Source organism: Lepidochelys kempii, chromosome 14 (genome assembly GCF_965140265.1).
Source record: "Lepidochelys kempii isolate rLepKem1 chromosome 14, rLepKem1.hap2, whole genome shotgun sequence".
Lineage (NCBI taxonomy): Eukaryota > Metazoa > Chordata > Testudines > Cheloniidae > Lepidochelys > Lepidochelys kempii.
In genome coordinates, this window is record NC_133269.1 from 13,894,634 (window position 1) to 13,964,657 (window position 70,024).

The 70,024-nt window shown below is 49.9% G+C and overlaps 3 protein-coding genes across 5 annotated transcripts in view; 1 reads left to right on the forward strand and 2 right to left on the reverse strand.

Moving 5' to 3' along the window:
- Positions 1-6,588, reverse strand: part of EME1 (essential meiotic structure-specific endonuclease 1) — an 8,597-nt gene extending 2,009 nt beyond the window's left edge. The window contains exons 1-7 of one of the 2 annotated variants that reach the window (XM_073311379.1): positions 6,238-6,588; positions 5,262-6,136; positions 5,049-5,179; positions 3,176-3,265; positions 2,607-2,728; positions 2,157-2,295; positions 1,026-1,141 (exon numbers count right to left, since the gene is read on the reverse strand). In XM_073311379.1, coding sequence (XP_073167480.1) covers positions 1,026-1,141; positions 2,157-2,295; positions 2,607-2,728; positions 3,176-3,265; positions 5,049-5,179; positions 5,262-6,096 — 1,433 coding nt within the window. In that variant the 5' untranslated portion in view covers positions 6,097-6,136; positions 6,238-6,588. The remainder of the gene's footprint in view (positions 1-1,025; positions 1,142-2,156; positions 2,296-2,606; positions 2,729-3,175; positions 3,266-5,048; positions 5,180-5,261; positions 6,137-6,237) is intronic. The other variant, XM_073311380.1, reaches the window with a different exon arrangement.
- Positions 6,582-12,447, forward strand: MRPL27 (mitochondrial ribosomal protein L27). Its single transcript, XM_073311388.1, has 4 exons — positions 6,582-6,689; positions 10,546-10,668; positions 11,477-11,544; positions 12,016-12,447. The coding sequence occupies exons 1-4, from the start codon at positions 6,641-6,643 to the stop codon at positions 12,220-12,222; spliced, it is 447 nt and encodes a 148-aa protein (XP_073167489.1). The 5' UTR covers positions 6,582-6,640; the 3' UTR covers positions 12,223-12,447.
- Positions 12,448-32,910: 20,463 nt separating this feature from the next.
- XYLT2 (xylosyltransferase 2) lies at positions 32,911-58,420 on the reverse strand. 2 transcript variants are annotated; one of them, XM_073310324.1, is made up of 11 exons: positions 58,257-58,420; positions 45,484-45,955; positions 44,738-44,913; positions 42,371-42,573; positions 41,603-41,683; positions 41,021-41,237; positions 39,394-39,570; positions 38,401-38,663; positions 38,108-38,303; positions 36,758-37,091; positions 32,911-35,561 (listed from the first exon to the last, which is right to left on the reverse strand). In XM_073310324.1, the coding sequence occupies exons 1-11, from the start codon at positions 58,389-58,391 to the stop codon at positions 35,239-35,241; spliced, it is 2,577 nt and encodes an 858-aa protein (XP_073166425.1). In that variant the 5' UTR covers positions 58,392-58,420; the 3' UTR covers positions 32,911-35,238. The 2 variants fall into 2 exon arrangements, with proteins under 2 accessions (XP_073166425.1, XP_073166423.1); XM_073310322.1 differs by having other exon boundaries at positions 45,484-45,958.
- Between the last annotated feature and the right edge of the window lie 11,604 nt (positions 58,421-70,024).

The window sequence follows — 70,024 nt, forward strand, 5'->3', positions numbered from 1 at the left end:
AGGCCCCCTTTCAGCAGCACAAAAGGAACTGGGTGTAGGGCAGACACTGGCCCAAATAATCTGTGCTTTTTACTCTTGATACTAATGGCCCAGCACTATGAGCAACCCTGCAACAAACCAATGCACATGCAATCTGGGGAAACAGAATGCAAGCTGTCAAAGAGATGTTATAAGCAGCATAAAAAAGCATTTTAAAGGTGTGTGTGTTTTCACGGATGTTATTGTGAGACAGACAGTGAAGCTGCTGTGATGAGTGTGCTAGTATGGGGTTCAACTTTACATTGCTGGGGAATGACCTGTGAGAACATAATTACAACAGTGTGTCTTATGATCATCTACTAAACGGGGATTCTGCCCCAGTGACATCTCTCAAATCACAAATATTTTCAGGTGAAGCATAAAAGCTGGTGCTGTAGTGACTGAATCCAGCTAGAGGGCACAGCCCTCCTTCTTTATATCCCCTTTCCACCTCCAAACACAGATTGAAAAGAAGATCTTTGCTTGACACCCTCTCTCAAATCAGACTCCAACACTGACGAGGAGAAACAAGCTCTAGGGGCTGTAGCCCAATGCACCACCTGTTTCAATGCAAGAGGCACTAACGTTGTTGGTTTTAAGGCACCTCATCAGTGGCTGCTCAGTACTGCCTGGTCTTTGAGGAGGTCTCCTCACTGCGAAAAAAGTGTATTCTTAACTCAGGTTAAAGTAGCAACAAAGACACTGCAACTCAGCTTTTAACTCAGGTTAGCAACACAAGTTCAACCCCAGGCTGCCCTACAGGCTTTAACTCATGCTGCTTACCCAAGTTAAAGCGGAGCCATTGTGTCTTCACTGCTAGTTGAACCTAAGTTAGCTAACTTGAGTTAAGAACACACCCTCTTTTTTGCAGTGAAGAAAGTACTATACTGTGTAGCACTGAAGTAAGGCTGTATATTCCCCTCCAATACTCATGGAAATGAGGCTTCTCCTGAGGATATCTCCAAAAGCAAGTTATCTTAAAAAATAAATCCCATATGCTCACTCACTTGAATGGTGCTTCAGCTACAGCTTTGGTGAACATACTGGCAAAGTCTCCAAGTTCCTTCCAACTCTCAAGGATTCGAACCTGGACTCCTGTGTGAAGCTGCAGATCCACCAATGCCTGTAGACAAGATAGGGCCCAAAAGTGAGTGAGGTGACTCATCCCCCTCTCCCTCAGCACACACCAGCCTCAGGTCCAATCCCTACCCTTTTTGCCTAGGTCAAACATTTAGGGGATGTTTTGGGAGGGGACACGAACCCAACAAGCCTCTGAAAACAGCCACAGTTGATCAAGAAACCAAACAACACATACAAGATTGTGGCGCGACAGGGGCCTTCATAGCACTTAGCATCAGAGGTGGCAAGGTGTTTTTGGGACACTGCCCCAGTCCCTTATTGCAACCTACTGTAGAACAAGGAGGCTGCCTCCAGTCAGCCAGCTCACCCACTTAGGAATGGCTAGTTTGAAGCATTAAAAGATACAGTTTGGGATGTTCTATCCATTGCCTCTCGAGTTGTTCTTTAGAAAAACGTGCTGCATGCCAATTTATTGCAATTTCAGTTGCAGCAGATTAACGTCTCCATGGACAGGCCCGTTTTGCACCATTTACCCCATCCAGTGTTCATTGTCACCTACTGCACACACTCTGGTTAGGGTTATCCACTGGGCTGTGAAGAATGATGGGTGTTACATCAGAGATGTACAAAAAGGGAATGACATCTGGAATTGACATGGAGGAGACACCCTGGTCTCCAGGGAGATGGGATGCACGTGCAGCATTAGGGTCCTCTAGCAACTAATCACAGATGAAAGTCTCCATCTCATTCAGGCTGCCTCTCTAGCAGCAAGGAGAATGTGAGAGAATGCACCTAGACAACACAGCCAAAAGAGACAAAAAACCAAGTACCTGATTCTCCCTAACATCAGAATCCCTGGGCCTATCCTGTTTCTATTAGATATGTTCAGGTCAGTTCCTCTTTGCCTATGGTAGAGAGCTGAGGCTGAAAGGTTCTACCCACAAACTCACGTATTAAAGAGTGTTGAATTCCCCTCACCACAGAGTGGGTCTACTCAGGTAAAATGCTAAATCATCGAGAGAGCCAGGAAAGGAGAACAATGCTCCAAGTTTACCCACTTCTTCCACTTCCACCCTGGACAGCTCTGGGCCAGAATCCCCCTTTTCCTTCCGTTTTTTCCGTTTCCTTTGTCCTTCTACTTGGCTTCCATTCAGCACTGCCTGCCGCAGCTTCTTCCGGGACTGAACTTTGTGAGATCTGAGAAGAGAAAGAATAGCTCAGGAGTCCTCATCTGCTCCAGTGCCAGCAGAAGGCATTGTAGAAATGGTGCAGGAGTGCAGGCTGCTGGGGAGCTCACAGTTACCAGCTGTCCCCAGTAGGAGATGCTGTATAAAACAGTGACGGAACTCTGGTTACAGAGGCTCTTCCGGCTGTTTTTTATGTTTCAGCCTACGCCAGCAGGAAATACAAGTAATGATGCAGAACACCTATGGCATTCTAGCTGTGGCCATTGCCAGCATTTATCCTGCAAGAAACAGCATAGAAATCTCTGAAGGAAGAATTCTAACCTGAAATATTTTTCTAGTTCAACTACAGCCAGCGCTAGAGTTTTCCTAGGAGCTCTCTCCATGACACAAACTACGAAGCTCCGTAAAGTCTCTTTCGGTCCTTCTGTGCCACCCTGGACTTCCTGCAACGAGAGCCAGAAAATAGCATTTAAACCCCCTTGGAACCATACAGTCCAGGACAACACTAGCAAAGAGCAACCTCAGGCCCCAATCCTGCAACTGGAACTGTGCAGATGTAAGGGTTTGCACATGCTGATCCACTTGCAGAACTGAAGTCTCAGGTTCCAGCGCTGCAGTTAAGTCAAACCCCTCAACATGCAGAGAAATGTCTGCACTCCCAAGGCCTTCTTCCAATACAGCAGCAATGGGGCAGGCGAGGGAGAGCGGGAGGTTCCATTTCGCCAGTTCGGAAGGCTTGACAACACTGGACATTCATATGGTTTTAAAACAGGAAAATTATTATTTGCCTTAAGACTCCAAAACAAACGGCTGTAAAAAGAGAAATGGGTAACCCAACTGTTTGAGCAAGGCACGTTTGGACAGCACATAGAAACCACGAGCAGCCTCACCTGCCTGTAGCTGTAGATCATGGATACAAAATCCTCCAGGCGAAGCAGAACCAGGATATTGGGTTCTTCTATCCAGCTGCCTTCTTCAACCTGCCCAGAGTTGAATACGTACTGAATTCAAGGTATTTATGAAAGCGATCCTATTCTGATCCTATCTTCACATATATCCAGTGTTTTAGCCACAGATGAAACATTTCAGTCTGAGAGCTTGTTAATGACCCATCTCCCTTAAGTTGATGCTCCTGCTCATTGCCACGGTCACTAAAAGGAGGCAGAAGGGCAGAGTTACTCAGACTGCTGATGAGTTTTATAGTGCACATGCGGCATCAGTTTATTAGTAATCTGAGAGCAAGAGCATGCAAAAGGCTGGGAACAGCAAGAGACCAGTGTGGCTGTAGAGAGCAGAGAAACGCGACACCAAAGTGGAGAACATTAAAAGAGCTCAGCAGAAAGAAGGGTTTGAGGACATGGACAATTCATTGTGTTTATATAGGATTAATAGATCGTATCAATCTGTGTTACAGAGAGTCACTAGTAGGAAAGATTCAACAATGGGAAGTGGGACAGTGGCCTGGAGCGAGGGGAACAAGATCCAGATCAAAGTGAACAACAGCTACCCTTCTGGAGAGGGATGAGAACAAGAGAGAGGAGTGAGTGATTGGGGAAGTAGATGGGCACAAGGTCAGAAGTTCTGTGGAGAGAATGTCTATGGATAAGTCTGAATACCAGCAAAGGAATTTCAAATTGAATTCAAAGATGGATAAGAAGTCCACAAAGGTAGCATGGAGGATGGGGATGTAACGGTTCCACTTCTGGGAGGAAAAGTAGTCTGGCTAGAGCATAGCTGAGATTTAAGAAGACCATAAGAGAGGGATTTAGAATAATCCAGAATGGGAATAAAGGTGCAGTTAAGCATTTCAGAGGAGTAAGGCCAAGACAAGGACTGGCACTGTCTCAAGGGAGAGGCAAAACAGAAAGAGTTCAGATGAAAGATAACATTCCAAGATTTCTGCCCTGGCAACCAAGGCTTATGGTCCAGGTTTATTCCACGTCTCTGAAATCACTAAAGGAGTTTTAACGCAGGAGGAAGACTAATTTCTGAAGCATTCAGCAGTAAAGTCAACCAGGAGCTGACAGAACCATAGCAAGCAGTTAGACAGTGTCAAATCAGGTGTAGAAATCGGTGTTATCTCACTAGAAATAATGCCAAAAGGTTAAACCTGGGGGTGGGATCACAGAAATAAGAAACAAAGACAGGTACATCTGGGAGCAGAATTCTGTGGCACTCCAAACAGAGGAAACAAAGGGGAAATCTAAATCTTCCTTCAGAAATGAGAAAGGTGGCTCAGAGGAAGATTGAGAAGAAAGTAGCCAGAGTTACTGGGACTGGAAAAGAGATGAGATGGGAAAGGTAAGTCTTGGAGTTTTTAGTTACACAGTATGGAGAAACAACAAGGAGTCCGGTGACACCTTAAAGACTAACAGATTTATTTGAGCATAAGCTTTCATGGGTAAAAACCAGAAGTGGGGTTTTTTACCACGAAAGCTTATGCTCAAATAAATCTGTCTTTAAGGTGCCCCTTATTGTTATTGTTACTGTATCCTTGTTATTTTTGTGGATACAGACTAACACGGCTATCCCCTGATACCTGATAGTATGGAGAAGAAGAGCTAGTGAGAACGAGTGGGAAATGAAGTTTTGCATGCCAGGGAAAGACCAAAAATAAGTCAGTCTCATTTTAAGATTCTCTCAGTAGCTCACAGACAGACACAAGGCTACCACCAGTAACTGCAGATCACCAGGCAACACAACCCCACGTGCTAAGCAAAGAGGAAGAAAAAGGTGTAAACTTCAGACATTGTGGTCCCCTACCTGAGATGACCCAGCCCTCCTCCTCCTCCAGGTGATGCTACAGGGAACAGCCTGACTCTCAATCACACAGCCACAGTTCATGGACTGCAAAGCACTGAGGACTTGCGCACCACCTTCTACCTGTAAGAGAACTGAGATGGGTGCAAAGGTCAGGGGTCCACAATGAGGGCTGTCATTTAATTCAAGGCTGAAAAAAAAGGTAAGAAATGCTACCTGGATCCAGCACCACTGTTATGTATTTCAGGCACTCTTCTGGTCGCTGGGCCTTCAGCATATTGGCAAGTGCCTTTTTCCTCTCTCGCTCCTGCTCCCGCTGCCCCTTCTGCACTTCCCGCTCTCTCCTCCTCTGCAACACAGCCTGACGAGCCCTCTCTCTCTCCTCCTGGCTGTGTTTTGACTTCTTCTGAGGAGGGGACATTTCTGAACTTGCCTGTGCCACCAGAGACCTGCTACTCCGGGCTGGAGAGTCTGACAGACAAACTAGAGGCTGGTGCAAAGGTATCCTCTTGGAATCCTGTATGGCATCATCTTGGTCACTATCTGACACTTCCCAGGATGAGCCAGGGGTTCTTGTCTGGGTGTCAGAAGCCTTTGGCAGCAACTGTTCTCTGCAGTCAGTAACATCTTGTTCATAGTTCTGATGGAGCACAGTACCCCTAGCTTTACACACTGCATCACAGCTACTCAGTTGCTGGGCCTCAGAAAGCAAAATACTAGTTTTGGAGGACTTGTTGTTCACCAATTTTCCCCTTAGCCTTTCAGACAAGGGGATTATCTCCTCTTCCTCCTCACTCTCGCTGCTTAGCCTTGCAATCACATCCTTACAAGAGCTGGCTCGGTCTGAATCCTGGCTGCCAGGGAACTTTTCCAACCCCGGGGAAGGAGGAGAGGACTCCTCAGAGTCAGAGCTGCAGACCACCACAACTCTCTCCTCTGAAGGAGGCTGCCAGCGGCGGCTGCTGCTGCTTTTTACCGCAGGAGGCTGTTGCTTTAGGAAAGTGAAGTTTGGCAGGTCCTCGACGTCGCCCTCATCCGACTCCAAGGACATCGTGGTCAGTCAGTGCCTTCTAACGAGCTGCACGCAGCATCTAGGAACGGGAAGCAGAGCAATGAGGAGCCGGCTCCAGACAGTCCCCGGGCTGTGGCGGGGACCCTGAAGGGGCCGGGTAACTTCCTGACCAGCCACAACCTAATTCCGCAGAGAGGTGCGACTAGATCTCGGGCTTCAAGACCCAGAGCAATACGCCAATTGACGGCCAGGAGGGGCCTCTCCCCCCGGCACGAGCCGCCAGGGCGGGTTCCCCGTGAGCGCAGGATACCCCCGAGGCGGGCTGGGGGGACACGGGGGGCCAAGTCCGCGGAGAGGCGATGGCCGAGGGAGCCACCCGCCCGCTGAGGCGACCCGGGGAGGGTCCGTGCCGCCGTCTCCCCACCCCCGCGGAGAGAACCCAGGCGTCCGAGTCTTGGCCGCGGCCTTTGCTCTGGCCCCGCCCTCACACTGAAACCGGCCGCCTCCTCTCCGTCTTTGACCGGAAATCTTGCGCCGGAAGCGGAAGCCGCCCCCCCGGAAGCGGAAGCGGTGGTGCAGGAAGATGGCGGAGCTGGGGCGACTGCGGGGCTTGGTGGCGGTGAACAGGCTGCGTGAGTCGGGGGGGGGAGGGGAGCGCAGCGCGTCCGCACCCGGGAGGAGAGACCTGGGGGAGACGGGGCTGGGGGCAGGGCTTGGCCCTGGGAAGCGGAGAGTTAGAGGCGGGGTCCGTCTGGGGCGAGGCAGCGGGGGGGGGGACTCAGGGGGCTGGGTGGGCCTCGCCCACCCTGGTCTAAGTGCAGCCCAGGCGGGGGTAGGAAATCGCCCTTTCCCCGGGTGCGCCCGCCGCCCTTGTGTGTGTGGAAGGCCGTGAGCCCCCGAGCCCGCTAACTAGCCTGTGGGCTCGTAGTCCCAGAAGCGGGCAGGGGGGCTGTTGTGGCGCCATCTCTTTGTGTCACAGGTGTGTAGTGGTTACAGCCTAACGGGAGGCTGCCTAGGCCTTCAGAAGTGATGCTGGGGCCAATGAAAGTCGAAAACGTGGATGATCTCAGGAAGGGTGGCACAGAGAGGTAGTTGTGGACTGGGTACCAGCTGTGATCTAGCGACAAGGTTGTACATGTGCCCATAGGTGCCAGATACCTTTGTAAAGCACTTTGAGGTCAGTGGATAAAAAGCACTATAGAAGAGCTAGGTATTATTAACAGCCATTGTCCCCCTTCCTTCCCTCTCTCTTTAGCTACCCCTTTTTTGCCCATTGAGCACTCTGTCTAGAGTTCTGTATCATGCCCTGATCCCTAGCAGAGCATCTGAAGTTAGAGTAGTCTGATGAGCTAATAGGACTAATAAAAGTATATCGTTCTGCCAGGTATGGGACATTAAAATCTCTGTGCCATGCACATCTACCCATGCCAGTTCTTATAGGTTGGGCTCGTTCTGCTGCCAGTGACATCATTAGAATTAGTGAAGTCACTGAAGTTACTCTGGTTCTTACATCTGTCTACCTGAGAGTAGAGCTGGCCCAACGTACATAAGATCTGACATGGGAGGAAGTAGGCATATGTTACATATCCCTGGTTGCATATTGACTTCAGTGGAGTTACTTTGGTTTTACACTCATTGGCCTCTTGAATAGTGTGTAGTAGGGAATCCTTCTGCACCAGGTCAGGTTTATTTTTTTTTTACTGTTAACTGATGAATTGGAATGGGTTCAGGTGGGCCCTTTAACGTAGCAGCCTTTGTGCCCCAAAAGGAAAATCCAAGTTCTCATTTAAAAAAGTCTGTTGCCCCTTTCCCTCCCTGCCATCCACAGCATGCCCACTTCCTAATCTCCATTTCTCTTTGAAACTGGTTGTGGGCTAGGAGGTCAGATGGGGCCACTGGTTCTTAAAATGGATGGTCTCCCCTGCTTAACATGTGGGGCAAGTCAGGTGGAGGAGTTGGTCAGCTGGGGTTTAGGAAGCTTTGGCTATAGGAAGTCTGGATCAGGGAGTGGCTGCTAGTTTCGCTCTCAAATGTGAGCTCCCTGTTCAGATTCAAAGCTGGATCTGAGGAGGTACGGACCATAGGGTTGCAGCAGCTGCAGGGCTTCCTTTTGATAGAGCAGCAGCATGAACGTCACCACCGCCTCTTTTGCGCTCCTGGAGTGGCCAACAGGGGATTGTATAATGTGTCCCCCATGTCCACTGGCTGGTAGACACAGGAGGGAAGTTCCTTTTGTAGCAGGGACCACAGGATTTAGGGGGGTGGGGGCTCAGTGGTGCAACAACTGCTTTAGTATGCAGCAACCAGCTTGGCCTTAGGCTGGAGGCTGATCTTAACATTTTTGAGCAGGCCTCGAAAACCAATTTTCACTGCAGGGCCCCATCCCCTCCCAACAAAAAGAAAAAAGCCCCCTGTAAACTTTCAACTCACCATCTTATAGCCAGAGGCAATAGGACACCAATCTCTATTGCAGTTTGAGGGACAGCTGCCTGGTAGAGAAGCCACCTAGGGGAGAGTCCGTCAAATATTATGGAAAGGGAACTGTACTGGGTTGATAGGCGCTGGGCTAAAGTGGAAGAAAACAGGGACTTGGAGGAAGAAGATGGTGTATTGGACTGGAAATTTTTTTGAAGTAGGGGGCCTGGCATTGTTTCACCCAGGAGATTTCACACACATTTCCAACCACCACATCACGTGATTGAGTCTCAGAATTTTTCATAAGAGGCCATGGAACCTTCGCTGCTGTTACTATGAGGGCAAGCGAGATGGCTGGAAGTCAGACCAATGACTCGTAGTTTCATTTTCTGTGTGTCTGTGATGTGCACTGACTGCTGTTTGGGTTTCACATGGAGTTTAAGAGGCTGGTTTTGACCAAAATGAAGCAAACTAAACCTAAATAACGTGGGGATCTGCTCATTTGTGAGACTGCCACTCTCTCTGTGCTGTGCTGCTCCATTTACAGTCAGCAGTGGTGCTCAAGCTTAAAATCCTCTCCTAATAAAAAACAGAGAGCTGCTGACAGGGCATTCTCCAGGAGGGGCTCAAAACTTCTGAATTCTGTCACCAGTTCATAGTGAGTTTGAGCAAATCCCTTAAGCTTTGTGTTTTAGTTTACCCATCTATAAAATGTAAATACTTTCCTACTACACTTGATGTGATGTGGTTTTAACTGATATTTGTAAAGTGCTTTGATGTCCTCACATGAGATACTGTACCAGTGCACAGTATGATTTAAAATATAAAATAATTACATTGGAGATCAAACAAAGGTAGTTAGTTTCTTAGATAAGGATTAAATTTAATCCCAATCTAGTAAAAATACTCTGCCAGGAGCTCTATAATCCCATTATTTTCTTTCCCCATTCTGCTGCTATTTCTCTAATTAAAGTCACAGCCCCTTTCTTTTACTTAATGTATTCTAAACAAATGTAATACATTGTTCTTTATAAAGACATCCTCCCCCCAAATCTTTGTGATTTGCAGAGTATGTGTTATAATGTGCTATTGCTATTTTTGAATAAGGAAATGAGACACTTGTGGCAACCACGGTTCAGTAACACACTACTTAGACATCTGAATAGAAGGATTTAGAGTAAAGGGAAACTGGCTGTTGATTGTATGAAAAATAACTAATTATATCCAGGACACTTCTTATGAAGTAGAATTCACAAAAGGGTCAGACTTCCTTGATTTTAAATGTTTGAATGTATTTATTGACAATGGATTTTGTGTATTTGGTTTTTAATGGAAGAACTTTGTGATGTGAAAAGGCGACATGTTCTAAGAAGGAGAAAGATGAATCACTTACTGTTACAACTTTATTTTTTAAACCCAGGCCTTGGCTACTAGGGCATGTGCTTAAATTTATCCCGATTCAGGACAGCAATTAAATACTGTCCTGTATCAGGGTCTTGATCATGAAACTGTGCATTTTTACAGACACTAACTAAACCTCACAATTTGAGATTAAGTATTAATACCCATTTCACAGATGGGGAAAACTGGGGCATACAATATTTGTGACTTGTCTCAAGTTCACTGAGTGAGTTAATGGAAGATAAACTCCAAGTGTCCTGAATTTCAGTGCTGTGCTTGTATCAGTTGGCTACACTGACTGTTTTCTGTAACTGTTTCTGTAGCTCAGGATTTAAAGTGCATGGCCACAACTAATAGCAGAATGTTTGCATTTAGATGCACTGCTTAGAGTTCTGCTACTCCATTTAGGTAGCGGGATGCTTTCTGAAGTGCGACTTGGTTGTGTGCAGGAGAGATACAATGGGTTAAATATGAATTATCGTTGTTATACATTTATTCCAAGGGCTTTTTTCTGTCTTTGGCTTTAACATTTGTTTTGAAATGACATGACTGGGCTTTGAATTAATTTTTGTCCTGATTTAAAAGGAAATGTAAATATTTGCCCATTTTGAATTCATTGTTGTAGATATTACTTTTTTAAAGCTTTTTTTATTTTTCTTCCTTCGAATACAGTTCTGGCTGCTCCGCAGGTGACTGCGGTTGTGGTGCGATGTGCATCCAAGAAGAGTGGGGGCAGCTCAAAAAATCTTGGTGGCCACAGTCCTGGGAAACGCTATGGCTATAAGAAAACAGAAGGTCGGTTAGTCAGTCTGGCCCGCTGCTTTATATGCTCTGGAACGTGCCCTCCCCTATTGCCTGGTTATCAGGGACTGTTACACGTGAAACTGCTGTGTGTTTCAGAGTTCAGATGGGAGGGGTTGTTTGTAACTCTTTGCAAAAGAAAGAAACCTGAAGGTTTAACCACCATTGGCTACAACAACACTGCATACATAACCACCATTGTGAGAGTAGCCAGCAGGAGGCTAGAGTAACACAAGCTCGCTTCCAGATCTGCCTACATGCAGGAAATTGAAATTACCAATAAGAAACATGCCTTGGTTCTAATTTAACTTGTCTCTGGGGAATCTGGGAGGAGGAACACCCTAGGGGGCACCTGATAAGTTAAGTGCCCTTTCCCCTCACACTGTGCTCAGAAGCTGGGCATTTCAAGTATTGATAAAGAGGAGAATTATGAGGCTTAGTAGAAGCCAAAGTACAGATGCCTGTAACTGAGTGCCTAACAATTAGGGTGGGTTTGCTGATGGAAAAAACTGATGTAAAAGGCAATAAAAAAAATGCCTGCAGCAAACAGAAAATGCCTTGTGCCCTCAAACTGATCTTTTCAAAGGCTAAAACTGCTTTTTGCCATTGCTTATCAACTGCCCTGTATTCCCTGGTAGGAGCATTCTTACTTCAAATGTTTTTAGAGTTTGGGATAATTCCTCCTTAGGAAACATCCCAACCAATGCTGGCTTTGTGAGCCCTTGAGCAGTTCTCATTCTGCCAGCACTCAGGCTATAGAGATGCTTCTTTTGTAATCTGAATCCATCTCTCTCTGTTGCAGGTTCCTTTGTTCATGCAGGCAATACATTAGCCACCCAACGGATGATACGCTGGCAGCCAGGGGCTCATGTGAGTTACTTTTTCATCTATTATAGCTCTCCACAGCGAAGTGCAGAATCCAGCCTTAGCCCTAGCAAGGCTCTTCCCTGTTTCCTCAGGTGCATTCAATAGAACCCTGAAATCATTGTTTCATTACCAAACGCTTTCTACAGTTCATTCAAAACCATGTCAGTGCATGAGCCAGATTTAGTAAACAACTGGAGAATTTTGACTATTACTATTGAAAGTTTTGCACATGAAGTTAAGGGAATCAGTTCTCATGCTTCAGGATCAGAATAATCCTCCCCACCCCCACAGTGTGCAGAATTGTCTGCAGTTCCCTGAGTGTGTTGTGTGTATTGCCTTCCTTTGAAATATCAGGTACTGGCCATTGCTGAAGCCAGGCCATCAGACTAGTGGCTTGGTCCACTTGGTTAAATGATACATAGTGACCTAAACACCGCCTTCCCTTTCTAACACAATACTGTTCATCTCTTCCAGGTGGGGATGGGTTGTAACAAGACTCTCTATGCTCTGGAGGATGGGATTGTGCGATTCACCAAGGAGGTCTATGTGCCACCACCCCGCAGCCAAGAGAGCAGGGAAGTGATCTGTCGTCTACCAAAAGGAGTGGTGCTTTACAAAACCTTCATCAACGTTGTCCCCACCAAAGAAGTGGGGAGCTTCAAGCTAGTCACCATGCTCTGAGGCTCTGCTGCCTCATGCAGTAATGACTGATCACCTTGACAGATGTGGTACTCAATCAAAAAGATGTCTGGAGGACTCCTCTAGCTCTGAAATGACTTGTTGGCGACTCCAGTTTCCTGCTCCTGGAACTCACTGAGTGTAAATTTGAGAGTTACAAGGTAACCCGGACTACCTTGAAGTTTTTTGTAGAAATATATATCCAATAAATGTTCTGGGATTCTCTAACAGCGTGAGGGTGTTCGTGGAATAAATGTAAAACAAAAAGGGCTCAGCAAAGCTGCCTTTCCCTTCTGGACAGCTGTGCTCCAATCCAGCCAGATATACTGCAATTTCTGCACAGGAATTATCCAGTTCTAGGTACGGCCATTTTGATTCTCAGCATTCCTTGGAACGGCTCCTGTCCTAACTGCACCTGCTGTACACTGGGAATTCCGGAAAGGGAATTGTGGGGTGTGGGAGGGAGTCAGTCCAAGACTGGGAACCTGAGTTCTAATCCCAGCTTTGGCACCAACTCACTCTGCAGCATTGGGCCTCAACTTCTGCCCCAGTTTCCTCATTGGTAAAATGGGGATGATGATAATCACATCTTCAGACATTTACAAACATGAATTCTCATAACGTGTGACATAGGAAAGCAGCTATTCCCATGAGACATGGGGAAACTGAGGCTCAAGATTGCTGAAGGCTCCAGCATCAGGATCATTACTCAGGAGTTACTGAGTCAGTCTAACGATGATGCCTTTTGGTGTGTGCTAACTATAAGCATTGTTTCTAATAGGCGAGAGCGAATTGTGGTGGGGATCAGAGGCTGTATTGAATCCTTGTTGTCTCTCCCCCTCCTCTTAATGAAAGAATTTGCAGCATATTGATAACATTTATAAACCTGCATGCAAGGAGTTACTGGGTTCCCAACACTACAGTTTATTGGCACAAACAAGTACCAGAAGGAGCTGTCTCCACTGTTTGTAGTTATCATCTGAGGGGAAAGTCTAGGGAGACATAAACAACCAGCTCTGCTCACACGGTGAGCTCTGGTTGTACTGCGTGAAGCCTGCATCTTTGCAAGAAGTTTTGTTGTAAAACTCCCGTCCTCTAGGTAGCAGAGGAAACTCTAGGAGCTCCCTGTCCAAAAGACAACTTCAGAGAATGAGAATAAAATGTTTTTCTGAATTAATCATAAAATAGTTTTAGAATTATGGCCATGTCCAATCCTGCCATGATGAGCATATTCAAAAGGGAAACTGCCACATTGTGGCCAAAAATAAAACCCTACAGTCAACAGAAATATTTTCATGACTTTCTAAAGTTTCATTCTAAAGCAATTTGTCTGGATTTTGAGTCCCTCTCATGTTTGTAATGCTCATGTTACAGCATTGTGCAAGGGCAGGGGAACCAGTGACAAAATAAGGCCAGCTGACTTTGAAAATGTTTGATTTTAATAGTAGAAGGTGTTAAACTTCTGTTCCTATAATTTCTAGCATAGTGGGCCTTTAAAAAAAAAAAATCCTTATCCTTGCCTTCTGCCTCTTTAGTAAACGTCAAATCATTTTTTTAGGGAGTCCTTCATGCTAATTATATTTTGCACTTTCACTTACCTTGGACGTAAACCTAAACTGGTTGGTTTTATTTTTGTCCCTAGTTATTTTCACTTCCTGGTTCTCAGGCACTGGCACTATACTGTTGTGTTTAGGTTCCACATACTGCAGAAGAGAATTTTCCTTTCCCTTCTTGGAACGACCCCCCACAAAAAAAGTGTGTAACTCCCAACTGGGCGAAGAAGTCTGTGAGAGCATCATACTCATCAGCTGAAGGGTGAAAGAGGCATAATCCAAACAACAAAACTTCAGTCTTGTCAGGCTGCAGCACTTGGTCACACAGCAGACATCTTGTGATCTGACTGGCCGTGTTTTATCTACAACATTGTAAACAACATTTTAAAAGTTTGTCCTGAAATACAAAAAAGTAATTGAACATCTGAGTTGCAATTACATCAGCACTAGGGAAATTAGATGATCTGATTTCCAGAATTCAAATAGCCATTTGTTCATGAAGGGGAACTGAGTAATTTAGGTTGTCATCAGCATGGTTCTACCCTGGCACCTTTCAGGGTGAAGTCCCCTGTGGTTACATTAACTCTTTCCCAGCTGCCCGTTGTGGCACACAGCTCATGCTGTTCTGAAATGCGGCTGTTCTCTGCCTTTGTTTACAGCATTTTGGGATTGTACAGCAAGTTGCTCCACGAGTCCTAGCCCTTGGTGAACCTTTATCTTGTCGGAACTGACAAGCCTTCCGCCACGTAGCGTTTTTAAATCCCTGAGGAATGTGGAGCATGGAGCTATGATTTGCTGATAGCAGCTCTAGTACAAATATATTAATTCTGTCACTTGCAGGTCAGGATTCCCGCTGGTACCTGATAAGGTAAATGTTTTAACATAAGAAGTAGATAAGATAAAGCATTTGAGGACGAGAGGCCTAGCTTCTGAGATTTAATTGAGTGTGAGACAGTAGCTGCTGCAGCCTCACAGAGGTGTATGTTACAGTGAAACAGCTCCCTGCCTTTCCTCCAGAGACAGTCCTTGGCTGAGTGGACCATCACCTTTGCTCTGCCCCCTCAAATACAACAGAAATGGCTGAGGATTATTTTGGTCTTTGGTTAAGATAAGGTTACTAGAGTGAAAATGGTGGAGCAGAAATCCCCTCAGGTTTAGTTCACTGTTTCTGGGAGAGAGATGGCTGCTAAATTGATCCTGGTATTCACTCCACCTTCGTTCTTGTAGGGGAGTGAGTTGATGGAAATGTCCACTGCTTTGCCTGTGATTTGCACAAGTGGTTCTCAGCTGCTTGTGTGACTGAATGAAGGCATGAAGTTCCACTCTGCCCCGCCGGAAGGGAGAGACATCACAGGCCCTGCTGTCCTTGCCACAGAAGGAAGGAGAGGTGTTCCAGGGTTGATTCCCGTTCTACACAGCTGTGTTCCTTTGAGTTTGGTAGCTGATGGAAGCCTGGAATGTGTCCAGCAATCTGTGTCCATCTGGTAACTCTGACACTGCTCCAGTTCCTGGGAGGGCTGGAGGATGCCTTAGGGCTTGCTCATAGGGAGGTGGCAGCTATTTGAGAGGAAAGAGGAATCCATTATTACACTGCTCAGAAACACAGTGGCGAAGATTACCCCATGTTATAGAACAGGTTTATGTGAGTTCTTTCACACCATTGCCACAGCTCTGAAATTAAATACTCTGGGCCATCCATTAAACTCTTCTTAGAACAGCAGCACTTTTCACGTTGCCAACTAGATATGTGTGCAGGAGGAGATTATAGGCCAACGGCAGTTTCTAAAGAGTTATGGTGGAAATCCAATGCAGCTATTACAGCCCATCCCACCCACTCTTAGGGCCTGTCTCCTCACCCCCAGCTATGGCGTTTGCTGGTAAGTTCAGGGATCTGTCAGCGTTCCCCTTAAAAACCTTTCCTCAGGAAACCTTCCCTGTGAAACTATTAATTTCCTGTTAAAATAAGATTAGCCACTACATATGCCCCTCCCCCACCTATAAATTTCTGGACATTTAATGCCAACTGTTGCTTATATTTATAAGTATAAGCCAGAGCTGACTACTCAGGTTTTCATACACACCTCACTGTGGTATCTGTGGCCCATATCCTGAAAGGTATTTAGGCCCCTAGCTCCTGCTGAAATCAGGAGGAGTTAGGAGCCTAAATACTTGTGGGGATCTGGGCTTAAGTGTTTAAAACATCTCCACATTACCAGCTGGACAGTGGGGTGGGAGGAGGTATTTTTTCATATTCTCTGTGTATATATAAAGTCTGCTGCAGTTTCCACGGCATGCATCCGATGAAGTGAGCTGTAGCTCACGAAAGCTCATGCTCAAATAAATTGGTTAGTCTCTAAGGTGCCACAAGTACTCCTTTTCTTTTTGCGAATACAGGCTAACACGGCTGTTACTCTGAAACCTGTCACTTTTGCACAGAGAATCAGTCTGAGGCAAGGTGCGTGGTACAGAGCTAGGAGCCGGAACTCCCGCTCTACCCCCATCTCCCTCTGAGACAAGGCCCTTACCTTCTCTGTGCCTCAGGTTCTCTGCCTCAGAAGGTGCTAGGAGGTTTAGTAAGTGCATGTAACGCACTCTGCAAGTGTAACCTGCCCTTGGGAGGCAGGGCTAAATGTTGTTCTAGGGTCAACTGCACTGATTCTTTTTTGGAGACAGGCTTAATGGCTCAACCTTTAAAGGAAGGAAGTCAGCAGAGGAATCCCACTGTATTATAAGAGTCTCAGATTTCCAGTCTGCCCCAGTCAACCCTGGGTGCGGCAAGACTGAACCGATGCCATTTGGTACAGCAGACTTATCCTGCCTGGGGTGCTGCCCCAGGGCTCACCTCACCTGGATGTGGACACTTCAGACAGAACACCTGCTTTTCACTAGTCTACTGAGCGGGAGGCTTAAGGGTTGGAAGGTGAGCACCAGGCAAAGCCTCACAATCCAATAACTTATGAACAAGCCCAGGCAGGGGAAAAAGACATTCAACAGTAGCAGCAGCGAGGAGGGCTGCCAGCATAAGGAGAGGGGGAAAGGAGGACTTGGAATCCTGTTAGATCCTGAAGTCACATTCCCATCTTCAAACAGATGGTTCAGACCAGCAGCCCTGTCCCCTTTCCTAGTGCTCTGCAGATGCACTGGGGAGGGATCAATCATTAACCTGTAGAAATGTAACCACAGGGAATTTCCTGGAACCCAGGTGTGCCTTTCCCAGAGAGAAATGCTATCAGAGAAAGGCAACCTCAGAGACAGAGAGCAGAGGCCTCTGCTACTGCACGGCAGAATGCTGGGGGAAGGCCTACAGGATGGCACCACTGCTGTGCTTCTAGACAGTTGGAGGCAGGATTTTGGCAGCTGAAACAGCCTTCCACTCACCTCCTGGGAGGGGTCCACCCACAGTCCAAACCTCTCGGCAATCAGCTGATGGATCTCCCGCTGCCGATCCTTCTTCCGCACGCTCTCGTAGCTTGGCAAGCGCAGCTGCTCCCATGGAGGGAGCTGATAGCTGCTGGGGGGCCCAACGCAGAATAGTTCATCTCCCTAGAAATACCCAATGCCACCCAGCATGGAAACAGGTCATATGACTGTCCGAGTCCATCAGCGCCCCTAGTCTTCTGGGAACTCCATGGCCCAGCATGCCTCAGCCCAGGAATTCTGTTCAGGATGCCAACGCTTAAAGTACCCCCCCAGAGACTGTCTGTGGAGCCCTGTGTCTAAACACACCTACACCAGCACCCCATGATGATGGTGCCCCAGAGTTCTCACTGCAACCCCAGGCCTGCAGCACCCACACCAAGGAGATTCTGTCCGGAGCTTCATGCCCAAATCATTTTTGTAATAGGACCATTCTCTCTGGCATCCTGCACCCATGTCTAAGGGGATTTTATCCAGATCCTACACCCAGGAATTGCCCCACACCCAAATACCCTCCCCTGCACCCCAAGATTCCCCCGGCCTCCACACCCAAAGCATCTTCCACTATATGACATGATCTCTTTGCTGCCCGGTTGTAATAACTGGGCCTAGGAATTTACCCTAATTGTAAATTCAAGTGTAAGAAGTTAGTAAAGTACATAAAATACCACAATAACCCATGAGAGTTGCTGGGAAAAGGTGCAAAAGGGAAACAGGCTGAACTGGTACAAACAAAAAGGCCTACAAGGACCATGTTAAGATCATGCCTGGCACACAAGAAGGGTGTGGGACTGGAAATCAATGAGCCAAAATTGGTGTGTTGGAAATTAGGCCTAATTGCTGAATAATGAGAGGATAGACTATTCTGCCCATCACTCCCTTTTGGGGTCCTTAAAAGACAAAGACTTTGGGAGGGAAATCAGAAGCTGTCTGCCGACGACTGTTGGCTGAAGATGGGTGGACAGGAAGTGAGCTTTACCATCACGCTGCAACCTCCACCTTCTCCTGGGACTCCAAGATCCACCATTACACCATTGGGCCTGCCTTGTCCTCACCCTGAAAACTGTCCTGATGTGAGAGGGACCCAGATGACTGCCTTTTCTAGCTTTGTTAGGTTTTTCCTCCCCCCTCTGGTGTGTGTTTATCTTGTTGTGTCTTTCAGGAAAATCGGATCAGACTTTAACAGCTCCAGTTATGATCATCATTCATACCACCTCAAAGGCTATCATAAATAGGAGGGGGTCCTTCCAAAATCTGTCTGTGGCTAACGGGAAAGGGAACAAGGGGTGGTGTTAAAATGGAAGCCTCGCTTAGTTCTTTACATTGCAAATGTCACCGTTTTTCCTTTTCTGTATCTTTAATAAAGGGTTAAAAAGATTTGTAATGGTGTGTTTGCCGTGGTACTAAGCAGACGGAGCTCTTTGTATATCACACCCAGAACGCTGTTTAAAACTTTAATGTTGGGGCAGCAACAGGGTCACGTTAAGACTGTTGATTCTCTGGGCCCATTTATTCCATCAAAATTAATACAACAGCCCTCTCCCCAAAGCACTCTTACCCACCCCATCAGGGAAAACACCGTACCCTCACCTGCACCCCAGGATTCTCGGCAGAGCTCTCCAATTGCTGTGCTCCTGATTGGGGTCCCACCAGCCGCTGGTTACTGCTGAAGTATGGAGGAGGACAATCCTATATGGCATGAGGGGACGGGAAAGGAAGAGAAATGAATACAAGGTGAAAGCCCATCTCTGGCATTCGGTGAGTGTGCCGGGGGTTAGGGAGGTGCGCAGTGTGCTGACAACAGGCAATAACACTTCCACCTCTACTATAGTACTGAGACCTTATGGCCTGTGGCTTAAGAGGGCATTCCACGCTCCCAGCAAGAAACAGTGCAGCTCTGTAAACAGTCCTGAGATTTCCCCCCCTGGGTCTCCCATTCTGTTTGGCTTTCCTGCCCAGTTACTCTCTACCCTATCCCTAGCTCAGTGCTTGCTATTGCTCCCTGTGTCCACCATTCACAAGTGTGTTCCCTTTGGCAGCATTCACACATCTGGTCAGGCCAGCAGAATTAGGGCTGCTAACCAGTTGTCCATAAGAAAGGACAAGCCTGATTCCTATTTCTTTTAAGCCTGATGTCTACACCATTAAGTCATCATCTCCTGGGTGGAAATATCTGGCCTCCATGGAAGACTCTGGTTCACACTTCAGCAAGGTGGACTCCACCCATTGTCCTTACAAAGGGAAAGGTTGAGTTTCCTGTGTGGGCCTTTAAGATATGACTTGAAAAGCCTGGGGTCTGTTCTCTATGAATGTTAAAGACCTCAAGGCACTTAACAAAAAATAGCAGTTTGCCCTAGAACCCTTGGCCAAAATTTCCCTGCCCGTCATGGCTGCACAATATAATGTGTGCTGCTACCCTAGGCTATAACGTAACCTACTAAAATGAAGTGAAAGGTGTTAATCTGTGGTCTTGTCTACATGGGGAAGGAGGGGATAGGGGATAATGGGGTGGGAAATGAAAAGCTTTTTGCAGTGTGTCTGATAAAGTGCTGTATGTAAGCTGTACCAGTAGCGTGCATACGGAATGCCTGTTGGGTTTTTCAGTTTGCATCGCATGTACCCACAGCAGCAGCTTGTGCACTGAGGGTGTTGCATTCAAGAAGCAATGGGCTTAAATTGCAGCAAGGGAGGTTTAGGTTGGACATTAGGAAAAGCTTCCTAAACCATCAGGGTGGTGAAGCACTGGAACAAATTGCGTAGGGAGGTTGTGGGATCTCTTTCATTGGAGGAACTTAAGAACAGGTTATTCAAACACCTGTCAGGAATGGTCTAGTTATTACTCAGTCCTGCCTTGAATGCAGGGAACTAGATTAGATGACTTCTCGAGGTCCCTTCCAGTCTAACACTTCTATGATTCTTGCAGGGTATAATGTGGTCTTCTGCATCACTGCACAGCAGGGTGCATCCTGGGATTGTTTTCGCTGTGAACTGTGGGAAGTCAGGTGGCTTCAAACTTTTGAAAATTCCCATGTCTTCACCGCCCCGTTTCCTTTGCGGGTGGGCTAGCACCATTTTCAGATTCCTGTTGGCCAGCATGGACGCAGCAATGCTCCCGTTGTGATGACAGCCCCAAGTACATAGAAGCTGCTTGGGCTGTATTTCAGAACTCACAGCCGGACACATTTGGCTGTGGAGACTGCTCACCGCCGAGCGCCCGATGTGGCGGCAGCAGCAGGAGGAGATTCAGCGGCGGCGGGCCAAAGGTGAGGAAGAAGAGGAGGACACTGAGCAATTGGTACCAGAGGAGCAGTTCCTGGATCCGCCCTACACTGGGCAGTGCCGTTTCTGGGCTTGGATCAGAGGAAGGCGGTCACTCTGCAGACCTGGGATGACCAGCGAGAGAATTTCAGGAGGGGAAGGGCTCCCTTTTTTTGAGATAGGTGCTGAAATACATGGAGCTACAGCGTACCAACATGCAGAGCCCCATACCCCGGATTTTCATTATTTGACTTTGCTGTAGGCGGGGGTGGTGAAGAGGCTATGGCTGAGGAATGCTGCCAGCCACCATTTTGAGATGAGGAACAGGTGTTTCGAGGGGAGGGGAGCAAGAATTTCCCAGGCAGGACAGCGGAGGGAAGGGGAAAGGAAAACAGGCGGATGGGTATGTGCCCTCCACAGTGTGGACCTGGGAATGGCAGATGGTCAGGGCTTTAGCATGTAACAGAGGCCAAGTGCTTGCATGGAGCAGCCGCCATCTTGGGACTATAGAGGGGGGCTGGGGTGGGGGGAGCGGAGAGCAAGAGCAGAAAGGAGAAGTGGGGCAGGGGCTGGAGACTCGGAATGCTTCCTAGCTTACATCTGCTGCAGCCACGGGGCCCCAGGAACAGAAGCGAGCTCAGTTAACACAGTACCACCACCACATCGGACAGGCCGCTATTCACACCCCAAAGTTCCCTCCACTCCAGAGGCTCTTCCCTCTTTGGTCCTGGCCTGAGTTGCTGGCTAGGACTGAGCCGGAGTCCTGCCCTGCAGCAATGGGAGTGGCTTTCAGTCACAGTCCGAGTCCCAACCAGATCCTGGCTCTCAGGTGTCATCCGGCTCGTTCTCCAATGAGCCCGGCTGCTTGGCCTCGGGGGCAGGGGAGGGCAACTTTTAAACAAGGGAAGGGTCATCCTGGGAACTTGACACCAGGGCAGGGGAGGGCACACAGGTAAACAGGTCAGGAATGGTCAACCGCACAGGGATAGCTTGAAGAACGCCAACAGCGAGGCGCAGCTGTTGTGTGCATACGACCCACAGACTGAACTAATTCCATTTGCAGCAAATGTCGTCCATTTGCAGCAAATGTCGTCCATTTGCAGCAAATGTCGTCCATTTGCAGCAAATGTCGTCCATTTGCAGCAAATGTCGTCCATTTGCAGCAAATGTCGTCCATTTGCAGCAAATGTCGTCCATTTGCAGCAAATGTCGTCCATTTGCAGCAAATGTCGTCCATTTGCAGCAAATGTCGTCCATTTGCAGCAAATGTCGTCCATTTGCAGCAAATGTCGTCCATTTGCAGCAAATGTCGTCCATTTGCAAGAGGACTCCAGAGTTTGTGTAAGCGTGGAGTTAATGCGCTGTGGGGCATTGCAGTATGCATATGCTAGTGTTTTAGAAGCGGATTAACTCAACTTGAACCGGTACAAGCCCTGTGTTTAGTACGGTAGTGTTTAATGGAGTTTTCAATCAAGTTAAGCTAGTTTGACTGAGCTAGCTGGGGTGGGGAGAGGAGGGGAAGCACCTTTCCCCTAGCATAAATAAAACCAGTACGAGAGGTAAGTCATTTGCTTGTCCACACAGGAAAAGTTATTTCAAGATAAGATACAGTGTGAATTTAAAGTGCAGTTGTTACTCTGGATAGTTCCAGGTGTAGACACACTCCAGAACAAGAGTTCCTTTTCCTTAATCCACTTTGGAAATGGATTAAACACACATGAATGAGGCACTCTTATCCTGGCATAAGTGTCCACATGTGGTGCTATTCCACAATAGCAACTGCACTTTAAATTCACACCCTACCTTACTCTGATATAACTTTCAAGTGTAGACAAACTCTTACTCTGGACTAAGAACACTGGCATAGGACGCCATTCTGCAATAGCTACTCTGGTCAATTTCCCCCAATAAGACGTTGGTGGCAAGGCCAGAATTAGAGCTCCGGGCAGTTAACTGTTCCCAGATATGTGCTCCAACTATACCCATCTCTTCCAGCAAAGAATAACTTCTCCACGCAATCTCCAGGTGAAGCGAGGAGGCAGAGACTGTAATTGCCCTCACTGGAATTTGGCCAAGGCCAATCACTCACACGCTTGTGAAAAGTGTCATGTGATCTTTACCAATTACAAGTGGTCAGGGTTTTATGTTTCATCCACTCTTTGTTTCTCTTCCTGTTGGAATCAGCGTATTTACAGCTCTCTCTCCAACAAAGTGGCTCTGCAGAAAGGGCATTGTGGGGATCCCATTGTCTCTTAATGACTTCAGAGAAAATCTGATCGTTTACTAGTCAACATGTTTTTTTCCTCTTAATTGCCAGCCCTGCAAGATCAGCCCTGGCTCTGTAAAGGTGAACTGCAAAGCAAACCAAAGGTTTACTTTTGCTCTTTATTGCTCATAAAGACTCTCTCACCTGGTCGACATACTTTTTGTACACTTTAACTATGTTGGTACAGGGTACAATTTTTTAAAAACTGAAATAGTTGAACTGGTACAACCCCTAGTTGATTGAACTTATAAAGGTGCATTACACCCATATAGCTTATTCCCCTTTCCCATACGGCAGCAAGCTATACTGATATGAAAGTACCTTTCACCAACATAACTGTGTCCACAGTAGGGGAAGGGGGATGGACGGTATTGCTTTAACCAGAGTGGTAGACTTAAAATGGTACCACTTGTGTGTGTGGACAAGGCCACAGACATTTCCCTGCTTGTTTGTTTACATGCAAATATCAGCTCCTCACTTCTGCTGTCTCTGCAGAGGACCCTGACAAAACACATGGAGAGCTGAAGAGATACAAGCCTGGTCTTCACTTCAAACAAACAAACGGAGGGGGTGTCATTAACCGGATGTAGAATTCTAGTGCACAGAAGGCAGCCTGCAGTTTTCACATGAGTTTGGAGATCAAGATAAACCCTAGTCACCAACTTGACCTGATAACTGAAGTGCAGCCTTCTCTTCAAAAAGCTTTTACCCTGAGATAAGGACACACCTTTCTTGTAGCGAAGACAAGGCCATATACAGACTAAAGGAATCCACATCCCCTCTTAGTAGGTGGGTAAGGAGAGGTGCAGCCTGATATTTGGGGGTCCTCCAAAGATCCTCTGAAGTCCTGTACTAAAAGATGTGACATTTCAAATGTAAACCACAAACAGCCCCTCCCTACGCAAGAGTGCCTTTTGCGGTTCACATCGGGCTCTTTCTGGATTGCATATCACCACTCTGCAGTGACAACAGAAGAGGGAAGTAGAATTTAGTTCTCTAGATTATGCACAAGCCAGAATAGTATGCAGCTCACTCTCCCAAAGCCAAACTAACAGGTCACCTGATCCCTATCCCCAAAAACACAGGGCTGCTCCTGCAATACACTGGTTTGACAATTCCCAAACAGAGGGTTTCCCACCACTTCCCTTGGGAAACTATTACCCAGCCTAATCCACCTCAATGGTCAGAAACCCAAGCAGGGCTCTGAATCGCCAGAAAGAGCAGATCTGTGTCGTGAGATGGTGCCATGATCACTTTTCTCACCACAACTGTACTGGCATCTGCTTGACATGCATGAGGGCAGCTGCTCACTACTTGTGGGGAGGAACCCATTCTGCTGGGGTCTCCTGGGGGCTCTCCCCTGCAGGGGAACATGGAGACTCCACAAAGAGCAGGTGCGTGTGCTGAAGCCTGCTGAATATTCACATCTCACTGGCAACAGGAGGCCAACCTCCACGAGCAGGAGCGCACCTCCTCGGAACAACAGAGAGGAAAGGGGTGAAGTGATCCAGCTGGGGTCTCCTGGCCCCCTCTTGCTGTGCAGGGAAAGTCAGCAAAGCAGCCATTGTTTCCAGCACGATCTGCTAGTGGGAGTTCAGCCTGTGATGGCACTTACTTCAGTCGGACTCTGGCATTTGCCTTTCATTGTCTGAAGAAGTTTCTCTCTCTCTCTCTCTCTCTCTCTCTCTCAGTCTAGTGCCCCTCCTCCCCTGAGCGGATATCCCTTTGGAGCTAGGACTGGGGAAAATTCAAATTACTTCTTGGCACGTGGTACCCATGTGCATATCTGCATCCTACCTTGCATGTATTGGCCTCATACCCTTCCAAACTGCCCCTCCTCTGGAGCTCCAAGCCCTGCTGGCATTGGAGGTCAAGACCTAAAGCTGTCCCCTGAAGCTGGGTATACATTAGACATGAGCAATGGGGTTCCGGCTCTGGCTGGCTCCCTCAGCACAAGCTGTGCAGTGCATAAAGCAAGTTGTTGACATACCAGTGGCAGAGAGTGGCCCTGTCTTCTATTTCCACTGTGCTTCACAGTAGGGTGTCCTGCTGTGGCCCTTTCCCTGTGAAGAGGAGAGCAGCAAAGCCTGGCTCTGAACATGAATGCATGAAAGACAGAGGAGAGGGAACTCTCTGTTACTCTGTGAAAATCAACCACTGCAGAGGTCAATCACTCAGAGTGTTCTCGGATACTCATCTCCTACCTCCATGGTGTGCCCCCGATTGGCTGCTTTTGATCACTAACTCTACAGTCAGGCAGGTTTGGGCGCAAGGGCCTCTAGCTGGACTTTGTTTGGAGAGAGAATGAGTGATTAGCAGAGAGGATGGGAGTCCTCCGTGATCATTCAGCAAGAGAAGACTATGAACTGGGCCAAGCCACCGTCCGGCATCGCACTGCAAAAAACGAGGCCCTTCCACACTGGCTGGTAGACCAAGCCGTACCAGGGTACTCTAACCAGGCTACTGCATGGTTTCCAAATCGCAGCTCATCTCCAAACCAGCACATCACGGAGATGCCAGGGATTTGCTCAGATTCAAGCAAGGGTCAGGGCAGTGTGTTAGCTGGACAGCCAGACAGGTGGGCAGGATACTTACATAGTGGCTGGGACTCTGAAAGAAACGGCAGGAGCAGAGGAACTGGCAGCACAGGGGGTCCCGGTGGTACAAGAGCAGGAGCAGCACCAATATCGCCACTATGAACACAGATGAAGAAACAGCTGCCAAGAGAAGAGAGAACAAGCAAGCTCACCACCCGGCCTGGAACGCCCAGCAGCTCACAACCAACCTGGATGCTCCTTAAACCTCCCCCTTTCTTTCTCTATCTGGCACTCCAGGAAAGGAGCCAGGTGGCCGACACATAACTATCTGCCAGCCCGTTTCCCAAGAGCAGCTGCCTCTCTCCTTTCCAAGGACATTTAAAGCCCCACGGGGGAGTGGTATCTCTGTCTGCAAGCATCCCTTCTGTGCCGCTGTGGGGGGTCCTGTACTGAAACTGACTCCGTGCCCACTTACCCTTCATTTGGGCAGAATGGAACCAGCCCTAATACGGATCAGAACAAGCAAGTAAACCATTGCCTTTCAGCTGAGGATCTCACACCCCTTCAGCTCCTGATGTAAAGCACGGTATAACAGCTAGGTATTATTAATTAATTAATTATTATTAATTCTCATTCATTCTCCCAGCTCATAACAGGCTGTTTGCATGCGAGGGAACAGGATGAGCAAGTTACTCAAAGTCAAGAAGTGCATCAGCAGAAGATTGCCAGGAGTAGAAGCCTGGAGCATGGCCCCACAGTCCCCTGCTCTATCAGACCACATTCCTGCTCTAGCTTTCACACAAGGGCTCTCTCTCTCTCCCTTACTTCCATGCCTGCAACCTGGAGAGGGCTGGAAGGTGAGATCTTGTGTTAGTTACACAGGAGCAGAGGGCTTGAGGTCACAAGACAGCAGGAGAGGCTGATGAGCACAGCACATTAGTAGAGAGCTCAGAGTTCTGCATCTCCCTGGCTAGATCACTGACACATAAAGCACAGGACAAGAAGGAGCATTTCCCACAGTCCTCAAGAGAGATAAACCGCTAGACCAGGACTCCTGAGTTCTATTCCCAGCTCTGACACTGACAGGCTGCATGGCCTCAAGTGAGTCACTTAGTCCCTTCCTCCATCGCCGCCTCAAATTTCTTCTGTGGATGCAGAGGGTAATATTTCCCTACCCCACAAGGATGGAGCTGTAGCTCACGAAAGCTCATGCTCAAATAAATTGGTTAGTCTCTAAGGTGCCACAAGTACTCCTTTTCCTTTTACCGTAATACAGTTGCGTTTGTAAAGCCCTTGTGAGATCATCTGGCGAAAGGTGCCCTAGAAGGGCTTAGTATTGCTATTAAGCAGCTTTAGGTGTTTGCCAATATAGTAGCAAAAAATATGGGATTCAGGACTCGGGTTTTGGCAGGCACGTTAAAAAGGGATTTATTTCCACATACGATGTTTAGAAAGTGTAGCGTCTCATCCAGTCTATCTCTGGGATCTGCAACAGGTTTTATTTGTGAAACATTTCAGGTGAGACCCCCTGACTCAGAGATCACACTCCCACGTGGACAAAAGGATCCAATCTTCCTCCCGGATGGAGTCTTTATGGAACATGCCAGCTGGCAAGAGGGAATTATTTCCCACTCCACCATATGGAGTCAATACAGGTTGACAGAACGGGCTGCCTGCCTTTTCTTTATGGGCTGGAATAGTGTGTCTGCTTTTTAATGGGTCACCTGGAAACCAGGCACTTCAATGCTACTTGTTCTGAACAATATGTGATGGCCACATGATAAAACCCAGGTAAGCAGATGGTCATTTCAAGGCAGACCAATTAATGCAAGCACAGCTGCCCCAAGCTGGCATAGGGAAAGGCAAAGTTCTCTCCCCCTAACTGGGGCCTCTCAAAAAGTGTATCAGAGAAAGGGGGAAAAACCCGGAATGTTCCCAAAAGAAGAGCACCTGGTGGAGCTCGCCCCTCACACACACTCTCCGTGCACATCACTGGTTTTTCAGAGGTGCTGTGCACTTGTAGTTCTGATTAAATCAACAGGAGTGAGGGGTGCTTGGTCCCTCTGAAAATCCAGCTATGTAGGGGGAGGGGAAGGTGCTCTCCCTCTCTCCTCCCCCCCTCCCCCAAAGTACCTTTCACAGCAACTCAAGAAAGTAGCATTTTCCAACCCTGATTGCACAGACATGGCACAACAAGGTAAATGCAGCACTTGGGGAGAAATGAGTCTCCCTGCTCCCGCAGATCCCAGTGCTGAAAAGATGATAATGGAGCCTGGAAAGCCCAGGAAGAAGGGAACAAAAGGGATTTTTCCTTGGGGGAGGGGGGCACGTTTGAGAGTTTTGTTGTTCTCCGCAAGGGGCTGCAGTAAGAACTGCTCCTCACTTCCCACCCCAGCGAAGGGAACACAAAGAGACAGACGAAGGGAACACAAAGAGACAGACGGGTACTCACTTGCAGCTATGATGATGGCCACTACATTGGCCTCCATGGAAGTGCTGGCAGTGGGAGGTGGTGTTAGCACATCGCTGGGCTGGGTCATCTCTGGCATTGTCCGACGTGATCTCTCCTTCTGTTTCCTGGCTCCTCACACAAACCAGACGTGGTTACACGTAGAAACCCCAACCAGGCTTTGGAACGAGCCCCCTCTGGCCTTGGCTGAGCCCCCTCTGGCCTTGGCTCAGCCACCTCCCAATTAGCCTCACTCACTCCTCGGCTGAATCCAGTCTCTCAAAGCAAGTTGACCTGGCCTTATTTTCTCCACAACAAATCAACCCTGTCAACTGTTGTTGTCTTCTGCCATTCAGTCCATTTTGTTCTCATCTGCTAATGTGACCCGGTTCTCGAGCCATGTTTTCCCCTTCCTCTAATAAGCAGACCCGGGTCTGTGGTGGATCCTAATTACACAGCTCCTTGATAAGGTGGCTGGGTTCTGCTCTCTCCTTTCCTTGACCCCTGAAACTTGGTTTGGCTGAGTTCTGGTGCCTTCTTCCCTTGGTAGCGTGACCAGTTCCTGGCGGATTCCAGTTGCTTTTTCCTTTCTGTATTTTGACCTGTTTCTAATGGCTTCTGGAGTCTCCTCCTCTTGGCCCTCTGCTTCTGATCTCTCCTTCGCTTGATGCACTGGCCTGGCTCTGCTGGGTTCTGGTCTCCCCTTTTCCTGGAGAAAGTTATTTGCTGTCAGCAGTGTTTGAATTGGGCCTCACCTTCTTTCTCCAAATAATGTTATATGGCCCGGTTCGGCTCGGAACCGGTAGTCCGTCCTTGGGGAAGCCCTTCAAAGGTTCAATAACTTCTGGGCCGGGCCGATTTGTTCTGGCACCTCATCTTGTACCGAGCAGCGCATCTCTCTCCCACATGACCGAACTTCAGGCGCTGGATCAGTCTCGAGATAGTCAGACTCACCGACAGCTGATACTTCACGGACTGTACCAGACCGAACCGAACCAGCCTCCTGGGCTCCGGGCCAGGCTCACGCGTAGATCTTTGCACCTTCCACCTCTTGCCCCACTCCGGCTCTCTCCTCATTGGCTGCTGAATCATCCCGCTGGGCTTTGATTGGTTCAAAGTGAAAATTGCTACATTCTCCCAATGGAACCTTGTGTCGGCGGCTGCCATGGAGACGCAGCACGTGGGGAGGAAGAGACGCTGTTCCACGCCTCCAGCTCCCCCTTATCAATGGATTTTATTGTGCATCTTGGTGCAGCGATCAGCCTGTAGGTTTACAGCTGCACTGATCTCCCCTTAGGTGTAATGCAGCCTGAGCTAGCAGTACCTCTTCAGTCCATGCAGAGTTCAAGAGGAAGATTCTGCTGCAGCTATACTGGAAACATCTAAACATATTATCCTCCTGACCTCAAAAACTTTGGATCCCCTTTCTATAATGGCCTTCCCCAGTGCAAGCTCTGTTTAAATAAAGGAGGGGAAAATACAAAAGCATGACATACTAAGTGTCTCACTGAAACCCATGACAAAATCCCCCTACATCGAGAGATGCTTTAAAAATACCCGTCTCTGTCTCCAGCTGAATGAGACCCGTCAGGTGAGCCCTTAACTTACATCCGTATTGGAAAGGAAAGGAGGACGTGTCCCCAGGACTCTTAAGAGCTGCTTTTCGATATGTTAATCCACTCCCCAAGTCCCCAGAAATCCTCATTGCCCTTGGAACGGAGGCTGCTCCTTTGTGTAAAGAGTTGTCACTTTGGATGGGCTATCACCAGCAGGAGAGTGAATTTGTGTAGGGGGGTGGAGGGTGAGAAAACCTGGATTTGTGCTGGAAATGGCCCACCTGATGATCACTTTAGATAAGCTATTACCAGCAGGACAGTGGGGTGGGAGGAGGTATTGGTTCATATTCTCTGTGTATATATAAAGTCTGCTGCAGTTTCCACGATATGCATCTGATGAAGTGAGCTGTAGCTCACGAAAGCTTATGCTCTAATAAATTGGTTAGTCTCTAAGGTGCCACAAGTACTCCTTTTCTTTTTGCGAATACAGACTAACACGGCTGTTACTCTGAAACCTGCTCCTTTAAAGAGATTTTAGGGCTTGCAATGGATGCACAGAGCTCCCTCTGCTGGAGCTACACCCTATGGGTAACAGAACAGACACAGAAATAGTCACTGGTTAATGTTGAAACACAAGTGCTGTACAAATCATAGAATATCAGGGTTGAAAGGGACCTCAGGTCGTCATCTAGTCCAACCCCCTGCTCAAAGCAGGACCAATCCCCAGTTTTTGCCCCAGATCCCTAAATGGCCCCCTCAAGGATTGAACTCACAACCCTGGGTTTAGCAGGCCAATGCTCAAACCACTGAGCAAATGTTAAGTAACCGATCAGACCACGGTGCACAGGTCATTGTTTCTGCAAATGGTCTTACACGCAGGATAAGGCTGCATATTATCATCAACCTCAAACATTTAAAAATCGTGAGTCAAGCCCCACAAATCATGAGGTGAAGTGAGCTGTAGCTCACGAAAGCTTATGCTCAAATAAATTTGTTAGTCTCTAAGGTGCCACAAGTCCTCCTTTTCTTTTTGTGAAATCATGAGGGTTGTTTTTTGTGTGTTTGTTTTTTAAATAGTGTGGCTTCTGCTTCGAGCCTTTAGGGTTCATGTTCTCCAGCTTTTCTCCACAAACCCACGGGCTAGAAAACTTAAGCTCTCTTTTTTAGAAGAAAGAGGTTCAGGAAATTGCAGGACTAAAAAAAAAAAGCCATCAGCTACTACAAGTTGTCACCACTGTAAACTTACCCCATTCATTGTACCTAAGAACCAGATTCTTTCCAAATGTCTGCAAAAGAGTTTGAGCTTCCCTCTTGCTCCTAGAAAGGAGTCCCTCTCTGTTAGGATTCAGACACCTTGGGAGGAGATGCTGGGGAAACATCAGAGCGATTGACCAGCACCTTTCACAACAACTAAATACCCTTATTATTTTCCTTGAGCTCATAGCAGTCTTGATGTTTGTAAGATGCTCCTGGGAAAGACGAAAGAAGGGGAAGTAACAATGTTCTATTCCATATTCTCAGTAAGTATTATTTCATATTTCTTTTGCAGTAGCACAGAGAGGCCCCAGCATGGAAAGGGGCTCCATTGCACCAGGTCCTTCAGAAACACGTAGAAAACCCAGATCCCCACACTGAAGCTCTTCCAGCCTAAAGCCAATAAGCAAAACCCAGAGTGGGAGAAAAAAAGACAATCAAAGAGATGCATTTGCAGTACAAAAATAAATTAAGTGCCAATGTTGCCATCTGCCCTTATCACTAGCTGGCCTGTTTCTTTAAGGTGTCATGACAGTGCTGCGTGTAGGACTTGAGAGATCAGTTCAGGGAGAGCCTTCCACACATAAGTGGCAGCATGGAAGAATGGTTTCAGAGTAGCAGCCGTGCTAGTCTGTATTCGCAAAAAGAAAAGGAGTATTTGGGGCACCTTAGAGACTAACCAATTTATTTGAGCATAAGCTTTCGTGAGCTACAGCTCACTTCATCGGATGCATTCAGTGGAAAAAAAAAACCAAAAAAAACCCCAAAAACATGGAAGAAGTCTTCCAGTCCAGCACACACGGAACAGGAGTAGGCCTCAGGAGACCTGGGATCTATTCCTGGCTCCTGGCTTGCCCCGACCTGCTGTGTGACCTTGGGCAAGTCACTTCACCTCCCTGTGCTTCTGCTTCTCCTCCCACCCTGTGTCTGCCTAGTTAGACTGCAAGATCTTCAGGACAGGGTCTGCTTGTACAAACCCACACTAAAGCACTTGGCACACTGGGGCTCTGATCTCAGTTAAGGCCACTTGGTGCTGCTGTAACACAAATAATAAAAATGAAGTCACAACACTAGCAGAGAAAATCCACCCCAGAGGATTTTAAAATCCACCGAAGAAACTTCCCCCACATCTTAGCCAGAGTGAACGTGGGCAGCATGTTTAAAGGATAGCACTCTTGAACTAGTTCCCATTCAAAACCAGGAAGGAACATAAGGATACGCTGGGGCAGAGTAGGCATGGCTGTAGCTATGCACAGAAGATCGAACAAATACGTGAGAACAACATAGAAGCAGCTTTTGTTTAATGCAGCTGATGTTATTTACCCATTGCATGGGAATGGTCTCTGTAGTGCTGTTACACAGTCTGTTTCCTGACTGCTTTGAAACCATGGAACATTTCCTCCATCAGCTCTCCTTAGACTCATTAAAAGATGGTTCTGACACGGTTCAGGCTGGCAGCTAGTTCTATGCACCCTCGGGTGTAGCAACCCCCAGGGTGGCTAAGAAAGGGGATATGGATGTATTAATAGGAGCCAGCGCTTCCCTTGGACAAGTTCTACCTGCTGACAAACATTCAGGAATCAAGCCTCACTCCACCCTTGCAAGTGAAATATTGTCAGGGGCATTATTGCCCTTCTACGCTCAGGGAAACCGAGTCACTAACGTGCGAAATGACCTGTACAAGGTCCCAAGGAGTCCATGTAGGGCACAGAATAGAATCCAACACTCCCAACATCCTGCCAGTGCTCCCTCAACTCTATGAATATAAGTTTTTATATAGTGCCTGTCACCACTGAATCTTATTAGGGATCAAATGGCAATGGGGAAACACTGCATGGTATAAAATCTCCACCTCTGCCCCCAGAGGCATTCTGAGCCAGCAATTCTCATCCCATGGCTTCCAAAGGGCCCAACCCCACATACAGTTTGCCTCTTGGGTTCAAATTAGGCCTCAAGCAATGGCCAATGCAGAAGCAACAGTTGCCCAGGGAAAAAAAAAAACAATTAAAAAACCCAACAAAACACGGGGAGGCAAACAGCACTGGGTGGGTAGCAGGGAGAGCTACAGAACGAGGCTTCCTGAAAAGGGGGACTGACAGATGCTGAAACTCCCTAAATAACACTCAGTGAGTTTCCAGTCTTTGAGGAAGGTGTTAACAGAGGTTGCTGTCCAAAGCTGTTCCAGACTTTCATTTTCTTCCGTGGCCCCCTACAGCCCCAGTCAAGAGAGTGAGCAGATGTTCAAAAACGGGTAACGGATACAGAGGGAGCGAGTGTCAGTTCCTCAAGGGATTCCCCAGGACAGGCAAGATGGATGGGGCCAGCTGATCTGGCTCTGGATCGCATCTCCATAGGAACCCCGGCGGTATTTCCAGGAAGCGCGGGAAGAACTGACGCACAGTACAAGAGATACAGCTATATTTGTGGTGGTGTTGCATATTTAAGACAACTTTACATAATGCTTCTGACACAAAGCTTTCGGTGTTACCTCTTTGGAACATGGTCCAAGCCCTGCATAATTTCTCCCATTTATTTCCGAATACCAGGTTTACTTGTATAACACTTTCCAGGCCGAGTCCCTTTCCAGCCCCAGTGCTACTGCCCCACGTACCCAGCTAAAAGAGAAGGGATGGAGGCGGGGGGGGGGGGGGGCAGAGATAGGCACAAGCATCGTCTCAGTCCTCCCTGGGATCATCTGCCAGAGGGGTATGGAGGTCTCTGACCACTGTGGGTCTTGAGAGGCCCATTTGGCCAGAGAAGGAACTTATCTTACAATATGTTCCCGTCAGCACCTTCACCCTACTTAAACTGGAGATGGGGAGATGATCAAGTTAAAACCAGAGATGAACTTAGATTAGCCTCTCTGATCCAGAAATGCCCCAGGTTTTGGAGAAATACCAGTGAGCCCTTGCTCTAGAATGGGTCACATTGACACCCCCCAGCAGAACGTTCCTGAACGCTGGGTAAGTTCGTATCTGGGTCAGAATTTTGAAACACAGGCTCATTCCCACTGAACAGCGTCCAGCTCCTTTGCAGGGGAAATACCCTGACTCAGTCGGTCCGTGCATTCCCTCTGCAGTACAATATGGCACACAGAGGCTCACCCCTAGGGCAGAGAATTCATCTTACTCTAGCTCCCGTCACCACCATTCAACTGGGCGAATTCAAGTGGGGGTCTGAGCTTTTGGGACCCACCTGCTGAGATCAGCCCAGAGTTAGGAACCAAAAAAAACGGGTTCAGGTTGTGACATTGCATATGCAAGGGGGCCTTGAAAGTGGTGTGAATGTTGTGAGGAGATGAGAGGAGGATCCTATGAGCCCCAGGCCTTGGAGGATGTTGTCACATAGGTAGCTTATAAGGCCCCCATCCCCATAGTGTCTGGACAGCTTCTGAAGTCTCTAGTCCCTATGGAAGAAGGGGAAATAGTACTCTGCTTTAGTCAGGCTCGAACGGGAGGGAGGGAGGGAGGGGGTTAGGCAAAGCTGGCCTAACCCAGGGCTTTTCGTGGTGGAAACCACGGCAGGTATGGGGAGAGGCTGTGGGTTTCTGCCAACTCAGGGGAAGGAAATTTACACCGAACCCAGCGAGTGGGCTAAATGGATACAGCACTGAACACCCGTCTGGGGCAGGGCAGACACTTTATGGGGGTGGGAGGCTTAATTCATCCACCCAAGCAGCCCCTGCTAGGCCTCTCTCTAAGCCAGTGGAGTCACTGGGGACCTCTCAGACTCCAGCCACTAGAGGAGTGACTTTGAGCCCGGGGGCTTCGCTTCCCCCTTCCCAAGCTCCAGCCATCTCACGAGTATCACCTGCAGGTGCGAACGTTTGGCACAGTTAGCAGCCCCGCTCCAGGGAGCCTTGGTACTCGGCTGCTACAGAGAACCCGACTGATGAAGTGCCCTGTGGCGAGCGAGAGGGGAACCGACTTCATCCAGGAACGGCAAGGTTTGATTCCCAGCAGCCACCACAAGGAAATAATCCCCCCCCCCCCCGCAAGCCCCCAAAAGAACAAAGTACATTACAGCGAAGGGGAGATGAGTCACAGATTCCCTAGCCAACGAGGGCCTTTGTCTCTATTGCACTTTGCTTCATATATATTTATCTATATATTTATAAAAATACAAACTAAGGGGATAGGGTGGAGGGGGATGAGATGCAGGCATCAAGCCAGCAGCAGCTCGTCTAAGAACACGGGCAGGACAGCCCCTGCCTCTGGTGCTCCCCACATACCCTTGTCCCCAGAGTCCTCTGCCAGCAATTGCTCAGGAATGTGGAAGATCAGCAGCAGGAGTCCTGATCCTGCAGAAATTCAGCCATGGACGGGGAGGGGCAGGGCAGGGGGCATGCCGAGGGTAACCCAGAGCTAGCAGGTCAGCTGGGTTCCCCCCAAACACCCGAGTCACACCTGCACGGATTCAATAAATACGCCGCTCCTCCCATAGGCCAGCGCCCTCCATGTGCCCGGACGATGGGCGCTTCCGCATGCTCTCTCCGGCCACTCAGTGCCCATTCCTGGGAGAGGTGGGTGGGACTCCTGTTCCAGCACCTCCCCCCAAAATGAAACAGGAAAGTTTTTCTGCAGCCTGAAGGTTCCTCTCTTTCTTCCCCGTGCCATCTGACGGGATGACAGTCAAGAGAATCCCCCTGGGGGCGTGTGCGCTTCCCTCCCCCACGTTTGCCGTGGGGGACGCTCCCTTGTTCCGTTTTATCTGCCCCAGGTTGCCCCTGCTACCTCAGTCGCCCGTCAGGTTTGATGGCCCCCAGTTCTGATTTGGGGTCTGGGGAAAGCGAACTCCAGGACGTTTTGCTGCACAAGTCCAAGGATGAGCAGCTGGAGGGGCTGCTCACGCAGAGATCCGCCACCGACCAGAAGCTGCCGATGCTGCTGTCTGTCCAGTCCTCCAGGGCCTTGCCCGTCAGCTGCGCGTTCTGCAGAGCCTCCTTCTCCACCTCATCCGAGCGCGGCAGGTTCAAAATCCCACCCAGCCCCTGGAAGCTTTGTTCCATATACTCATTGCGGGGGGGACCTCCATGTAACCAGTTGCTGTCATCTGGGCAAAAACACAGAGGGAGAGGTGATTGAGAGACAGGCAGACCCAGTCCCCAAACCTCCCACCATGCCCCTTGAACACAGTGGAGAGGTGCTCACCAGCCCGTTCCTTAACATGCCACACCCAATTGGAACAGAGACCACCCCTGCTGGACACACACAGATCGATCACAGGGGGATGCGAGAAATAGGGAAACAGGTTAGGCCAGGATGCTCAGAACAAGATGGAGCATGGCATGCTGGGACCTGTGGTCTCCATGGGCCAATGCTCCACATTAACAGTGAGAGGAAGCCACAGCTCACATGGCAGAATTCTCTGGCTCGCATTTGCAGTTGGCCGTTGCATGATGCTTGTTGGTCATTTCCTCAACAACTGGCTGGGCCGTGGCTGCGTGGAGAGCTGGTCAGGACCGGGGGAGGTTTGCCCCCCCACCCCAAAACCCAAAATTTCCCAGGTAAGAACTTTTCACAGAAACGACATTTTCGGTTGGGATGGACAATTTCCCAGGCAGCCTTAGCTGCAGGTCTAAAGCTAGCTCACGCCAATGTGGATTCTCAGGGCCAAACCTGGCCTAAATGGATGCAGCTCTACTGATGTCAGGGGAGTCTCTCCCATTTGCAGCAGCTGAGAGTAGGGCTCGAGATTTCCCCAGTGACAGGTGGCGAAGGCTCTGTCACAAGGTCGTGGGCTCAGATCACATCTACAAGGCGAGGTACCGCGCGGCAAGCCAGGGTGTGAATCTACCGCGCGCCAGCTTGCTACGCAGTAACGTCCCAGGTGGGCAGTGCCGTGACAGGTCTGAAGAACCCCGCAGCACCCCAACCCGCCCTCCGGGGCTTTCACTGCACTGGAGCAGCATCCACATGGGACATTTGTGCACGGCAAGATGGCACACTGTAGAGTCACACCATGGCTTGCTGTGTAGACCAACCCCTAAGATCCTGACGCAGATCAGCCCACCATTGGCTGCTCGGTGGCCCGGTATGGAACAGGTATGGTGGTTTTCAGTGGTGAAGGAAAAGCCACCAGGTACAACTGACCCCTCTTTGTTGCTGGTCTCAGCAGAGGACAAGGGTCCCACAGGCCACGGAGACTGAGCCTCCCTCCCTGCTGTAGACGGAGCCTGAGGAAGCCTGGGCTGGGCTGGACTGACTAGGCGTAGGATGTGTCCAGCAGGAGGCAGCCCCTCCCCTTACCTTTCCCGATAGGCTGTTTGCGGTTGAAGGTCTGTGGCACCACCAGGAACTGGTTCTCTCCGAGGGGCTCCCAAAACTGGAGGAGGCGGATGGTCCAGACACCGGGGCGCAGGGGCCGGTTGAGAGGGGGCTTGTACTGTGTGAACTCCGCTTCCGCATCCACAGTGATGTCGTAGGACGTGGCGATGACGTAGGTGGGGTCGATCCAAACCACGGTGGCGGTGAGGTTGGGCCCCCGGGACCATCTCTGCATGGCCACTGGCTCATCGAAAGGCCCAATCAGGCCCCCGAAATTCCGGAAGATCCTCTCCTTGGGATCCCACTCTGTGCCCACCTGCAAGGGGAGAAAAGAAGAGTGAAGTCAGGATGGGGTGGCACCAGGCCACAGTCAGCCAGCGCATGAGGAAGCATCAGCCACCTCTGTTCTTACATCACACTCCAGAGAACGTGTTCCACCAGACTGGCAGGAGAAGGCAACACAGTCTCTCCCCCGCCAGCCTGGGCTGGGCCTCAGATGCCGGAAGGAGCTCAAACACTCAGAGAAAGCAGCCAAGCTCACAGCAGTTGTGGCTGCCAGCCCAGCCCCTCAGTAAATAGGGTGTGTTGCCTCAGACACCCCACCTCAGGGCATTTCCCTTGGTGGAGAGCATGACTGTGGGACGGCACTGCCAATGGGTTTCGGGTGCCACATCCCAGTCTCCTGTGCCCTCCCTTCTGCTCGGGTAGAGACCCCAACAGGAAACCCACACCTATCCCTGCACCGTGCTGTCCCATCCACACTCCCTGCCTGCCTTAGAGGAGCCAGAGACACACAATTTCATTAGACACTGCAACAAAGCTGCCAATCAGCAGCAAACTCACAAAGCTGGGCAGCAATAGCCCTAGCCCCTTCCCAAGGGGGCTTCAGACCCCACTCCTGCCCAAGCAGCCGTTTCCCACTCCCTGGCTCAGTATTTCCACACTGGAGTCTTTCGCCTTCGTTCCCGTCCAGCGAGACGCTCCCAGATCAGAGACCGAACGGCTGGGCCAGAGCTTACGACTTTATAAAGAGGCCATCTCCAGCTGATCCCCTGCCCCACTTGTTGTTAACAGTTACACATTCCAAGGTCAGAAGGGTCCACTGTCATCATCTAGTCTGACCTCCAGTATAACACAGGCCAGGGAACGCCCCTGAACAATCCCTAGGGCAGAACTTTTAGAAAAAAAACACCCAATCTTGGTTTAAACATTAAGATAAATCCAAGGTAGGCGAAGTTTGTGCACGGGAGAATGGGGGAGCTGGAGGGTTTGGTGGCAATGGAAGGGAGAGGGATGACCAAGGCTGGAGATGGGAGCGCGTAGGTGTCCTACCTCCAGGTTCTGTAGCCGGTTAGTTTGTCCTCCATGACCTGCCAGCTTCAGAGCCCCTCGTGGCATCATCCACATCTCCAGAGACTCCACCTGCCCCATCCCAGAGTTCTGCACCTCCTGCATCACCAAGTAACCCTGGAAACGGTCGTCGTAGAAATACAGGTGCACGCTGGATGGGAAGCCATGGAGCTCAAATCTAGAGAGAAGGGACCATTGACACGCTCACAATTCCACAGTGCTGAAAGGCGGCCCTACTGCTCAGAGCCCAGATCCGGGATCTCAGGGTCTCCTACCTGCAGTTTCTCTCTGCCTTCTGCGTCTGGGATGAGGTCATTTTCTGCAGCCCTAGCCTGGAGAAGGATGTGTACACAGTCAGGATGAGATCACTGAGCCCGCTCAGCCTGTCCACACGATCATAGATGTTCTCCCAATAGGCCTTGAGGGCTGGCGTGTTGGGTGGGTAGTTACCGTAGAGGTGAGAGTCCAAGATCTCCAGAACTTCCTGATTCACCGTCGACTCAAACTTCCTGGCAAAGAATGTGGGTCTGGAGAGTTGCTGAAAAAAGACAGGTGTTCCCGACAGCATTGGCAATGGCTAGAGCGACAGAGAAATGGACTCGAGGCTGACAAACAGCAGGAAACGCAGCCAGTCTATTTCTACTGCGCAAGCCAAGAGAAAGCAAAGAGCCAACGGCGTAAATCATGAATTAGATTGATTAAAAAATTCTTCCCACCGTTATCAATGAAAACGCTGCTCTTAAGGCAGATCAGTTTGTTTTCCAGAAATATTTGCAATTTGACAGTATCTCCTGGAGAAGCCTGCTACTGACAGGCCTTATTTCCAATCACTTAGCCCTGCAACTTAGGAGTCCACAGATCAACTCCTCACAGAGCCCTAATAGGGCTCTGCCTGGGTACAAAATTCTGCCTGCATGGCTCAGATGGCTGGATCAGGACCTTCGATAGCACAGAGCCAGGATCTTAGTGCATGGTTAGCAGAGATTAACTGCATTTGGGAGGACTGCATGCATTTCTTCAGAAGATCTCTGACTTGCCCTGGTCAGCCTCACGTTTGCAAAAGAGACAGATCAGCACCACATTGAATAACATTTCTCCTAAGAACAATTAAGGTTTTAAAAGATATTTTTGCTTAACCAAAGCCTGTGGGGGAAGGAAAGATGAGCTGCTGTTTGGAGGAGAGTACGGGGTGGGGGGGAAGCAGGAAATCTAGGACTGGGAAGGGAACCGCTTGTAGGACTAAAGAAAGGGGAGGGTGTCATTTTCACCTGTAGCCGCAGGAAGTCCTGGGGTTTGAAGTCATTTGGGGAGCACCCACACCAGTCGACTATGTGTTTATATTGGCACTTACAGCCCAGCTTGCGGTTCCAGTTTGTCACCCGGAGGTTGTTGTCGACAAGAGTCTCACAGGCATGGCTGTTCTCCAGGATGGTGTGGAAAAAGGACTGCACAGACAGAGAAAAGGGCAAAACCCACCAGAGATGCAGCAAGCCCAGATGATGGAGATCACGGATAGTCCCATCCCCCCCTTCCCAAACACACACCTCCAGCCCACCCCTTTGTGCCTCATCCCAGCCGGAGGAGACTTCAGGCATCAGCTGTTTAAACAGACAGAACTCTGTGGGTTTAAATGGGACAAAAGCCCCTAATGTTTCCTGTCTGCAAACCCCTGGGATTCCCAGCTGTCCCCCTCCCATAACGGATCCAGGGGGCAGGCTGTTCCACACTCACTCCATACAGATTCCCAACACACTCCCCCGAAACAGACCATCATGCCCTCAAGTGGCTCGTATCCAGGGGTCTTTGCAACTGATGGAACGTGGATAGAGTTTAAAAAAGGGAGTGGAAAAAACAAAAGGCACTTTCTTATTCAGCACGTCTGCTTGCTGTGGGCCCGACTCCCCTGCCCCACACGCTGTGCAGCCATGGGTACCCGTGCAAAGCAGGAGGGAAGTGCTACCAAGGCAGAAGGGCAGCACTTCACACCTCATTTGTAAAGGTCTCGATGGCTCCACAGGTGCGGGACCTGGGGCATCAGACCCTGTACGGCGCGTCACGGATGCACACGAGCCTTGGCTCCCGTCCGCCCTGCGGAGCCAGCAAAGCTCCAGTCCAGTAAACCTCAAGGATTATCCCCAGCAACCTCTGTGCAGGAGCTCCCCTTGCAGGGCCTTTATTCCTGGGGCTGGTGGAACAGGGGCCCAGGCTGTGTGTGTGGTGTGAGCAGGCAGGGAAACCAAAACACAAAGCAGCTGCGGCTCTGGGGGCAGCTCGTTGCTTCTGAGACATCGTTAGGAGGGAGAAACATGGAACCTTCTGACGGCAGCTACGTGGTCATTGGTCTGGCCGGGGTGGCTCCGCATTCAAGCTTCTGTGCGAAAAGGCATCAAGATCCTCAGCACCGTGAGAGCCGCTGAGCGGGGGCTGGAAGCACCTAACACAGGTAACCGAGATGGGTCGGCTGTGGAGCCTGCCACCAGTAAGAGCCAGAGGGCTTGGGGCCTATTTCACTTCCGCCAGGGCCCAGCACGCCAGGGGTGAGCTTAGCAATGGGGGAATGCAGGGGATTTCCAGCTGTGCTTGGCAAGGTCTCCGCAACTTCCATGCCCACCACACACCCTGTTCCACGCCCCTCTTCCAGTCAGTCTCTCACACACACACAGCCTCGTCCACACTCAAAAGGATCTTCCAATGACAGGACGTGAATGGGAAACAGTTCAAGGGCTTTATCCTGCTGCCATCAAAGCCGCTGGGAGCTTCGACATCAATGAGAACAGAATCGGGCCCCAAGGCAGGATAACGTCCCCAAAAGGAGGAACACGATTCAAAACGGGAGAGACTCCTGTGAAGCCAGCTCCGAGCCCCCCGCCGCGGGGAACCTCCCCGCCCACCCACCTCGGCGGGCAGAAGTGTGTAGGTGTAGAACTGCCGCAGCTGGGACACCAGCTGGTCCTCCGTGTAGACCACGTACTCCACAAAACTCCGTGTCAGCGCGAACCAGTCCGAGCCACCGTCCACCACGATGCCCTCCGGGATCTGCCGCTCGCCCAGCCGCCACATGTGGGAGTCGCACTCGTGGAAGAGGCGGTCCAGGCCCTGCTTCTTAATGAACCTGCGTAGGGACAGGGCGGGGTCAACAGTGCGTGGTCTCTAGAGGAACACACATTCCCGACTGCCGAGAGGTCACCTCGCTATCAGGAGCGGGGGCATTTCCCAGTGTGCGGCGACAAGGCCAAGGGCAGATCCTCGGCTGGCGTGACTCAGGGGAGCTCCATTACAGCCAACGCCGATTTACATGGTGGCTGACCTGGCTCATTGTTTGTACTGCTGTTACAGGGACGGATGGAGGTAGGCCTTGTTCTTTCAGCTGCTTGGTATAATTGGCCCAGTGCCCACGTCTTCTCAGAGTTCACCCCCCTGCCGATCTCTATCCTGACCCCAGTGCCAAGCGCCACTCTGCCCCCACACACGGGTTACCTGGCGTTGTCTCGGCCGTGAGACTTCAGGAAGTTCTTATCTCGGTATTTGGACAGGAACGTCACCAGCTCCTCGTTGGTCCTGCAGGGAGCAGTGATACAAACGAGAGCACGTTAGTGGCGCTGGAGTGGGAGCCGCAGCTGCCAGGGCTAAATGCTTACACGGAGAGGCTGCGATTTGCAAAGCCACCAGATGCTTCTCCCCCGTGCAACACTCACAGGGCAAGGGACAGAGGAGGATAAACCAGAGGAGGATAAACTGATTCACCCTAGAGACTCCCAGCAAAGGTATTGCCCTCAGGGATCGGTCCTGCTTTGAGCAGGGGGTTGGACTAGATGACCTCCTGAGGTCCCTTCCAACCTGGATATTCTATGATTCTATGATTCCCAGCCAGACACTCTGCTCTCCTGCAGAGATGGGATCAGGCCTGGGGCTGGAGCAAAGCTGCACTGCCCCATCCCCCAGCCGCACGCTGCCCACTGTTGCCAATGGGCCTCCCACACCCCACACGGCTTCTCATTCACCAGCTGACGGGGTCAGTGCAGACAGGGCTCCCCAAAACCCTTCTTGGGCGCGTGGGTTCCATTTCCACCCCTCATCGCCCCTTAGCTCTCTCCTCTTTTCCCCCTCCCATGCGGCAGTGGGGATCTCCAGTGTCTACCCGGGGGGGGGGGGGGGGGGGGGAGAGGACCAGGCCGGGTGCAGAGATTCCTCCTGCTCCATGGCTCCCTTCCCCCGACCCCAGGAACCCTCCCTTCCCCCGCTGACCTGGTTGGGTAGTCAGTGGCGCTCAGGTTGATGAAGTAGTCCCAGGGCCAGTCCGTGATCTCCAGCAGGTCCTTCATGCTGCGCAGGTACATCTTCAGCAAGCTGGCGCCGCCCCAGATGGTGACCATGCGCCAGGGTGTGACCCGGATGTTGGGGTACTGCTGGGCCAGCTCCAGGGCCTCGCGGTGCAGGTAGTTGGAGCGCTGCAAGGGCGGAGGCTGCAGCTCAGGAACTGGGCTTTCCAGAGCACTGGAAACCAGCAACACTGGGACTCTGCACTGTACTGCCTAGTTACGTGGGGTCTGATTCGCTCAGGTGCTGGGGGGGGGTGGTCTAAAGCTCCCGCTGACTTCCACCAGAGCTGCTCGGTGCTTCTGAGAATCTGAGCACGTCACCAAAGCCGGTATTACTGCCCCATTGTACGGATGGGGAAACTGAGGCACACAGAGACTAAGCGACTTGCCCGAGGTCTCACAGCGAACCAGCAGCAGAGGCAGGTATAGAACTCAGGAGTCCTGACTCCTGGTCTCCTGCTCTAACCATTAGACCAATTTTGCCTGCTTGGTACTTCAGTCTCTTATGGCTGGTATCATGGGCCTCCCAATCTGCCTTCATGTCAAGTCTCTGTGCTGGGCCACTGAGCCCTGCCTCCTACTCCCCTGGGCACGCTCTAATCAGCTGCGCTGTTTGGGTCGGCTCCAAACCTCAGCCCCATGATCAGAAGCAGGACCAGGGCTTGGAGAAGTCTCACGGTGGAGCTTGGACTCAGGGCACAGACAACCGACTGGGAAGCTAGGACAGGTCTGACAGCCCGCTGGGGTCGCCCAGAAAGGAAGGTGGGGATGCTGCAATAACCCCCCTGCAGCACCAGGAGTTCTCACCTCCCATCTCAGTGCTAAGAGCTGAGCCGCTCAGCTCATTTGTGGTTTAGGAGGGATGACAGGGCGGGGTCGGTGTTTCACCTCCGGCCCAGTATTTTGCATGTTGATTGGACTTTGCCAGGGCTGGGGAGAAGAACCAGAATGAGAAAATGCTCATTTCCTCTCCAGGATGGGGGAGGGGGAGAGTCCCTCGGTGGGCTTCTTCTCCACGGAGGGAGGGCTCATTGGAGAGCAAAGGGCCGGGGGATTTGGGGAGGGAAGCCTGCCCCAGGCTAGCTCGGGAGAGTGGGGTGGAATGTCTCCTGTCAGAGTGGAAACCTCCAAGCTGACAGGACACCCGAGGGGAGTTTGGTGAGGACAGGCAGCCAGATCTCTGGGAGGAGAGCAGAGCATGGAGGGTCAGCTGTGAGAGAGGCAGGGAACAGATCACTGCCTTCCCAAGGCAGGTAGGAGGGACGGGGAAATGGATCCAGTCCCTCTGGCACCGATGGGGGGGAACACAGGGGGAGGAATGGATCCAGCCCCCATGCCACAGATGGGGGTGGGGAACGTGGCGGGAGGAATGGATCCAGCCCCCTGGCATGGGCTGGGGGAGGGGAATGGATCCCAGGGTCCGGGGCAGACGTGATAGGGCAGATGAAAGAACATTTCCCACGAATTCATTTCCCAGGGGAGCTATCGTAGGCCCATGGGGAGTTAGGAGCGGAGAAGGGGCCTGCGCGGCACTCTCTCTGTTTAGACAGCCCCCATCCCAGGTCACACGCTTCGTTCCAATCTTCATTTGCATCACACAAAGTTGTTCCTACCCTGCTGCTTTGCTGAGCTCGTTCCTCCAGCCAGCGAGGGGCCTGCAATGGCTCGGCCCACAAGAGTCTGCTTTACAGTGACCAGGAGCAAGAGAACATGGCCAGGCCTCCCTCTCCTTTAAGGTCCAGGGCACAGTGCCCCGCAGACGCGGCCAGCACGTTACCAACACAGGCCCCTCACCCCTTCCTTCCTCCCTTCCCGACTCAGCACAGAGTCCTGAGTTCCTTCTGTGCCCACCCCAGTGCCCTGTCCTCCCCAACCCTGCCTGCACCAATGTTTCCCTTTGCCCCGCCACCCATGTGCTACCCACACTCACCCCTGCCGTGGGCTCACCTGCGGATGTCTCTGCAGCATGCGTGCTCCTGGGGGCGCCTTGTGTGACCCCTGCTTATACAGCGGGGCTCTTTGTCCCCCTTTACTGGCTACACTATGTACAGAGGCTTAGCCAAGTCTGTTCTGCCCCCTAGCTAGCAGACCTGACCCTTAACTCCAGCAGTAGAGGCTGATGCTTTCAGAGCCCAAGGTCCAGGGTTCAGTCTCTGCAGCCCATCCAAGCAAGGGCGTCGTTACAATTGCGTCCTGCCAACTTCAGGCACGTCCTCCATCGCCAGCACAGCTGCTGCACCCGAGCGCCTCCACCCACCCCCTCCAGCAGCGAACTCCCCTCCCTGTCTCCTACCTGGTCGACGTGGATGTAGAAGAAGTGCTGTTTGTGGTACACAGCCTTGATGAGCCGCTTCAGCTGGCGGACGGCCCTCCCGTGAACGACCAGCATGTACGCGACCCGCACCGGCTTGCTCGCGGAGGCCTGCTGTGTCTTGCTCTCGTCCCACTGGATCACGGGGCTGACTTTCCCTGCAGGGACAGAGAGCAGCTGCTCACTGAGCCAGCAGCTGGGCTCAGCTCACCCTCTCGCTGCGGGAGAGAGGAAGGGAAGTGGCCATCGCTCAAGACCCCTCTGCCAGCTGTTCTCTTATTGCAGACTACAGAGTTCCCTTACTGCCCAGCCCCGGTGTTAGCATCTTCCCAACCTAGGGCTGCAAATTCAGATTGCCACAGTCCCCAGGGCCTGATCTGCCAGAAGAGCAGGCTGCAATCACCCCCTATCTCCACTACCGGAGGTGGGCTGTGAGGACTCTGAGGGCCATCATCCAATGTGACCAGGATGCTGAGTAAGTACAACACGGCCTGCTGGGATGTGTAATCTCCATGGGACAATCTTCTCCATTAACAATGGGGGTGGATGGGCACAAGGCAGAAACACGGTGGGCTGCATTTGTGATTTTCCTTTGTAGTGAGTGAACCCACCCAGACAAAGTAGCCTCGCTTAGGACGGAGATTCCTTAGGCGAATAGGCTGGCATTGGATTACCTACCACCTTTGGGGGCTCTGCTGATGCTCACTGGCAATCTCGGAGAGACTCACCTGACAGCTGGCAGTGCCGGGGCACAGAGTGGGGCATCAGATTCCCTGCCTGGTGCAGGCACACCACATTGGCTATCTCCTGCTGGCACTGCTTGGTGCTGGCTCTTGCTAGCGCCGAGAGGGCATCTTTGCCAGTGATCTCACACTTGGGGGCGAAGCTGTTCCCGGTGGGCTGGGGAGCCCCCTCCACGCTGCCTATGTCGCCGTGCTGGAAGACGGCCAGCTGGGCATCCCCATGCAGCTCTGTCCGGTTCCTCCTGCCGGAGTCGTCCTGAGCGGCGGGAAGCCTTCGCCCAGGTTTGTGTTTTGTGGTGACGGCTCTCACCACCTTGGCCACCAGCACTCCAGGGCCTTCCGGGCGGCCCTTCCACCGCCCATGCTTCCGGCTCGCGCTCCCCCGGCGACCGGCTGAGCTGTCTGAATCTTTGGAGCCTTCACTGTTTTCGGGCAGCCTGGCCTTTTTCTGCCGTCCCTTCTCCAAGTTTGATCGGACACAAAACAGATTGAAAAACGTTAACTTGGGCATCACCATATCTCTTGCAACAGCCTCCTTACTGTTAGCAGCAGCTCACCCTGTTACAGAGCCTTCCACCCCAGCATATGCTGCAGACATGCGCTTATCTCACCCCCCTGCAAGGGGGGTGAATACTGAGCAGCCCCACTGATACACAGGGAAACTGAGGCACCGCTTCTGACTTCTGCCATGAGCCCCACACAGCTGAGGGATGTTTGTGTTGGGAGTGGGGGTGGGGGAAGACAATCTTGACCTTGAGATAAAGCTCTAGTACAGCCAAGTCCAAAGAGGATAAGTGACTGGCCTGAGGTCACAAAGCAAGTCAGTGGCAGAACGGGGAACAGAACTCCGGAGCCCCAACACCCACTCTCCTGTTCTCGTTATTATAATTATGAGGTGCCATGGGAACACGAAGGTATGTTTATGCTGAGTCTACTCAGACTCAGGTTTGAGCCTGAACCCCCCTACCGTCCACATACAAATCAGTTTGACTCAGCTCAGCAAGTCCTCAGGACCTGGTCCTAGGACCCATCCAGGGAGTGGCGCTGAGACCTGGGTCCAAGCCCTGTCATTTTGCAGCGTGGACGCAGCTCCAACTGCACGCCCGAGTCGGAAGGTCTGCGTAGTGCAGCGTGGATGCAAGGCTAGCAAGGCTGTGAAGCCCGGGGTCCCGCAACTGGAAGCCCAGGTGTACAACGCTGTGTGGATGCTCAAGCGTGGGCTTGGAAGCACCAACTTAACAAGGGCAGGTCCCATAGAAGTGGCTTTACAGTGCTGTGTAGACATACCCCTAGAGGGCCCCATTGTGCAAGGTGCTGTACACACTCTCAGGGCAGGCCCTCACGACAAACATGCATTGCCACTGCAGCACTTCTGGCGAAGACGCTCCGAGCTGATGGGAGAGTGCTCCCCTGTCGGCTTAGTAACTCCAACTCTGTGAGAGGCGGCAGCGGTGTCGCCCGGGAGACGCTCTCCTGCCAACACAGCGCTGCCTAGACGGGCGGTTAAGGTCGGTACGACTATGTCTCTCAGGGGTGTGGATTTTTCACACCCCTGAGCAATGCAGTTATACCGAAGTAAGTGTGTAGTGTAGACCTGCCCCCAGTGAGAGGCAGTCCCTGCCCTCAAGAGCTTACAATCCAGCTAGCCAAAGGAAGTATCATCATCATCCCCATTGTACAGACGGGGAATGGAGGCTCAGCCAGATCACACAGGGAGTCTGTGGCAGAAGCGGGAACACAACCCAGATCTCTCAGGTCCCAGTCGAGTGCAAAACCACAGGCCTACCCTTCCCCTCTGAGCACTCACTACCACAGCTTTGCACATAAATAGCAATTGCATTTTCCATGTGCTGAACAGACATTAAACATCCCTCACAATCCCGTCAGAAGGGAGACGGGACCAGGGAAGGCAGGCATCCAGGAACTGCTGTGGTGGACACACTATAAAATACACTGTGGTCTCAGAGCAGGCGTGCAGAACTCTGAGCCAGCAGGCGTGGATTTTGTTCCTAACAAACACTGCCACGACTTCCGGGGGAGGGGGGGGCTCAGGCAAGTCAACTCTTACGGTGCCTCAGTTTCCTCATCTCTTACATGAAATTAGATGAAGGTTTCTAACCATCAGAAGAGAAGTTCTGGAACAGCCTGCCCAAAGGAGTAGCAGGGGCAAAAAGCCTACCTTGTTTCAAGACTGAGATTGATACCTTTATGGAGGGGATGGTGTCACAAGCCTGCCTACAATGGCATATGGCTCATCCGTGACTGCTAGCTCCAGCAGCCGGAGATTGGACACTAGATGGGGAGGGCTCTGAGCTACTATAGAGAAAATTCTTTCCCAGGTGTCCGAATGGTAGCTTTGACCTACATGCTCAGGGTCTAGCTGATCACCATAGAAATCTTCCCCCAGGTCAGACTGGCGAAAACCCCTCAGGGCCTCTGCCATTCTCTGCAGCATGGGGCATGGTCACTTGCTGGTTTGAACTGGAGTAAATGGTGGATTCTCTGTAACTTGAAGTCTTTAAATCATGATTTGGGGACTTTAGTAACTCTTCCAGAGGTTAGGAGTCTGTTACAGGAGTGGATGGGTGAGGTTCTTTGGCTTGTGATGTGCAGGTCACACTAGATGATCATGATGGTCCCTTCTGACCTTAAAGTCTGAGTCTACATGCAGATAATACTAACGTGCAGTGTGTCCTTGGAGATCTCCAGGTACAAAGCCCTGGCAAAGGGTTATTATTTTACCAATGGGCTAGTGGGCCAATTACTTGATCTCTGTGTCTAAGGTCACACAGTTTGTCCATGCTGGATTAGAACCCACGTGCTTTAACCGCACTTCCTGTCTTTAGGAGCGCTGGCTCACCGAAGCTAGCTTGTAAGCTGGGATCTCCAGCTGCTTTGAAAATCCCCAGAGCAAACTTTCCCAAGGAGCCAAGCTGATGAGTAAAGGGCGATGTTAATTACACAGAGTTATTTCTGCCATGCTGGCTGATTAGCAGACATGATTTAGCCTTGGGGAGAGAAGGCAATCGCTCCTGGAGGCAGTGAAGTTTGATGGTAAGAACAGGTGATAAGACATGAGGGCTGGGCAGCCTCTCTGCTTTGCAATATTAGCCACTGTCAGAGACCGGCCACCAGAGAAGACAGTCCACTGGGCTGATCCAGCAGGGCCATTCCCAGGTGAATGCTAAAGCAGCTGCCTACTGCAAGAGCTGTTAGGTCTCGATAGGCTGTACCACATTTGAAGGCCGGGGGCCAGGTGTGGGGCAAGGTAAAGGGATGTCAGTGCAGGATGCAGACAGGGGAAACACGTCTGTTAGTAATACTTCCTGTGCCACGGAAATGATGGATTGCCGGTGTAACAGCAAGAGAGAGAGCGGGTGAATCAGTGGGTCCACCATCGAGCTCTGCTGTGCTAGGGGAGTCACAACTGGAGCGACTGGACACACTTTCCTTGGTTACCATAGGCCAGTGAGCTTTGCTGAAGCCTTTTGGCTGGAACACGCGAAGTCTGCGGTGCCTGGACAATGCCTCAACTCCACCCACAACAGCAGCTGCCTTGGCATTTGGCAAGTATTGATTACACCTCAGAGTAAGGTCACGAGCTCAGGTCTGGCTGATAAGGGCACGGACAGGCAGCCTGAAGCGCTGCAGCTGTCCCAGTTCCGCCAGTCCCGGTGTGACCCCACAAGACTTTGCTTTGTATCTGAAAGTTACCCCAACGCTGCATCTCCCATCCAGAGCTAGGTGCAACAGGACAGATGCTTCAGGAGACCCAGAATGCAGTGGGGCAGCTACAGACACAGGGCATGTTGTGTGCTGATGTGTGGGAAGAGCATTGCCGAGCTGATGCATTGGTTCATCACCAGGTTGAGAGATCAAACAAATTACTTCATGCAAGCAGCGTCCTTCAACAGCTTCCTTACTTGGCATAGTCTGCTGAGAAGGGCCAACCCAAGGGAGATGGGGGGCACAAAGATGGGGGCTTGGAAACCCAAGCAGCTTCCAAGACCTGGCTATGCAAACGTCAGTTCCTAAATCAGCTGAAGTAAAGCCCTGAGGTCTCACTCGTATCAACAAACCACTTTATTCAGAGAGCTGGTTAGTGAAACGAGACTGTTCCCCAGCCACGCAGGGATCACACGGCTAGTAAAAGATCAGAGGTGCTGACCAACTGGTCAGTTCTAACATGCATCTGTCGGCAATGCTCTTTCAGCAAGACGAGCGCGAGGAAGGTTTAAAACTTCCTCATCTCCCACTCCAAGCATGCATCACTGAGAGCCCAGAACAGGCAGAGATAACAGTTCATTAGTCACCAAGCAGGATCATCTGTTCAGAGAGTTAAAAGCCTGTTTTCTCTGTACAAGTGTCACAGGAGCGGAGAGTCCGGGAGGAGACTGACAAGCAAAGAGCAAAGGTGTTCCACATTCTAGAGCTGGCGCTCTGCTTCCAGGAGGCCAGAGAAAGCATTGACACCCAGCAAGCAGAGAAGGAGATGCACCTGGAACTGGCTGGGATGAGGGTAAGGCAGAGGAATGCGTGCAGGGCAGATTTCAGAACTTCTTGCCCAGACTGGCTTGAATTTTCCTTTTCCCCTTCAAGGCATCAGGAGCAAAATCATTCTGTTTACTCTGAGATTTGAGCTCCCAGCAGCATCCATGGAACCATCTCTGTTCCCAGCCATGCTCCCTTCAGTCTCCCACACCCGGGCCCTGAATATCACCTTCCGACTGATTATGCCCTTCAGGATGGAGCTGTTTTTCATACCATGCACACTGGAGCTCCAGTGACACAGCTGGGAGGGGAGATGTTGCTGAGACATCTGTCCACTGCTCCCCCCATTTCTTCCTCTCCTCCTCCTGTGCTTTCAGCACAGACCTCATGAAATGCCACCAAATAGTTACAGTCGGATTCATCCCTGCCAGAAGGAGCCTGTGGTCTGGCCCACAGCTGACAGAGCGTGCCCAGCTCTCCTTCTCAATAGCAGAAATAAGAAGAAATGCCCCTGTCCTTCCTCGAGGGGCCAGTTAATGAGCCCAACAGTCCCTAATTACTGCACCATACTGAAGTGATCCTTCCACCCCAGCCAGGAAGTGAAAAGGAGATTACTCCAGTCATGTCACTCAACTGTATTTAAAACTTCTGCAGAACTTTTGGCACAGTTCCCAGAATGAGCTCCTTGTCTATGCCCCCCCCCCCTCCAAAATTCCTGTACCCTGCCAGGAGGTCATTTCCCTAGGATCCCACCCCCCCACCTTCTGGGTCTAGACTTCTTTCTCATCAAACATACATGCTGTGAGGCTGGAGTGTGAAGGAGCAGAGCGCTTGGTGCTGTAGTAGATCACGACCAGCGAGACTGGTACGACGAAAGGCTGACAAAGGGACAGTCTCTCAGGCTCGTTTCTAGCACATCCCTTGCCAAGCTATCTACACAACACCTACAAAATCCAGAGTGGCCTGGAAACTGCCCACAAGGAACTCCCCTCCTCCAGAGCGACAGAAAGATACTGCAGTGGCGAAATGACTAAGGAAATCAAGATCTTGTTTCAACTTGGTATTTCAAAGGATTGATTTTTCCTTGTCTCATTCCCTTCTGATCATCCTCTGTTCCTGGGGGAACAGGAAAAGGGATAATCACTCTGCTCCCCTTTGTCTGTCTAGCCTATTTGCATTGTGAGATCTTTGGGGCTGGGATTCTCTCTTACTGTGTGTACGTTCAGCACCTGGCAAAACAGGGCCCTGATTTCAGTTGAAGCCTCTAGACACTACTGGAATATAATAAGACAATTACAGCTCTTCAGTCTGCACAAGTCCTGATATCAGTAGCACAACTGACTTCTGCCCCTCCTGCTTCTGGGCCTGCCTGCTTTGAAATACGTACCCCCACGAGGCAAGCTAATACTGGATGAGGATTGGAGATCCATCACAAAAGACATTTACTAGCCTAGGCACACCTGCTCTGATAACTCCCCAGATTCCAGAACCTGCACAAGACCCATGTTCCTCATCTGTTCCACAGCTTGGGGGTTCTGGAGGCTGAACAATTTGCATATGGTCAGAGCAGGGGAGCAATTCAATTCTGCTCCGCGTTTCTTCAGGTCATTCACAAATATGTCATGAGAACTGCTGACGCAGAAATATTCCTAGAAAGGGTCTTTTGCATTCTGAGATTTAGAGGAAAACAGTCAGCTTAGAAAACCATTTGTAAACACATTTCCTCCCCTGGATTACGAACATCATTATGGTTTAAAGAAATGTTCGATTTCAAATTTAAATTTACTTTTTACCATTGATGCCAACTGTTCATTTTTATTTTATTTGGTGCATTCCCTTCAGTTTGGGCAATGAAAACAGGACTGGTCCATTTTTAAGCCTCCTGTGACGTTGCATTTGGGTTGCAGCCACTACAGGGAAAGAATTAAATACAAAGGCGGGAGGGGAGGGTTTTTTTTTTCCACTACAGAACTAAAATCCTATGCTGACATTTTTCAAAGCTACCAAGGACATTTGAGAACCCAATTCCCATTAATGTATGTGACTCTGAACCTCTCAATCTTATGCCTAAAATGGGCTCCACTGTATCTCTTTAAAAGCAAGCTCTTCGGAGAAGATCTGTGCGATTGTTATAAGTGCACTGACAGAGAAGGACATTTTAGATGGAGCTTTTTCCTGATCTCACTGTGCTGGGTGTGAGACAAACACCTTGTTTAGTCAAAGCCTAGATCCATTTGGATTGAGGATTATCAAGCCAAGAGGGAAGATTAAATAAATGAATCAGACATAATGGACCTTTCCCAAATCACATTTCCTCCTCCGCATTTACAAGGATATTCTGTGGCTTACCCAAGCCTTCCACACATTCAGGCCTGAACTCTCCTAAAGGGGCCACCCTGCCGTCGACCTGTATGCACATAGTCCCCAGTTAACTTTAGGGGAAACGTGTATGTGCATCCAAGGGCAGACTGTGACTTTAAGAGCAATACTTCAGCTGCATCTGCATTGCAATTTGGAGGAATCCCAAGTAAATATAATAATCCAGAGAGCTGCGTGATGCCCATAGAAGGATACATACTTGAGTGGGTTAGATACTCAGTGGGTTGGGAATGTGACAAGGAGCTGCCCAGGGACTGGGAACAGAGTACAAGGCTTTTCATCTCTAAACCTCTCATTTGCGTGGAGCCCAGGCTGTTCAGTGGCCCATGTGAAAGGAGGTGGTCTTGGCCCAGTTCCTAGCAGACAGATACCCACATCGTGACAGTCATCTCTGCAATCCCTTGTGGCTAGGCCCTGCTTCGAAGCCAAGGACTGCACATGCTATGGAGGCTGAGCTAACTTTTCAGTTTACAAAAAAAAAAAAAGAAAAAAAAAGGAGTACTTGTGGCACCTTAGAGACTAACAAATTTATTAGAGCATAAGCTTTCGTGGGCTACAACCCACTTCATCGGATGCATAGAATGGAACATATAGTAAGAAGATGTATATATATCACACACACACACACACAAGGTGGAAGTTGCCATACAAACTGTAAGAGGCTAATTAATTAAGATGAGCTATTACCAGCAGGAGAAAAAAAAAAAACTTTTGGAGCGATAATCAAGATGGTCCATTTAGACAGTTCACAAGAAGGTGTGAGGATACTTAACATGGGGAAATAGATTCAATATCTGGAATGACCCAATGCATCGGATGAAGTGAGCTGTAGCTCACAAAAGCTTACGCTCCAATAAATTGGTTAGTCTCTAAGGTGCCACAAGTCCTCCTTTTCTTTTTGGGGATACAGACTGAAACAGCTGCTACTCTGAAACCGGTCATTTTTCAGTTTACAGTTGTTCCTACCCAGGGTTGAGGAATGCAGGCCAGGTGGCCTGGAGGAAGCTGTCACTGCTGTTCTCAGCACTGTACAGTACCTGCTGTGTGCACAGAGCCCCTCAGTGCCCACAGCTGTCAACCCAGCACCTTCCGTGAGCACTGCAATTTCAGGGTGCGCAACAATGACAAAACCTTACTCTGGGTCTGATTGGAAAAGTGAGGAAGACAGTAACTGCAGCTGCCATCTAGCCAGAGGGGTAACAAAGCTCTGGGAAGGGGTCTGCTGGCTCCCTGGGTGATGTGGGGCCTTCATACTAAGGGGCTGTGCCTTATTTGTTGCTTTTGGACATAGATAGGAACTGAACACTGAGTGCTTATGCTATAGCTCTTGGCTGACAGTGCATCCCTGGGATCAGCAACAAGAGCCGCAGCCTTCTTGTTCTCCCCAGCAGAAAACAGCAAACAGCCACAGCGTTGGCTCATTTGGGTAAGTCACTTTGAGATTAGGGCTATTTCCCTCCCTGGGCAAACTCTTTATGGGAATGTCTTGGCTGGGCTGCTCTCCTTCCCTTTTCCCTACACAGCCACTCACACCTGCACCCCTGTCAGCGAGCTGTAAAGAGGGCCGTACTGGACCCCTGAACAGACAGATTCAGTAAAAGCCAGCGACCTTTGCGGATGATACTAAACTGGGAGGAGTGGTAGATACGCTGGAGGGGAGGGATAGGATACAGAAGGACCTAGACCAATTGGAAGATTGGGCCAAAAGGAATCTGATGAGGTTCAATAAGGATAAGTGCAGGGTCCTGCACTTAGGACGGAAGAACCCAATGCACAGCTACAGACTAGGGACCGAATGGCTAGGCAGCAGTTCTGCGGAAAAGGACCTAGGGGTGACAGTGGACGAGAAGCTGGATATGAGTCAGCAGTGTGCCCTTGTTGCCAAGAAGGCCAATGGCATTTTGGGATGTATAAGTAGGGGCATAGCGAGCAGATCGAGGGACGTGATCGTTCCCCTCTATTCGACATTGGTGAGGCCTCATCTGGAGTACTGTGTCCAGTTTTGGGCCCCACACTTCAAGAAGGATGTGGATAAATTGGAGAGAGTCCAGCGAAGGGCAACAAAAATGATTAGGGGACTGGAACACATGAGTTATGAGGAGAGGCTGAGGGAGCTGGGATTGTTTAGCCTGCAGAAGAGAAGAATGAGGGGGGATTTGATAGCTGCTTTCAACTACCTGAAAGGGGGTTCCAAAGAGGATGGCTCTAGACTGTTCTCAATGGTAGCAGATGACAGAACGAGGAGTAATGGTCTCAAGTTGCAGTGGGGGAGGTTTAGATTGGATATTAGGAAAAACTTTTTCACTAAGAGGGTGGTGAAACACTGGAATGCGTTACCTAGGGAGGTGGTAGAATCTCCTTCCTTAGAGGTTTTTAAGGTCAGGCTTGACAAAGCCCTGGCTGGGATGATTTAACTGGGAATTGGTCCTGCTTTGAGCAGGGGGTTGGACTAGATGACCTTCTGGGGTCCCTTCCAACCCTGATATTCTATGATTCTATGACCTTGTTTGCATATTGAGTCTCCGGCTGAGACCTCCCCCATGTCCTGTATTTAGAGTTATCTGTGTGACACCTTCTCTGAAAAACAGAGCAAAAAGAGCTGGGAAGGAAGGAGAGAGGAAACAGACATCAAGGGAAGCTTCCTGCCAGAAAAACCACAGCTATAAGCAGCTGCTTTGAGAGCAGCTAGATGGCACAGTGGGTAAACTCAGACTCATGGGGGGTGGGGGGAACACTGCTTCACATTCGGGCTTCGGCTGCAAACAGTCTGATTCTTGCTGCTGCAATAAACAGCTTCCGATGCTCCAGGGCATTTTAAGGACCAAAGCAAACGACCACTGGCAGATGTCGACAGGGCCAGCAATACTGGGACAGAACATTCTTTAGGGACTGGGAGAATGAAAAGGTTTTAATTGATTAAGCAACTAGAAGAACCCATACTCTCCAAGCCCTTCAGGTCTGAAAAACTGGCTGGTAATCTTAGGAGTACAGGATCTCCTGGAAGATTTCTGTTGCTTTCAGCTTTGCCAGAAATACCCTGGTATTCTCAAAAAGAAAAGGAGTACTTGTGGCACCTTAGAGGCTAGCCAATTTATTTGAGCATAAGCTTTTGTGAGCTACAGCTCACTTCATCGGATGTTACTCTGAAACCTGGTATTCTGGCTCCTCCAGTCCCAGCCACGGTCAGGAAGTGCAGAGGCGTGTGGAAATGAAAAGCTTTTTTTAAGAAAAGTTAACTGAACTACCCTGGAACCTGCTAACAGGTTCAGGTTTTGAGCAAAGGCTTAGGACGGCTTTTGCTTCCCCTGAACTAGATCACCTGTCCCCTAATGTCCATCACACCAGACCAATGAGCCAACCACACCTCACATCTCCAGACAAGACGACCCTGGGCATCAGCAAAACCTGCCAATTTCCCAGTCTGATTTTGGGAAGGGATGTTCAGGAATCAGGTAAATTCTGACCCAGTATAAAAGCCAAGAGAAGAGGCTTCTGGAAGGAATGGAGACTAAACATTTCTTTCCAGAGAAAGGCACAAGACAGACCGACACAGGATATTATTAACACTAGGGAGTTCTCAGAGTGCTTTACAAGCATTAGCTAGTTAAGAAAAGACCAAAAGGCAGAGCCAAATCTGCAGCTCAAGAATCCCCAATTCTGTCCCAATCTCTCCCGCTCCCCACCTCGCAAGGCTCCCAATGTCTTAGTAGCATGGGAGATTTTTCTTTCACTAACTTTTATTCCATAGCTTCAATTAAGTCTTTCTGGGCCATAAGGCTCCAGAAGCCACTTGGTTTTCTGGCACATGGAGATAATAATGCCTGGTAGGTGCAGCTCATGAAGGGGTCTCACTTCCTGTCCACCCACCCATCAAATCAACCAGCATCACTCACAACAGGGCACATACAGCTGCAAGTTACACTGCTGGAAGTGTGATAACTGTAGACCATGCTTACCTTCCAAAAATACTTGGATCCATGCATCTCTCACGTACCATTGCAGACCCTACAACCATTTCTGCATCTCTGCCCAGTGCCCAAGGACAGCTGACCACGTCTTTGCTAGTCCCATGAAAAACTGTGGACTCCTGGAAAACTTCCCCTCCACTTCCACCCCACCAAGCACCAGAAAAGGCACAAAATCCATTCCCTAAAGAAAAGGTGGAATCCTAGTGCCCCCAGATATCACAACTTTCTAATTTCTGCTATCCCCAGAATGCCGCTATGCTGTAATACAACCGCAGCATACACCCATGATCCCCAGCTCATGCCCTTCGTCCTTGGGGCACTATACAGTTCTTCAGCCTGCCCTCCCTCAAATCTCCCCCATCCCAGATTTTACCACTAAATCATAGTATATTGGTCCTCCCCACAGTGAATTTAGTACTTGTAAAAGGTGTCGGATTGACAGGCCTGGACAGACAACCTCTAATCAGCTGTAGAACAGGAACACAACAACAGACAGCAAGTGCAAGCACTTTCTCAGGTTGACCCAGATATGCTTCAGCCTTAGATCTAAACGGTGAAGAGGCTGGTTAAGTCTCTGTGGCCCATACAGTTCTAGGCCTCCCAAATGAGACGGCCAGCAAGGGGCTCAGTTATCAGGCAGACACTTGGCTGTGAGAAACTACTCTGAGACCATAAACTCAATCACAGGTGTCTGACACAAATGGGATTTAGTCACAACTGACCTGATCTGGGTTTGACCAGATACAACACACTATCCATACTCTTGTAATAAATAGACCCATCTGAATGAGTGACCCAGAGGTCAAAACCTTCATGTGAAGGATGAGACAGTCTGGTCCAGAGAACTGGCTTCTATTCTCCACCAGCTTAGTACGTGACCTTGGGCAAACCACTTCACCTGTCCTTGCCTCAGTGTCCCCAGATGTAAAAAGGGGATGAGGGAAGTTCACTTGGATTCATAAAGCACTTTGAACATCTCAGATGAAAGGCAACGTATAACTGCAAGGTATTAGGATACCATCATGATACATACTAATATTCCTCCCCATATCAGCCTCGCAGAACAAGATTCATGGTGAACTCCCCACTTGCTTGGAAAATGTAAGATTCCAACTAATGGTATATTAACAGCCCTGCTCTTACATCAAAGCCCTGATTTCTGACAGTCTCACAACATCTGATCCTCTATATCATAATATATAGTAATATTTCTCTGGATCAGACCTTCTGAGTCTTAACTTACTGTAATGTCCTCCAGTAATTGCACCCTAACACACCCCTTACGCCAGACTCTCAGTTCTACCTACCCAAAGCCAGGTCCCACCCACTTATCCTAAATCACTAGAGCACCCCTGCCCCATATCACTCCCTCAGATCCTAATACACAGCAGCACCCCATCTAGCCCCCAAGACCTAATGCACGACAGCAAGTTTCCATATTAGTCACCCCAGATCCTAATGCAGGGTCAACCCCCCACATCAGCGCTCCCAGACCCTGAGGCACTGTGCTGCAAAGTAGCAGGATACAGGGGGGAACTAGACATTTCCAGCTCAGACACCCCCAGGCTCTAATGCACTGTAACGTCCAACCCACCAAGACCCCGGCGCTGTAACACCCAACCTCCCGCAGCCTGATGCAATCACCCCATGCCAGCTAGCCCTAGATCCTAATGTACTGCAGCCCCCCCACCCAGACCCTGGAGCGCTCTCTTCCCCCTAGCAGATGCCCCAGATCCCAAAGCACCATCTCCCCCACATCAGCCACCCCAGTGCCTAATGTCGCACCCCACCCCTCGCCCAGACCCACAGCAACACTCCCCCCCACCCCGCCCCGAACGCACCCCTCCCACCCCATATCTGCCCTGCCCCCGCTCCCCCAGGCTTCGCCCCCTTCCCCTGCCCTCCCGCCCCTTCCCTCACCTCGCCGTGGTCGTCCTCCTCCAGGCTGCTGAAGCTCCACACCACCAGGCCCTGGATGAGCAGGATGGCCAGCGCGGTGGCGATCGCCAGCTTGTAGCGGCGGGCCAGCTTCTGCAGCCGGGCGCTCGCCACCATCTTCCTTCCAAGCGGCGGGGCACGGACGGGAGCGCGCCGGCCGGCCAGCCAGCAGCCAGCCTGCCCTGCAGACGGCGGGCGCGAGCACGCACAGCGGCGGCGGGCGCGAGCACGCTGGGGGAATTGGGGAGAGGGAGAGGGATGCATGAGATTCCTCCCCCCTCCACCCAAGGCCTTAAAGGGGCTGGCGAGTCGTGCCCGGGATCAGGCTCTGCCGGGGGGGTGGGAGAAAAGGACGCCGTGTAGCTCCTCAGGGAGGAGGCAGATAAGCAGCAACACAGAGGGATGGGTCCTCTGCATAGATTATCCAACCCTAGGGTGACCAGATGTCCCGATTTTATAGGGACAGTCCCGATTTTGGGGTCTTTTTCTTATATAGGCTCCTATTACCCCCCCCGTCCCGATTTTTCACACTTGCTGTCCGGTCACCCTCTCCAGCCCCACACTTGTTGCCCGAGAGCAATGGGATTTTCCTGCAGATCTTGGGATACTTGTGGGGTTGGAGGGCCACTCTGTCCCTCCAAAGTAATAATGACCCATGAGCAACAGTGTTGACTGCAGGTTAGATCATGGGTCTGGGATCATCCCTGCTTCCAGGCGGGATTCTGCTCCTTGCTGGAGCAATCCGTCAGGGACTCCTGAAGTGAACATTTCCAGACATTTCTGCTTCACAGTCAATCTCCCGTGCTCTTTTACTTAGCAGGGCATGGATTGGTCCTCCGCCATTCTGAGGCCAAATGCTGCAAGAGGCTTTGACAAAGTTGTTCCTGAACAAGAAAAAATAAAGCACAGGAGTAATGAAGACGGTGTCAGAGGAGGTGTTGATGAACAGCAGGTAAGGGAATAATTGGGAAAATTGACTATCTACCCATCAGCACATCTGTCTCGGAAGCATACCAAGCCCTTTAGGGAAACTCGCTAATGAACCTACTGAACTTTAGCTGGGCATCGTGCTGAACGAGTGGCAATTAATTTTGAAAAGTCACGAAGCCCTAACATAACCTTTTGCAGAAAAATGCGCAATTGGCTAAAACCCCCCAGAAGTATTCCTGAGAAGCAGCTTGTACAACATAGAACAAATCAGAGTTTAGATCCCCTGGGCTGGATTCTCCTCTCAGTTCCATCACCTTTACACCAGCGTTACTCCAGTGGCATTAACTCCCAGTTTACGTTGATGTCGACGCAAGCAGGATTTGGCTCACAGTGTCCGAGTCCACAGCAGGATGGCTTCAAGGCTAAAGGGGCAGACATGATGTCAGGGAAGAGGCAGAGCACTACACCCTCAACAGAAGAAGCCCAGAGCGTAAAATAATGCAGTCTTTATGTCTCTAAGGAACCCAGCACATCACTTGTTAACTTGTGTAACAGCCCTCCTGCAGCCGTTAATGCACAGTGCAAACGGGATCAGAGAAGCACATAGCATAGGGATCAGAAGTGAATGGACCATCGACTTGCGACTGGATTTTTGCAACAATCCCCTTTGCATACCAGCACCCTCTGCTTGCTGCATATTTAGTTTTGCTTGGTCTGGCCTTATTTGCACATTGCAGCCTAGATGCTATGATGATAAGCATATTAGAAATACTTAAGATAGCAAGACATTCAAGCATTTCCACCATGGTTTTGGACATTGGCATTCACTTTCCTCTGCTGTCTGCTCAAAATACAAGAGCACTTGGCCCATAAACTACTTACTAGGCAGGTACAAGATCACTGGGGAAAAATATACATGCACACTGGCTATTGACGGGTTTCAAAGTAGCAGCCATGTTAGTCTGTATCCGTAAACAGAAAAGGAGTACTTAGTGGCACAAGTACCCCTTTTTACTGGCTATTGAGAAAGTGATAGATTTGGAGCAGGTGATATGGGATGAATCCTGCATCTGATCTGGGTGCTTGTTGTTTACTGTATGCATTGTATTAATTCCCTGTCAGGTTTCCCAGGAGATGGGATGGTGCCTGATATTCACAGCTCTTGGCAATCAATGAAGAGATTCATGCTGGTACCATAGCTTGGTCCCTTGCAGGGCCTGCCAGACAAACTTTGCCCAGGAGAGTTCAACCCCTGTGAGGCAGGGGAAAGAGGATGAAAAACCTCTCAAGGGTTTAAAGATACAGACACTCTCTTGAGGAGGTCAGGCAATTAATGGGGAAACTGAGTCAGACCATTGGGGAGCAGTCTGCCCCCAAGCCTTTAAAGGCCAGGGGTAAAATAAACCTACCTAAACCTTTAGGTAAGAGATGCATACAGACGTCTATTGTTTTAAAAAGCCCCTTTCTCATGTTATGCTGTGCTGCCACTGTTAAGAGTAAACCCTATGTTGTGTTAAGAAGGCTGTTTTGGGTCACAGCTCCCAAAGGGAAGAACTACAGGTAGCCAAACCCATTCGGACCTGCTGAGCAGTCACGGTTGTTACACAGGGGGCTGGGCCCAGTTGGAGAGTGAGAATCACAAGATTCTACCCCAGAAAAGTGAAAACTCAGGGCCCAAGACCTGGCAGGGTGCACTCAGAAGGGATGAGGCCCACCACCAGAAGCCAAGAGCTGTTGCAAAGCTAGTCCCAGTTGCGGGAGCTGAGTGCTGACAAGTCTGGCCCATGTTAAACAAGAACCAAACCCTCCCTGGGGTTTCAGGTTTACTTACCAGATTTTCCTTTTCTATTATACCCAGTGTTACATAAAGCAGCAAAATCTCTCATTGCAAGCCCTTCATACAATTTAACAGTCTATAAACAGCAAACAAGGATATTCTGCACCAGTGCACGGCTCATGTTCCCAGCACGCCCTCACCTCCACTCTGATTAGCAGACACCTGTTGCTTTGTTTCTGACGGGAGCCCCCAGCGCCTTAAAGGATTTGATTCTAAGCAGGCTCGGCTGCAGCTGATTTATTCAGGTGCACATGGACAGCTTAGATTTAACCCCCATATCTTTCCACCATCAGCTGGTGGGGCTCTTTTCCCTGTGAGAATTACTGGGGTGGATCATTGCTCTAGGGTACTGCTTTCATTATGCTGACAGACCTGTCCTCCTGCTTACAAATACTTGCTGATTTATGGTTATGCTTCTCTGGTATCCTGCAGCAGCAGGCTGTCTCCAAGGGTAATGTATGGAGACAAGCCCAGACAAGCTTGGTTTGAGAATAATTATGTCAAACAAAAGCCAGTCTCAAAGATGTTATGGTAGGGCTGTTAAGACCCTAGAAGCCAGGCAGGGAGGGGGAGAAAGGGAAACTGCCCACCCCTGGTGGGAGGAAGAGTGCAGTTAAGAGAACCCCTTTAGAAGGAGCTATTTCCAGGGGAGGTAGAAGATGGTAAAGCACAGGTCAGAGTGAGCAGCTCTGGGAGAGGTGATGTAACATGTAACCAGTACCTCAGGAGCCCAGCTGGGTTGCTGGGCAAAGAACTCTCTTCCTTGGGACTGGGAGAGAGCTTGGATGAATGCAGAGAGCCGTCCAGGGGGTTTGCAACGCAGCCTGGGACGTGAGGCTCACGACCCCATACAAAAGCTTGCAGCTGGGAGCCCCAAAGAGGAGTCGCTCTTATCTAAGGTGTTCAGGTTTCTTAAGCAATATTCCGTGACACAGGTTGGGGGCAGTCTTAAGGGTGTTTCTACAGCCCATGCCTGGGCCTATTGAAGTCACTTGTAGCTTCCCCCACCCCTGACTTCAGTGGGAACTGGATCGGAGCCCATGTTAGGTCTGTTCTTGTTTATCCAACTTCACCGTGTCTTTTCCTCTGTACTGTGTCCGTACCCTGCTTTTCTTCAGAGCCGGAGCTGTGGGCTGGGAACTCATCACCCTCAATTAGCCCCTTGGAGGACACACACTGGGCTCTGACCTTGGGGGGAAGCCAAGTCAGGAGAGGGCCAAAGAGTATTCTGATTAGAGCAAGGGAGGCTGCTGTCTCCTATTTTGAGAGAGTGCAGTGAAGGGGCTGGTGAAAGCATGCATGAGAAGCTGGCTTTGTTACAGACAGGGAGGCTGATCCTCTGCAGCCCTGCTCCTTATGCAGTAATTTGCACTAGTGCAAAGCAAGTGCAAAATGGGTCTAAAAAGTCTACAAATCCTCCTTGTAAGGCTCCCTTATTTCTGTTACAGAGTTCAGGCAACAGATAATCTCCCCATGCCACAAGTTAAACTGCTGCCTCTGAATATATAGGCAGCAGCAGGGGGCAATAGAGATTCCTCTGCCTGCAGAACCAAGCTGTCTGGGGGCCCTGATTTGCCTGTGAATCAGGCTTTTCAAGGACTCTGATTTGCACTCAGATCAATAGGCTTGTCCCCACTGATGCCTACCACATTCCCTGACATTTTGGAATCGATCAGATTCAGTATTTCAAAGTTGTTGCACTACAAACAGAGAAATGCTGTCCAGCTGTGTGAGAACTCGCTTTTCATGGCCCATTATTCCCCTTTTACACACAGAGCAACTGAGTTGCAGAGAGGTGCAGCGTCTTGCCCAAGAGGTTAGAATTCAGGCGTTTACGGTCCCATGTGTCATTCCTAGACAGTGATGCCTCTACATTTCTATATTCTATAGTCTATATTTCTACAGATACCATTGTACCCCCCTCTCCACCCCCATATTGGCAAATGACAATGGGAGCTGTGAGAACACATTCCATATAATGAGTATCGAAATCCTGGTGGCTACCATGCCTCCCTCCTCTTGCTTTGACTGCTCCTTGACCCCTAGTTACTTAGGATTTGCGCTCTCTCTCTCTCTCTCTCTCATATCTGCTATTACTTGCCAATATCTTTTGCCTGCATGGTGCCTGGAAGAGACCCTGCTGGATGAGACTAAAGAGGTGGAGGAATGTGATGATGTCATCGTAACCACTTCTTATGACATCATCCTAAAGCCATCTCCAGGGAATCTTGCCCAGAAGTGAATCCCCAGCAGCGTTATGGGGTCCCGTCACTGCATTTCTGTCCATCAGTTGCCTCTCCCACAGCATAAGCCTATGGCTCACTAGATCAATGGCAGGGACTTCTCTAGAGCTGCTTTGAGGCTCCCAGGGAGGATCAGAAATGGGGGGTATAAAGATGCCCTTAAAGAGGCTTCAAGGCGCAGTAGCTTAGGAATGGTGTCCTGCAGCCCCATGACTGAGCGAGAAGAGACAACAGGTGAATTACATTGTTGGGAAAAGAGCATGGATGAGACCCAGGGTTGTTCTGTGATGTGGTGCTGGATTTCCTCTGTATAGATACTAAACAAAGATAAGGAGTAAATTCTCAGGGCTGGGCTCTGCCAGGGATGGGGAGAACCAGTGTGGTCTTAGCACAAGTGTATTTGCTACTTCATGTAATGTATACTTTTGTCGCTTACTATGGGGATTAGCTGCATTAGACTGGAGCAGGTGAGGACTTGAGGACCAGGAAGTCATGTGATAAGTCTTGACGGAGGGGTTGGGTCTTGACTGGAGCCCAACATCCAGCCGCTATCCTCGTAATTTAATATTTTTCCTTTTCTCAGCTGGCAAGAAGGAGCTGGAGTTCAGGGTATTAAAGCCCTCCTGCCACCAGGTATGGTCCTTGTTGCTGCTCTTGATGCCTGCTCAGATCTCATGGTTGCAGAGAAGAGAATTGGCCTCAGTCATGGGTCTCTTCCTAAAGTTCCTTCCCTACCCACAGGAAGAGTTCTCTGGCTTCCCTCCTGGTGGGGGCTGGAGCAAAATACCGGAGAAAAGAATAGTGTACCAGTGAGTCTTGTTTTCACCCATGCAGTGATAACACCATGGGCATGCGCATACTTGTTCGATCAGAGGGACTGACCGGACTCCTGAGTTCCATTCCTGCCCTTGCCATTGACTTGCTGAGTGCCTGTGAACACGTTATTTAGCCGCTCTGTGCCTCAGTTTACCTGTACCTAAAACCTGGTATTATTTCTAAAGCATCACAAGTGTCCAGTGCTTCACAGATGGAGAAAAGAGATATTTTTACCCTGAGAATCTTACAATCTGGGTAGACTTAACACAGCAAGGGAGGACAAACAGAAGGGGTGTGCGGGGCGAGGCGGGTGAGAAGGACAAAGACTATGATGGTAAAAGATCATGAGGCAGGATTTGGTATCTGTGTAGTGATTTACATTCAGCTCTTCATCATGGGAATGGAGCACCTGTTACATTTACATCCTAGTAATGTCTTTTAAAATATATATCTGTGGTTGGTGTATAGGATTTGTAGGTATGGTAAGGCAAATCCTCAGCGGGTGCGAAGAGGTGTCGTCCCACTGGAAGTCAATGGAACTCAGCCCTCTGCATATCTATGTAAACTTATAATTTTAAGGGAGCAAACTCTGGCCAGCAGGCAGGCGTGCACGACACCACGTTTGAGATCAGTGTGGAAAAGCTGACTCAAAAAGCGAGTCCTGATGAGGGATTTAAAGGAGGAGAATGAAGCTGAGAGGCCCAGAGGATCCCAGATGGCATTCCGGGCAGAGGGCACCATGAAAATGAACACAATATTTTCCCTCCTGAGGGTATTGGGAGAATTAGAGTTAGTTATTGTCTGTAAATTGCTCTTAGAGCCTCAGGCGGAAGGAGTTTATAAAAGCGCTTAGTATTAGAAGCCCCAGTCCACAGTCACAGATGCAGAAATGTTGCACCAGCCTGTGAAATACGTTTCAGACAACTGGGGCTGTTTGCTTTGTTCCTATGGCTCAACTGGGCAGTTTCATGTAACTCGTCATCCTGGTGATGAAATCGATTGGGGTTTATTAAACAACATTCTCTCCTTCCTCAGACTCCTTGTGAAATTCTCCCACTTCCCCCATCCATGTGGAGGAAAAGTCCCCTCCAGCGTGGCTTTAATCAGCCTTCCATAGTGGAGCAGCCTGGGTTGGCTAGCCTGAGGCAGCGATCTGCATACCAGATTATGGCCCAAAGGAAGAAGTCAATGATGGAGAAGAAAAAGTAAGAGACACAATGGCAGGTTTTAACTTTCCAGCAGAGCTCAGTTTATCTGACCTGTGCTCTGGACCCATTCCAGCCTGAGCAGTTACATTCTGCCTGTCTAACTTCCGCTTGTGGTTCCAGTGTTCTTCGCTCACTACCATGTGGTCTCGCAAGTTGAGAAGAGTTAGGCTGGGGCTGTACTTAGAGAGGAGACCTCTAGGGCAGGGTCTCTCAATGTCCGGGCGCCAGTCCCTGAGCTCTCCCTCACCCAGCTTAGGAAGGCAGCAAGCCTGCCCCTAGTATCAAAAAGGTTGAGAACCAGTGCTCTAGGGAACTGCTGTGAACCACAGGATATGATGTTAGTGACTTAAGGTGTATCTACACTGCAGTGTGTGCCTACATCCTGCTTGGCAGGGGTGTGTTAGCCAAGCCTGCCTTCCAAAATCCACGTTGCTGACTGAGCCACACACCCTCCAAACCCCATATGCCCATGCCTCACACAAGTTTGCCACTAGCATTCCTGGGGACGTATCCCAGGGTTCTTTGTGCCTCGTCAGCTGGAGCCGTCCTGGGCACTGGTGTGTGGTGTGCTGTGGGAGAACTTGGTGGGTAGCATTCTTTCTTCGGAGTCAGTACTCAACCCCTGCTCCAGCCTGGCGTTAAGGGGATTCAGAGTGCTATGGCTGCTGGATCTGATGTGAAGCCAACATCTCTGTGGGGGTTAAAGATCCCAAGGCTCTTCTGGCAATGGAACAGATGTTAACGGGACACTGATCCGGTCAAATGTGCCCCCTATTTTAGGCCATATCTACACTAGAGCACTTACAGGGGCACAGCTGTACCGATGCAGCTGTGCCTCTGTAAGATCTCTTGTGTAGCCGCTCTATGCCGACAGGAGAGAGCTCTCCCATCAACATAATTGTACCACCCTCAACAAGCAACAGTAGCTATGTCAGCGGGAGATGCTCTCCCATTCTACAGAAAGGAGGGGGGAATAAGACTTCATTTTTCTGTCTCAGTTATTTACCTTTGGGCAGGGATTCTTTCATCATGATGTGAATGTACAGCACCTAGCACAGTGGAGGCTTGATCTTAGCCTCCAGTCACTGCTCTAATACAATTAATTAATCCCACCCCAAGATCACGGATGTGGGATGTAATTAGGAGCTCTGCACCCAGGACAGGTATGGATTTCTGCTGCATGGATCCTCCAGATACCATGACTCCATAAGCCAGGTATGAAACACAACAGGTGTTACATATGCTTGAAATTCAGCAGAGAAATAACCTGTGATTTCTCCTCTTCTCTGTGGCCAGGTCTGACTTTGTCTTCCCAAAGTTGCTAAAGTCCATCCACAGTTTATACCCAGCGAAGATTAAACAGAAGGACACAGATCCTAGGATCAAGATGCTGCAGTTGGAAAGGATAAAGGTCAGGAGCTAAAAATCATGGCTTACAAAAGGGGTGCCAGCCAGGTCTCCCTATCCCAGTCCTGTGGCTTAGCCACTAGACCTTCCTTCCTCTCCTTATCAGTCACCACTAGTACTTGGCGGTGCGAATGACCATGTTCCATCCGGGGTACAGATACTCCACAAAGAAGGGATGAGAGGTTTTGCAGTATGTAGCTAACATTCGCAGGAGGGCTGTGAATCCATTAACACATCAGAGCTCTCTTGCCTTTGTGTGCCCACAGGAGCTCACAGAGAGCTTGGCTTCTTCTGTGGAACAAGAGCAAATCTACGCTGCTCAGGTGACGTACGGGACTTCGTTCCTCACTGTCTAGGGTGTAACTAACCTCAGTCGTGTTTCATAAACCACTCCAGCTGAGTCCTATAGAAGCTATGGTTGGAGCAAATCACAAGCCTCCAGGCAGTGAGAGGGGGAGGGGGAATCAGAGAAGTGTAGGACTGGAAGATATCTGAAGAGTTCTTCTAGGCCAGTCCCCTGCACTCATGGCAGGACTAAGTATTATCTCTAGACCATCCCTGACAGGTGTTTGTCTGACTTGCTCTTAAAAATCTCCAGTGATGGAGATTCCACAACCTCCCTAGGCAATTTATTCCAGGGCTTAACTACCCTGACAGGAAGATTTCCTAATGTGCAACCTAAACCTCCCTTGCTGCAATTTAAGCCCATTGCTTCTTGTCCTATCCTCAGAGGCTAACGAGAACAATTTACCTCCTTCCTCCTTGTAACAACCTTTTATGTACTTGAAAACTGTTTTCATGGCCCCCCGCTCAGTCATCTCTTCTCCAGACTAAACCAATTTTTTCAATCCGAGGTCATGTTTTCTAGACCTTTAATCATTGTTGTTGCTGTTCTCTGGACTTTCTCCGATTTGGCCACGTCTTTCCTGAAATGTGGTGCCCAGAGCTGGATGCAATACTCCAGCTGCAGCCTTATCAGCGCGGAGTAGAGCCCTGGAATTCCCAGGGGTCTTTCTTTGTGCCATTAATATAGATCACGTTGCATTGTAATGAAGTTAATCAGCACAGGTGGTACTGAGACAGGGAGAATCCCTCTGATGGCCCTACAAGTAGCATGTAAGATCATTCACCCAGCAGGAGCTGGCAATTGCTAGGTTCCCCGCAATTCCCCCAGCTAGCAGGAGAAATCCCAGGCACAAAGACAGGCTGGAGGACTCAAACTGAACAATGTGTCAATCGTTAATTCATAGAAGGCAGCCCTTCATAATCATTAAATAACTTCTCTTACCCCACACGAGGCTGGGAAGTATCGTTATCCCCACTAACAATATTATTGACATGCTCAGAATCCCTCCTACACTCCTCTTATTGTGGCTTAGCTGCAGTAACTCACAGCAGTTACCTGGGGAGCGTCTACACTGCAATAAAACACCCGCCGCCCGAGTCTCAGAGCCCAGGTCAATCGTCTGGGGCTCGCAGGGCTCAGGCTGCGGGGCTAAAAATTGCGGTGTAGATGTTCAGGCTCGGCTGGAGACTAGGCTCTGAGACACTTCCCCCCCCCTCCAACCTTGTGAGGTCTCAGAGCCCTGGATCCAGCCTGAGCCCAAATGTCTACACTGCTATTTTTAGCCCCGCAACCTGGGCCCCGTGAGCCGCAGTCAGCCGACCTGGGCCAGCCGCAGCCATGTTGTGGGTCTTTTATTGCCATGCAGACGTACCCCTGGAAGCATTCTCCAAGGTCCTGGTAACTGATGAATGTTACCCCACTCCCAAGGCTTCTTTCTAGGCCACGATGACTGCCAGGAGACCCTTGACTTCCCATCCCCTGGGCCTCGTGAGAGACCTGCACTGCAGTCTGCTGTGTGCTCAACTCAAGGCCGCTGTCGTACTGTCTGTCGTCTCTGATTTTACACTGGGCTGGGCTGAGTGTCACTGGGAGTTGGGTCAGACGTCTCTAATGATTGCTCCGACCTGAAGATTTATTTCTCTGCCATTTGTCTCTTTAGGCCCTGGGCTGCCTTAGGATCACTGATGAGTTTGTGCTGTCTGCACTTCACAACGCTGTAGGTATAACCCATAGGGACGTTCATTCTCTTTATAATGTGTTCTTACTAATGACTTCAGCTTTAGTGCCTCACGCTGTCGCTGCATTACCAAGAAGTGGGCCTGACCTTTATCTCCTCCTGAGAGCCGACTCATGGCTAAAGTGCCATTCACCTGCACTCTGCTGCCCAGTTCATAATGTGGGTCTCGGTCAGAGGAACAGACTCGTGGCACTGCAAAGTCACGGGATTGACACAGCTGGTGTGGGAAGGGGAGGCGCGCTGCGCAGGAGATGATCTGAAACTCAGGGCCGAGGGGAGGAAGATGGCTCAGCCAGCATCGCTTATTACACAGCATCCCTGAGCTGGCACTGGATCCCCCAGGCTGGTGCCTGGGCTGCACTCTCGTGACTAGATTAGTCCAGAGTTCAGGAAATGGGAGAGTGATTTATCAGGGAAAGGGAGACAGCAGACCCTAGGGCACGCAGACTAGGTTTATTAGGGTGGGGAGAGATTCAGTCGTTGGGATATTGATGCCCAAATTAATATTGAAAACTTGTGTAAAAGGTTAGAATTGCAGGGGTAGGAAGTGCGGTGCTAAGTGGCTTTTGTCCGGTCTGCTAAAGGGATCTGTTTTTTCTAGCTCCAGGTATGCAGGAGTCAGCCTGTGCGATATGAAGTGACTAGGACCCTGGTTTTATTTGGTGAGTGATTCTTCAAGTCACTTTTCTTGTCAATGCAGCAGCTCCAAGCTCTTTGACCCAGGGATCAGGGAAGGTGATTAGATGCTGGGGTATTGGCCTGTTGGCACCTACTGGGCATAAATCCTTCTACAGCGAGAGGAAGATCTGCCTGCTCTTTCATTCCTTCTGACAGCATCAGTCTTCACAGTCTCAGGCTGTCCAGTGTAATACTCAATGGCTGTAATCCATACATGTAACTATGCAAAGGAATGCAGCCCTCTTAACTTGCTGTGCATGCTAATGAAGCTGCGTGCGTGATGTCGGTGAAGTGTCTTGCAGAGCACAGCAACGTCATTAGACAGTACAGGGCCAATGCGCCCAGCCAAAAAACGTAGGTAACTTAAAATTAAGGTTGTTACAGTAAGTAATATACATGTCAGAAATCATGAACACCAAGAAATGTTTGCTTAAATCCAATCAGCAACACTTACCTAGTGCAAAGGTCTGGAAATGAAAACTTACGGCAATTCCAAGGTAAAAACAAACTACGTTAAGATGGAGTTAAGGCTGAGAGTATGTGTCAG

Bases quoted from the DNA above. Each gene is read 5' to 3' on its own strand.
- MRPL27 (XM_073311388.1), top strand. From the start codon at position 6,641: ATGGCGGAGCTGGGGCGACTGCGGGGCTTGGTGGCGGTGAACAGGCTG. The intron at 6,690-10,545 runs GTGAGTCGGGGG...CTTCGAATACAG, and splicing joins GGTGGCGGTGAACAGGCTGC to TTCTGGCTGCTCCGCAGGTG. The intron at 10,669-11,476 runs GTCGGTTAGTCA...TCTCTGTTGCAG, and splicing joins TGGCTATAAGAAAACAGAAG to GTTCCTTTGTTCATGCAGGC.
- XYLT2 (XM_073310322.1), bottom strand. From the start codon at position 58,391: ATGGTGGCGAGCGCCCGGCTGCAGAAGCTGGCCCGCCGCTACAAGCTG. The intron at 42,574-44,737 runs GTAGGAGACAGG...CCGCCCTTGCAG, and splicing joins TCTACATCCACGTCGACCAG to CGCTCCAACTACCTGCACCG. The intron at 41,684-42,370 runs GTCAGCGGGGGA...TGCTCCCTGCAG, and splicing joins GCCACTGACTACCCAACCAG to GACCAACGAGGAGCTGGTGA.